Below are 72,089 nucleotides of genomic sequence, written 5' to 3'. Positions count from 1 at the left end.
GGGGAGTAGCCAATCCGTTTACCATAAAAAACGGGCGCGGATTTCCTCCACAGAAGTTCCTGCGCAAGGACGCTGGGTGGGGCCACCACCATATTTATGAGAAATCTACTCCGTCAATCCGTTTTATTAGCTCCTTTTAGGACATACTAACAAAAATAACGTGGATAGAAAACTCCAGTGAGACATGCTAAGGTTTTTATAATTTCACTTCATCCCATTGGTAATGTCCTTATAGACGGTTTGGATGGCATATAAACATCAAGTAGGTCTCAAGAAAGTTTCAACTGTAGGAATTTCTTTCCCAAAATTTCCCTCTTCATGACCCACTTGAGTTTCGAATTCACCTCATTTTTTGTTACACGTCCTAAAATGAGCTCACAAAGCAGATGGACATTGTGGATTTCTCACAGACATTACGGTGGCCACACAGAGCATCCTTGCGCAGGATCTCCGCGTCATGTAAAAACGGCTGATTTTCCAAACATGAGCCATCCACGATCGGTATATCGCTGGACCACGGCTCCTGTTAATGCATTACCACGCCAATTAATGTGTCCCGAGATGGCCCTACTACATGGGGAGTTATTTAGTACTCTGGCTAGATATGACACTTGATGCACATGCACTCCAAAGCTGGTACATGGGGGTATGCATTAACCAAAACAAAACTGACTAGAAGACACTGATTATAAGCTACAATCTCAAATTCAAATTGGTTGGGAGACTCACTTGTTCTTGAAAGTAAGACCATTAGATATTTTTCATTCTTAAATGTTCAAAAGTGTTCACCACTAGTCGAATAAACAAATAAATGTAATTATTTATTCATGAAACATATAAGCTTGAACCAGTAGTTTGGACGGTTTAATTTAAATTATTTGTATTCAGCAAATGCAATTTCCAAGTAATTTTTAAATGCATGCCAGAGTATGAAAGTTTTTATCCATCCATGTTCCGTTCCTTCCGCTTCTACCGGCTCATGTCGCTGGATTTCGATTCGTCTCGCCGAATACAAACAAAATATTGAATGCACGAGAGAGTCCATGCATGGTAAATTTGTCAATGGTTGCGACCCACCCATGTACCCGGCCTGCCAAATGTTGTCATATCCCACGCGTAAAAGAGGGACCGTTGTTACTGGGCACGGAGGCTCTTATGGTCCACCGTTATGTATGGCTTTTATCCACACCGTCCATCCATTTTTTTCGTATTATTTTAGATTACTAACCCAAACATAAGGCTGATTCAAGGCTAAAGTGGACCACCCCACAGGAAGCAGCGGTACTAAGGACGGCCAGCATTGAAACCATCCCCAACCATGTTGTTTATTTGACATCCAACATGTTGATTATGATATAATCATATACACCGTGATGAACTGAAAAAACAAATATTATTTTGATCCAAAACTTCCGTGGTCCCAACAATTTTCCAACGGTAGGAATTTAAACTGTGTGGTCCACTTGTGCTTTGGATCTTCCTTATTTTTAGGATCATTATTTAAAATGATATGTAAAAATGAATGGACGGTTTGGATGAAATCAATACGTCACTGAGGCTCATCGAAGCCCAGCCTGTCTCGAGCTCTTAATAGGCGGGTGTAGTACCTAATCCGCTCCCGTTGTTACTAGGTTTGGAAGGCTGTCATGCGTGCTAATGTGGCATGTGTCTGATATCTGGGCCGATCATCGGTGGCCCAACTGCGAAAATACTATGTAGATTAACATGCACGCACGAGTATGACTTTTTATTTTCTCCTCACCATTGTTTTCTCTTACACCTATGGCCTACTTGATGAATGGACCAGCCTGTTTCTGAAGCCGAACATCTTCACTGCAGGTTCTGTCGATGCAAAAATCTGATCGTCCCTCGGACTTCCTTCAGTTACCTGCACAGGAAGAAGATAAAGGAGACCCTGGCTAGAGTAGGGGATCCTCCGATGCCAAAGTTAGGTTAGGAATCTGGGTCTTATAGTATTGATGGAGTTTTGGAGAGAGTGTTTTGCGTACTTTTCATCCTTGGAGTCTCTCCTATTTGTAAGAGGAAGAGAATCTTGCATAAGAGGAGGAGGATCCCGCCGTACGGGGATTCTCTCCCGATCTTTTGGAGATTTGATTTAGGTGGTATTTTGTTTATAGATACTTCCCAATCCCGAGATTTTCGGGATCTGGGATCTTTCTACAAAATTCTCGGAACAGTGTTTAAGATTACCCCGTCTCTCCTTTGCTTAACTCGGCCTCAATAGATCCGTAATCTCGGCTGGCTCATATAGGAGACTTTTTGCCTACTATCGGATGAGACTGGGTCGGTTCGAGGCCGATGTTTTCCTTCTATCCGATAAGCGATACTACAATCAGCCATACATGAGTTGTTTTTATAGTTGGTCAGGCAGCTTTTTGATTTAGGACCTTTAACAGGTCTTATTAGACGTTGTTGCCTCATTAACCGAGTCAGCTTGATGCGTTCTATATCCGCCTAAGGCTCTCGACTCTTAAGTTCGGTCGGGATTCATTCCCTGTAGATCTGAACAAGTCTCTCCTTTGGCTTTATCAGGTTTCATCCAAACTTTAGGCTCGGATCCTTCGGTCGGTTTTAAAAGAGATGGTCCATTCCATAACCGAGTCTCCGGACTTGTCATATTTTTTCCCCAACAGTAAGCCTCCTACTCCTTGTGTCAGTTACATTGGCACTAAGGAATACTGTATTGCAGACCGAGGTAATGATGGGGTATTTATTGCTTCTTGTGTCGTTCTTGACGGGCGACGGATCGTTACTCGAGGCCGCACGAGCGGACAGCCGTCGAGTCGTTTTGTCCGCTTATGAGCGCCAGACGCGTGGCGAAGATGTTACTTGTGTCAGTCGGTGTGCGCCACGAGCCGGGCGGGGGAGTCGAAACAGGCATCGATTGGACTCCTCCTTAAATGCTGCTGCCACGTGGCTCGTCTATAAAAAGAAGAGCAGGATCGTCTTTCACGATTTCGTCTGCCCAATTCATTTTCCTCTCACATTCTCCTTCCTTAGCTATGTTTACGGTTTACCTTTCTTCTCCGTCTTTGCCTTCTTCTCTCCTCAACTGTGTGCTTATCATCCTTCCGGTGAGTCTTATCTTTTTTCCTTTTTCTTTTCGATATTTTAGTAACCATGCATCCTTCAAATCCTCAGGGGGAGATTTCTGGTGACGAGGGCGAAACGGAACATTTTTGGAATGTTTCGAAATCGCCTTCCTTCTTGGCGGAGATGGCAATGAGCGCCAATGGGGCTTTCCAGCTCTCCGCCAGGATATCCAGTGGGACCCTAGCTGAACGCCCTGCCCCAAAGGACCCCTCTGTCTTGAGACATGCCTCGGGCATGCCCACCCTCTTTTTTCCAGGGGATGACTTAGAAGAAGAGGAAGAATTAGGAACCTCTGACTCGGCTCTTCGCAGGAAATCGATGGGGGCCGAGTTAGGGGGAATCACTGAATCGGTCCCCCTACGTAGATTGGCTCGATTCGCTGAGTTGGCGGCAGAAGAAGGAGAGGCTGCCGAGAGTGAGGAGGTTGGAGACGAACAAAGGGGGCCAGTTCCCTCAGTTTTGACTGAGATGGACTTACATAAGATCTGAATAGGGTATCATGTCCCTGACTCAGTAATTCTTCAACTTCTACTTCCGAATGAATTGCCCGACCATCCTCCTCTTGGGATGGTCGCAATTTTTCAAGTTGCCATGCAATGTGGCTTGCGTCTTCCCTTACAACCCATTGTTCAAAATTTTCTTTCCCGACTCAGGATAGCTCCCGGGCGGATAGTCCCGAATGGTTGGAGGAACTTGTTTAGATGTGCAGTGTTGTGGGCTGAAGCTGAGCAGCCCCCACTGACTGTGGACGAGTTCCTCTATCTATACCAAGTTCGGCCGAATACCTCACAACCCGGCTAGTATTTTTTCAGTGCTTGGCGGAATAAGGGTGGTTCTTTGATAACCGACCCTCCTACCTCTAACAAACACTGGAGAGAGAGGTGGTTCTGGGCATGCGGTCGCTGGGAAACTGTCGAGCCTGGACTGTTCCAATCCCTCGTTCCCCCGGTGTTCTCTAAAGCAGGTGACTCGGTACACCTTTTTCCTCGTCCCGTTTTGCTAACCTCCTCTTGGATCTAACTGAATGTGTTCTGCAGATATCTCCAAGAGAAAGCCGAAGCTATCAGCCAACGCATTAGCTCGGATTAGAGACTTGTAGAAGTTGAACCCGGAAGACAGGTCTTGGAAGTCCCTTTTACAGCCGGAGCGTCTTCTTCTCTTGGTCTTAGACTCGTCTATGACAGGTAACTTCAACTTACTCAAACACATTCTTCTTGAATTTTTCTGATTGTATTTTGTCTGACATAGAAATGGCCGAAGCTCGACCCCTCTTGAGACCGTCGAAGCTAAAGGCTCCTCCACAGTCAGTCCTCATGTCGGAGCCTCGGCCCCCAAAGAAGGCTAAGACTGCTCCCTCGGCCGCTGAGCCTCCTGCCCCCATCGCCGCTACCTCAACAGCCCCGCCCGTCGTCGATCTCTCTGACCCCGAAGAGAGGACGGAGGACGTTCCTGTCGAGTCTCGAGCGACTCTCGAGCCAACACAAGTCGCTGATAAAGTCTCGGGGTGTAGAGAGGAGCAGAAAGGGGAGAGTTCGAGGGGGGAGTCGGTTTCACAGGAGCAATCCTCCTTCCATCGGGCCGTGGCGGATATGGTGCCTTGGGCTATTTCTAACGGGAGTGAAAGGGAATTTGCTTCCATCTTCAAAGCTCCTGGGAGTCGGATACTCTCCCATGCTGCCAGGGTCTTGCTCCAGGTGGGGTTTCAAATTTCGTTCTTTAGTCATTTATCTCTTTTAGCTATAATCAGACTTAGTAACACATTTTTTTTTATTGCAGCTTGCTCCTTGCCTACTGAGAGCCAGCATAGACCTGACTGAGGCGGAGAAGGCTCAAAAAAATGTGGCGGAGGTCGAAGCGGCTCAAAGACGGGTAGCAGAGGCAGAAGCCCAATTTGAGATCGCCTCCACTAGGGTCAGTTGTTTGACTAGCGAGTTGAGTTTGACTCGGAAAGCGACTGAAGACGCTAGAGCCGAATGTGCTCGGATGGCTCAGCTACTGAAGGGGGCCACGGAGGAGAGTCGGCAACTTCGCCTAGCCCGTGACGCCTCTGAGGATAAGCTGCTGCTGAAGGCCGATACAAAAGCGACGCTTGAGGTGGCCAAGAAAGAGGTGAGAGAGAAGGCCGTAAAAGACTTCCTTAAATCTCCGGAGTTCGAGGACGAGAGAGACCGCCTATATGCGAGCGGGTACCAAGCTTGCATCCAAGGGGTGAAGCAATTTTTCCCCGACCTTGACCCTCCAGTTTTGAAGATGGGCATCCTGAGGATCCAGCAACTGAAGCGGCTAAGCTTGATGATGTTGCAGTTGGTACCGGGGTCGAGCCTGAAGCGGTTCAGGCTCCAGAGGTCGTTTCGAATGACCCTTAAGAGCTCCGAAGCTCGATTTTTGGTACCATCATCAGCTCCGATGGGAACTCAAATTTTGGTACCATCATCGGCTCCATTTTTGGCACTCACACCAGCTTCGGGCAAATTCGAGAATAGCATTAACCGAGGAAGACACTCGCACGTTGTGGCCGATCTTTTCTTTGCCTCGTTCTAGTCTAACAATGTATTGCCAAAGCAAGATGTGACTCGATGTAGTACGCTGATAAATGAATATGCACAGTTTCATTTTACTCATTTTTGACTCAGTTTACATGCCTGTTTTTTCCGAGTCCTTTTCATTGCTTTGCCGCACGGACTTTAGGGGTAATAGGTTTTCAGATGCTCGGCGTTTCACGGGTGAGACAGTAGTCGTCCGGTTAGGTCTTCCAACCGATATGTCCCTGATCGAATGGTGGCTGAGACGATATAAGGCCCTTCCCAGTTGGGTCCTAGCGTTCCTGAGCCGACTTCCTTAGTGTTGGGGAACGTCTTTCGAAGAACCATGTCTCCCACTCGAAAACGTCGGACTTTTACTCGGGCATTGTAGAAACGAGTAACCTGTTGTTGCCGAGCTATCATAAGTTGCCGAGTTCTTTCTCTTTGTTCCTCAACAAGATCGAGTCTAAGTGCCAGGAGTTGTTCATTATCCCCTTCGTCAAATGAACTGACTCGGGCTGAAGGCAATCTAATCTCGACCAGATGACGGCTTCCGAGCCATAAGTGATTGCTTGCCTCCAAGTGCAGAAGTTCATAAGTAATATCCTGTAAATACAGGGTCGATCCCACAGGGAGATGAATTGCGATAAGGAAAAAATCAAATATAAAACAAACTAAGTAATAAAAACTAAACTGATGATTTGATTTTGAGATTTTTGAATGGATGTAATTCAACTGAATAAAATAACACCCAAGCTTCAAAGTTCCACACATAAGTTAATGCTCCAAAATCATGATGACTTGGATAACACAACTAGGATCTGAGCACTATGGTCAGCCTAATCGGAAAATAAAACAGTTTAAATATTTTAATAAATAATATAAAAGATTAGAAAATAATGGATTTGCACCATTGACATATATTCTCAAGCGCCAGTGATTTTAAGTATTCAATATCTATAGGATAATGAATATCAAAGAAATATAACAGGTTGAGAACATCTCCTATCTAGGAAATCTGATTAATCTAGGGTAAGCCTATCCATCAATGTGGATCTCATATGATGGAAATATATGGATCTCACAAGAGGATAAAAAAATAAAACCTAAATAATAGATAACATGCATACACCATTCTTCTCATTATTAAAACAATCAATCATCATAATCTTAAAGAAATAATAAACCCATGTGCTTCCCTTCTAGCTTGGGCTAGAGGGAACTTAGAAAAACATAATTAAATTGTATAAATAAAAAGCAACAAGAAAGAAAGAAGAAAAAAATACAAATAGAAAAGATCTAAAATTAAAAAAAAAAAAAATTATAAAGCTTTAATAAAACTAAAAACTCTTTAAAAACCCTAAATATTGCTCTTGAATGCTTCTAATGATGTTTAAGAATGCCCTAGGAGGCCCTATATATAAGTAGGGAACTCCAATTTTCGTACAAAGTTGAAAACCCTAGAAAACGCCTCAAATATACGTATTTTCTCAAAATAGACTTCTCGCTGCATAGTTCGTTTAAAACAGACTTCCTGCTGCGCAGTTTTTCAAAATAAACTTCACAGCTTTATAATATACTTTTTCAGGACGATTTCAGGATTCTTCACTTCAAATCTTCGATTCTCTTCATTCCTCGCTTGATTTTTTTGGATCTTTGGCATGTGAATTCTTCAATCTTGATCTCCTAAGATCCATCCCTTGCCTTGGTGATTTTTGAGCATCAAATTCTTACTTTTTAGCACTCTTTTTCAATCCAAGCTCTTAAATTCACCTTGCAACACATACATGAGTAAAATAGAATATTAAGATGATTTATGTTCATAAAACCAAGATATAAATGGGAAAATTATGCAATATTTGAGTCTAAACAGTAAGCAAGGGAGAAAGGAGTTTCGCCCGTAGCAGTTCGCGTTGTAGTTCGATATGCCCACAGTATTTTCAGGAGTTCTTCAGCCCACGTTCCTTTGGCTCGGTCGAGCTTGGTCCGGAGGTGGTGTTTGATGATCTTGTTGACTGCCTCAACCTGCCCATTCGTCTAAGGATGATGGGGCGATGAGTACACGTTTCTGATCTTGAGGTTGCCACACATTTCTCGAAAGCTGTTATTGTCGAACTGCTTCCCGTTATCGGTAATAATGGTCCGAGGGATTCGAATAACGATACAATATTGAAAACCTTTGATCAATTCTTTCGCTTTCTCCATATACGCTTTTAATTGTTCTTTTCGTGTTTGATATGTACCGGTAACTTGGTTGACGACTAGCTAAGAATCGCTGAAAACATTTAGATGCCTTACACCAAGGCTGGCCGTAAGTCGAAGGCCGAGTAACAATGCTTCATATTCTGCTTATTGTTCGACCCTTGAAATTCGAGTCTTAAGGCATATTGCATGTAGGTCTGATCTGGAGTTTCCAGGACTATTCCTGCCCCGCTTGCCTTAATGTTGGAGGAACCGTCGACATACAGTTTTCAGGGTATCGGATTGGCCGATGAGACGGAGGAAGCAGTAGATACTTCTTCAATGGGCTCGACAGTATGCCCATTCGTCGCGTTGGCCTGCGGTGTTACTTCAGCAATGAAGTCGGCCATAGCTTGCCCTTTGATTGCTACCCTCGGCTTATATTGAATGTCGAACTCGCTGAGTTCGATCGCTCATTTTGTAAGTCGGCCGGATGCATCCGGTTTTTGTAGAATCTGACGCAATGGAAGATCGGTCATAACGACGATGGTATGGGCTTGGAAATATGGTCGAAGTCGGCGCAATGAGACTACTAGAACTAGGGCTACCTTTTTCAAGAGTGGGTATCTCGTCTCCACCGGTAATAGTGCTTTGCTGACGTAATAAACCGGCAGCTACTTTCCTTCATGCTCAGTATCAGGGCCGAACTAACTGCCGCTTCGGATACGGCCAGGTACAGCAGCATAGCTTCTCCTGACTCGGGTTTTGATAAGACTGGGGGAGGTCCGAGGTATGACTTTAACTGCTGAAACGCTATTTCGCACTCTTCCGTCCAATTCGACGTTTGTCGTCCCTTCAATTGTCTGAAGAACGGGAGATATTTATCCATGGCTCAGGACAAGAAGTGATTAAGTGCTGCTACACGCCCAGTCAACCTTTGTATATCTTTAATCATTTTTGAAGACTCTATGTCAAGCAAGGCTTTTATCTTTTCCAGGTTAGCCTCTATCCCTCGCTGATTGACCAAGAAACTGAGGAACTTTCCCGAGCTTACGCCAAAGGCGCATTTGCTCGGATTTAGCTTCATTCGGAACTGACGCAAGATGAGGAACATTTCTTCTAGGTCGGTTACGTGATCGGTCACGCGTACACTTTTGACGAGCATGTCGTCAATGTCCACTTCCATCGTTCGGCCAATCAGCCGAGCAAAGAGTCTGTTTACCAATCTCTGATAAGTCGCACCAGAATTTTTCAAACCAAACGGCATCACACGGTAACAATAAAGGCCTTTATCAGTGACAAAGGTTATTTTAGATTTATCAGACTGATGCATTACAATTTGATTATAACCCGAATACGCATCCATAAAGCTAAGAAGTTCATGCCCCGTGGTGCTATCTACCAACTGGTCTATCCTTGGAAGAGGAAAGCTATCCTTCGGGCAGGCTTTATTTAGGTCGGTATAGTCCATACAGACTCGCCATTTCCCGTTGGCTTTCTTTACTAGTACGACATTTGCTACCCATTTTCGGATAGCACATCTCCTCTATGAATTCTGCTTTCAGGAGCTTGCTAACCTCTTCTCCTATGACTGCGTACCTTTCGGGGCCGAGAGGTCGTTGCTTCTGTCGAATCGGCCGGTAGGTCAGATCGACATTGAGTCAATGGGTGATCACCGACGGATCGATTCCTTGCATATCTTCATGGCTCCAAGCAAATATGTCAGCATATCGTCAGAGCAGGGCTACCAGATTATCCTTCAATGGTGGTCATAGAGACGAGCCAATCTGCACCGTTTTGGACTCGTCTGCCTCGACCAAGGGCACTGAAACAAGATCTTCAAATGGCTGCCCCCATTCATTCATCTCGACCCAGGGGTCTAATGACTCGATAATTGATACTTCTGCTGGAGCTTTCTCGGTGGGTCTCTTTACAGCTGTCATGTAGCAACGTCTCGCGTCTTGTTGATCTCCTTTGACGACTCCTACTCCTGACTCAGTCGGAAATTTCATGGAAAGGTGGTACGTAGATACGATGGCCTAGAGGATACTCAGGGAGGGCCGACCGAGTATAGCGTTGTACACAGACGATTGGTCGACTATCAGGAAATCAACCATTGTTGTCGCTTAGTGCGGATGATTCCCGGATGTGAGCGGCAGTGAAATGATCCCTTTTGGGAGTATGTCCCCCCGAGAATCCTACCAATGGGGTAGGAACCGGTCGTAACGTGGATCGTTCAATACCCATCCTATCGAATGCCTGAGTGAATAATATATCGGCTAATGACCCTGTGTCGACGAGAATGTGGAACAGTTTTTGGTTGGCAATGGTCAGAGTAACAATCAATGCATCATCATGTGGATGATGGATCCCTCGGGCGTCCTCATCAGTGAACGAGATACAGTACTTTTCCCTCTTCCTTTCTTTCGGAGGCCAAGCTATGATCAGAATATCGGATTCAGGTCGGCTGAGGCTTCTGGCGTGATTTTTCCGGGCGTTATTTGAGTCACTGCCGCACAGGAGTCCTCCGACTATTGTCTGAATTTCTTCCATAGCTCGGTTGTCGCTCGGTCATTCTTCCGTTGTTCCTGTTCTCTCAACATATTTTTTGAGCTGGCCTTCTTACATAAGCCTTTCGATCTCTTCCTTCAAGTGATAGCAATCACTTGTATTATGACCGTGATCGCGATGATAGTGACAGTACTTGTCCTTGTTCCGTCAGTTTGGATTATTCCAAAGCTTATTCGGCCAACTTACGAATCCTTCACTTTTGATTTCCATCAACACCTGTTCCCGAGGTTTGTTAAGCGGTGTGTATGTAGAAAATGATCTGTCGGGTCGCTTGCTTGACTTGCGATCGTCGCGTGCTCGGTCGTCTTTGCGCTTCTTCCCTCCGGCTGAGTCAACCTCACTTTTGGCAGACCCTTTGACCGTGGTTTTTGCGTTCTGGACGGCTTCGCGCAAGTTCCGTGTTTCCTCAGCGTCTGCGTATTTATCTGACCGAGTCATGAACTCTACCAAAGTTTCGGGTGGATTCTTGTCTAAGGACACCAAAAATGGCTTGTCCCTTATGCCTTGCATGATAGAGTTGAGTGCTGTCTCTTCTGAATGTTTTCGAACTTGGAGCGATTCAAAGTTGAATCGTTTAATATAGTCTTTTAACAATTATCCCTCATTCTGGACTATATTGTTCAGGTGCGCTGGAGGTTTCAGCTTCTTCTTCCCGCCAATAAAATTAGTTAAGAAGGCGTCACTAAGTTCTGTGAAGGTTCAGATGGACTTTGGTTTCAGCTGTTTGAATTAAAGTCGGGTTACGTCCGCTAGGGTGAGGGAGAAGACTCAGCACATCACGGCGTCTGAGGCATCATGTAGTTCCATATACGTTCGGAAGCATTCTACGTGCTCGGTTGGGTCGGATTTACCCGTGGAGGACGTAATTTGAGGAAGACGAAAACGTTCTGGTAATCGGGCCTGCATCACTTCTTCCACAAACGGGGACGCTTTTGTTTCGAGCCGATTCTGGCGCAAATCCTGACCCTGCTTCACGTCTTCGATCTCATCCTGCACCTCCCTCCTGAAATCTTGGAGGTCGACTTTCCAAGGTTCGTTACTTTCGGCCATTTCCTCAATTGGAGGCCGACTTCGTCTTTACCGATCAATTTCATGTCGGAGGTCAGTGGGGGGCAGAACGACAGTAGTAGAATGAGCGGGGGCCGGCTTGGACGGACCTTGGTGCTGACTTCTTTGAGGGATTGGCGGTTGCGAAGCATCAGGCTCGGGGTCAGCAACTTGTTGTGGAGCATTAGCCGTTTGAACACCTGGCGGAACTTGCTGTCGGTGTATTTGTTCCAACAGTTGTTTCATGATATTGATGTCGGATCTAAGTTCCTGTACCTCTTTATCCAGTCGCTCATTACCTTAGTTCTGCTGAGTGTTCCTCGTCCCAGCAGAGGTTGCTGGTCGAGCAGCGGAATTCTGGCCTTGAGTCCTTTGAACAACGTTTGCATCCGACAGCTCAACGGCGACAGCCTCATTCGGATCTTCTGGGATCGTCCTTCTCGTAACCACCATTAAAGCACGTTTTTCAACCTCTGGATAGAGCGTAAGAAACGACCTTTTGTATCGGTTTCCACAGACGGCGCCAAACTGTTGATGCAAAAATCTGATCGTCCCTCGGACTTCCTTTAGTTACCTGCACAGGAAGAAGATAAAGGAGACCCTGGCTAGAGCATGGGACCCTTCGATGCCAAAGTCAGGCTAGGAATCTGGGTCTTATAGTATTGAGGGAGTTTTAGAGAGAGTGTTTTACGTAACTTTCATCCTTGGAGTCTCTCCTATTTATAAGAGGAGGAGGATCTCACATAAGAGGAGGAGGAGGATCCCACTGTATGGGGATTTTCTCCTGATTTTTTGAAGATTTGATTTAGGTGGTATTTTGTTTATAGATACTTCCCGATCCCGAGATTTCCGGGATCGGGGATCCTTCTACAAAATTCTCGGGACGGTGTTTAAGATTACACCGTCTCTCATTTGCTTAACTCGGCCTCAATAGATCTGTAATCTCGGCTGGCTCACATAGGAGACTTTTGGCCTACTATCGGACGAGACTGGGTCGATTCAGGGCCGATGTTTTTCTTCTATCCGATAGCCGATACTACAACCAGCCATACATGAGTTATTTTTATAGTCGGTCAGGCGGCTTTCTGATTTAGGACCTTTAACAGGTCTTGTTAGACGTTGTTGCCTTATTAACCGAGTCAGCTTGATGCGTCCTATATCCACCTAAGGCTCTCGACTCTCAAGTTCGGTCGGGATTCATTCCCTATAGATCCGAACAAGTCTCTCCTTTGACTTTATCAGGTTTGATCCAAACTTTAGGCTCGGATCCTTCGGTCGGTTTTAATAGAGATGGTCCATTTCATAACTGAGTCTCCGAACTTGTCATATTTTTTTCCCAACAGGTTTTACCGATGAATTGCCTGGATATCATGAACATGTCTCACATGTAGCTTATGAGTCTCACTCGGCCGAGTCAGTATCTGGGCTAAAGTTCAGAGGATCCCGATCGAGTCGTAAGCACAAGCAACAACAGAGTCTGTGGAGCCCACCATGATGTGTGTTTGATATCTACTCGGTCTATTCATTTTGCCCTGTCCTTTTCATCCAAAAGGCTTTCCAAAGAAAGAAACCCAAATGCATTTTGCAAAGCAAGCAAGGTGAGTGAAATTTCCGAATAAGAAAAAAAAAAAAAAAAAAAAGTTAGTATCATCCGAGTATCTAAGCAACGTCTTCAAAAACCCTCGTGAATTTTGTCAGAGCAGCTGACGATATCCGTTAAGACTATCTCATCAACTTTCTCAAACTTTCTACTTGCGTGAAGAAAGATGAGTCCTGGTGCCTTTTCCTGAACCCTAGAGGTAGTGGGTGCCTCCCAATAGCTGGAACCGAGAATATCTCTATTATGAGAGACTCCAAATATCAATGAACAGAAGGCCACATAGAAAAAATCATCCAGATTCAATACTCAGATGGGCCATAACATGGGAAGATTGGAAAATCAGATTTATCATTAAATATACGTAATGTAGCCCATTGGAGTGCTACACCTCAGTTTTGGTCAGATGGGATGTAAAAACATGGTGGCCCCATGAATGTCACCTTCCCACTGTTTCTTTTGGTGTGGTCCACCTGAGTTTCATATAGGTCTGATTATTGGGCGCAAGGCATAGCATGATGTGTTGCAACTGATGGACGAAGTGGATGTCAGACAAGCATACGGTGGCCCACCGGGCTCCAGTGTTGCTTGCTTTTACTGTAATATTGTAGTGGATTGCGGTCCTCTTTAGAGAGGCACATCAAGAAGGAACTAGAGCTCCTGTTTTACGATGGTTAAAAGACTCGGCCCACCTGGACCGAATCACCCGGTCCTGAGTCTAGTCGGGGTAATCGGTGGTACCGAACCAGATCAGTCCTGCTGAGTCTGGGTGGGCCGACTCGGACAGGTCTCATCAGGATCCTCCGAGTCTAACGTTGTTTAAAAGACTCACAGTGACTTGTACTAACTCGTTTGGTCCTGAGTCGAGTTGGGACATACCTGAATCGGGAGTAACTTTTGGTATTGAACCGGATGTGGTCAGACCGAGTCCGAGTTAAACCGGACGAGTCACGTTAGAGTCGGAGACTCGCCCGAGCTTAAAACCGAATTTTTATCACAGCGAGAGTAGCGTCCTTGTCCGCTTTTTTGTACATGTGGGCTCTATAATCCGTTGATGCCGACCGCTAATATGAAGGAAGCTACAATGGAAGGGCTTACTTGCAAAAATCCCCCGTTCAAGCGATTTCTAACCTTTGGATCAGTGATCTGTAAGCAAACGGTTAGGGAGAAAACACAACAACGTTCCTAAGTAACGGCCATGGACTGGGTAGGATCATCCAATCCGTAAAACATTTGGACAAACCCCTAGGGGGTGGGCCTGTCATATCCAACGATTTAGATAACTGAAAATGGGTCCCGCTTGTTCAGGATGGACGCGTAGGCCCCTCGCATTATGATATGCATGGCATCCTCTAACCTTGATCTTGTACACGTGGAAGCCACGCGCTAATGATCCAGACCTTTGGGCATCACGGTGGATAAAGGTCAATAACGGACGTGGATTGCCTACGACACCAAACAACATGAAGTTCCTGCAATCCGAAGTTAGGTTGGGCCACTCTTATGTTGTGAGTTCTTCGTATCCATCTGTTTTATCAGCTCATGTTACCATGTACGTTCATCTATTTTATCAGTTTATATTATCATGTAAAATAAAATATTAGATATATCTAAAACTAAGTGAGTCACGATATGAGAAAACATTTATGGGCCATTGAAGTTTTGTATAACTGTAATATTTTATGTTTTCAGCTCATCTCATTGGAAATGACTTAACGAATGGTTTGGATGACACCTAAATGTTATCCGCCTACTCAATCATTTCTCTCTTTACTTTTTCGTGTCGTGTGGCACACTTAAATTTGGTAACCGCCTCATTTGCGTTGGAAAAAATGGACGTACGATGAATTTCTCGCAAACATCAGTAGGCCCCACCTACCTAAATTTCGTGCGGTCGGGTGTCGTTGGCAATCCGCCTACTCAAACACGATGGCTATTTAATGAATGCGGACAGCTGCAGTCTTTCCTGGGTAATCATCTATTGGAGCCACTGTAAAAGAGTTACGAGGAATTCCTCACGTACAGGGGTACTCATCAGATCATCGGTCGTGATTATGGATCAATAAACTCCACGTGTGCAAACTTAAGGACGATGACGCTTTGCGTATCCTTAGCCGGAGGATCACATGGTACCCGTGGAGAAGAGAATATGGCGATGATGATGTCTTGTTTGCGGCGAGCAAACAGTTCTACTTCATTTATCAGGATGCACCCATGATTCCTTTCTTGAGTTTTACGGAAGCGGATTCCCTTTCTGATCCTGACAGGTGCCGTTGGCCCACCGTGATGTATTGTTTTATGTCTGCCATGCACCTTATTTATAAGGTCACGTAAACGTGGATGGAAAGCTTTTTATGGTGCGTACTCAATCATCACTTTTCTTTGTGGTGTGGTCTACTTGAGCCTTGTAATCGCTTCATTTTTATATTCATGCTCTAAAATAAGCTGGAAAAACGCATGCACGGCGTCGATAAAACACACATATCAGGCCATTGCCATCAGGAATATTCCTTGGGCAGGTTCCCCATACAATCCGCTTTCATTTTTACGTGTGAAGAAAAACATGAAGGGTTTTATTCAATGAGGGCCTGCACGTGAGAGGATGAAACAAGTATCAAAGGAGTTGGACAGCACACGTGTCAGACATTGGGGCCGTTCATCCGATAGTGGAGTGTAAACGTGACATATTCAAAAGATCAAGTTAGCACGCTGATCAAGTAGTGAGCCATATGTGTACCTTTAATTTAAAGGGTTGGATTTTTTATGTTTTTTGTTCTAGCTAATGGCTTCTCTCGTGGAAGTTTGACCCACCAGATCAGAGGACTAACATTTTTCTATATTACTCCGCCATCGGCGTAGATCTTTGACTTGTGTCCTCAGGCCCATCAGGGAATCACCTGCAAAACTGCATCACTCAATGGTCCTGATTCAAAGGGATCCTTTCGATTCAAGCAAATCAAAAGAGACAACTTGGGAAGCGGATTGCGTGCTGATAAACTCCGTACTCTGGAGCGTACTGAGTAAACTCCGTGGGTCCGCCGAAACGTCTGTATCGCGTCCATACATTTTTAATATTCTCTTTTAGGAGACTAGATTAAAATTTAATTGTATCCAAAGCTCAAGTGAACCACACCAAAGGAAAACAGTACGAATTGAACACCTACAGTTCAAATTAAGCTTCTTAAGGGTCACGGAAGTTTTGCATTAAGCTTACATTTGTGGTTTCCTTCACTCCTGTCCATGTGACCTTATAGACAAGTTGGATGACAATTAAACATTGTTGCGGGGCTCTAGGAATGTCTAGACAGTTAATCTTATTATCCCCATTGTTTCTTGTGATGTGGTCTGCTTGAAGATATGTATCATTTTTGGGCTCATACCTTAAAATAAGCTTGAAAATTGGAGGGAAGGCGTGGATAAGACATAAATCCATGATAGGGCCCACAAAGTTTACTAGCTTTATTAGTTTGTGAGACTTAATTTGGTTTGCCTCAGAGAATAAGGACCCACAATGTCTATCTAATATATGACCTTTTCCAAGTATTAATTGCCATTGGAACACTTTGTCCCCAAACAAGTACAAATAAATAACACAATACTTCATATTCATGCATTCCCCATGCATGCCAAATAACCAAGTTCAAAAGTATACTAACATTACTAGCAGCGACTACTACGCTCTATAGGACTCACCATGACGTATGTGTTTTATCCCCATTTCCCATCAATTTTGGATCATTATTTTAGTGCATGAGCCCACAAATGAGGCAAATTTGAATCTCAGGTGGGTTGCACCACAGAAAACAGTAGTGATTGAGTGCTCCCTGATCAATTTAATATATATATATATATATATATATATAGAGAGAGAGAGAGAGAGAGAGAGAGAGAGAGAGAGAATAGTGGTCTCCTGCATACCATCCCGCAGGAGACTTTCTTACGCACCAAGGTAGGCTTTCTTAGATAGGTGGATTGGGGTGGGCCCATTGTGATGTATTCGTGAAATCCACCTCGACCATTAGGTCTGTGAGAGAAATTAAGTTGTGAGACTCCAACATCAAGTTGATACTTGATTCGTGAGGGCTACACGAAGGGAAACAGTGGGAGAGGGGGACGGCTACTGTTGACTTTGTACAGGGTCCACCGTGATGTTTATCTAGCATTCACTCTAAACATTATCTACCTTATGAAAATTCATGTATGGGGACCGAATTTTATGCCCATAAGTGATTTACGTTAGCTACACCAAGTTAAACAGTTTGGATGGTGGGCATCCCTTGCATTATTTATGCATATGTGGTCCAGCATAAATTATGAATGTCTTATGTTTGATCCCTATGGCTATGTTTTTCTCATGCACCATATGATTGGAGTTGATTTCACATACTCATCACGATTGGGCCATCTCCGGCCCTCCCACCTTGTTTTCCCACCCGTCTCATGCATGTTGACGTGATGCTTGCAAGTGGCAACCTATACTGGACGGTGTTGAAACTGCAATGTGGGCCCACCATGATACATGCATGATCTAGATTTTCTATCCATTTTTCGATATCATTTAAGGGTATCAGACCAAACTTGAGTAAGATCCAATTCTCAGGTTGGCCTTGTAAAAATCCAATGATATGCATCTTCTCCTACTTTTCCTCAGTGTAGGCCACTTAAATCATGAACCTACATAGTTTATCAACTTTTTGGCTAACTTTTCATTACAGACTTAATCATCAGAATGGATTTCATAAACGCATCACAGTGGGACCTGACCCCAACCCAACGTGGAAGCAAGCTTGCCTTGGTGCGTATGAAAGTCTCCTGGGGTCGGGGTGTGTGTGTGTGTGTGTGTGTGTGTTTGTGTGTGTGTGTGTAAGGCCCACTACAATATTTATTTGTAAACCAGCCTATTGATAAGGTTTCATGGACCTGGAAGTAGGGAAACACAAATATAAGTCGATTCATAACTTTTGTGGCCCCCAAGAAGTTTTTAATGTAAGACTTCAATTATCATTGTTTCTTGTTGTGTGGTCCACTTGAGATTTATATGCACTTTATTTTTTGGCTGATGATTTAAAATTTGCTAGCAAAATAGATGGATGGCACAAATAAAACACATACATTAGGATGATGCCCATAGAGCATTGTCCAGTAGTGAGTCAATATTGTCAGCGGTGTCCGCATGCAATCTGCTTCTAGTTCAGACACCTCATATATGCCATCATCAATTTTTAATTTCTCAATATATGCAAAGTTGTGAATGTGGACATAAAAGGGCCAAGCTGGTCCACTTAAGCATGCATTAAAATGAATGGATTGGCTTATGTACAGGCCAAAGAATGCTCATGGTGGGCCTCACCTCATGATTGCCTAGATATTTCAGGCGTGCTGTTCCATGTTTGAACTTGTTTTGCCATTCACTTAATTAAATTCTTCTCACCATAATAACCACACCATTTATGTCTTTTTTAAAATAAAAAAAGAATAGCCAATTTAAGTGCCATTTAAAAGTATGTTAATCTCATTTTAATTAATTATAATTATATATGAGAATGTCTCAAGTCCAACCAGTTGGACCACAGTTTACAGTCCACCCAATGGATTACTTCCAACTTGTCAAGTGCTTGTGACATCCAATCCTTTTAATAGGTTGGCCCATTACAAGGATCATATAATACAAAATCAACCCTTTCTAATCATCAAGTAAGCCACACTATATTCTTGGAATATATACATGATCCCATGAGGTGAAAAAAAAAAGGGAAAACACAAAAAAAAAAGAAAAAAAAAGAGGTAAGCCACACTATAGAAAATATTGTATAATCATTGATAAATAGCAAAATAAACATGTTATCCACTTGCTCAGTGGATGGGGACAACTTTTGCATGGAGCGTTCTTCATGGTGGGGCCAATCTAAGGAATGGGTTGGATGTCCCATGCACTTAGCAAGTTAGAGGTTATCCGCTCGGTGGACCATAAACTATGGTCCAACCAGTTGGACTTGAGACATTCTCATTATATATTGGATATCATATTTCCTTTTGTTGAGGATTGATATTAATCTGGATGACCAACAATCATGATCCCTGTAAAGTAATAACGATTAACTAAATATAATGAACTCATATTTTAAGACAACCAAACAGCCCAAAAGTTTCATATGTACAGGAGATATTGTCATGATGAAATATTCTACCCGTGATCGAATACAGGCCTTTGAGAAAGAGACAAACTTTGATACTCGGGTGCAGTGTGATAGATGATACACATGCACTTAGTTAAAAATTGCATACATGACATGTAAGTAATTCAAATTAAATTGTTCAAATTTTAGGTTTATTGGATAGTTAAAAAAGAAAAAAAAAGAAAAAGAAAAAAAAGAAAAGAAACATCCATAGTCCTATTTCAACATACGAGTGTCTAAGGATTAGAGGCTACCATTGTTCGCCGACTCTGAATAAATTACAAACCCATATAGGAAAGTCATCATCCAAAATTTTAGACTGATTGAATGATCCTAACCCTTAGTGCGTTGGTGTGTTGAATTAGAACCATTGACTATTTTCATTTTAACCATCCATCAAATCTCCACCAATCAACTATTTAAGAAATGAATTCATATTAAAATTTCCATTTAAAGAGCCATCTATATTGACTCCCGTGATCTTGACAGTTTGATTTAAGAACCCAATGCACCGACTGTGTAATTTTTTGGTACCTAAGCATCAAGCAGCACATTCTGCCAGAGTATTAACGTTTTTCTATTCTTTGATCAGGGTTAGCATTCCCATGTTTTTTAGACCCTATAGATGGCATACACATAAAAATAAAAAATAAAAAAGAAAGAATGATACCAATCAGGCATGTAAAAAGTATAGGCGTTGCTTGAATTAACTCAAATTAAACTTTCTTCTTCTTTTTTTCCCATGCACACACACCCCACACACTCACACCACAGTGGGTTTTCACCACCCATGGATACTCGAACCCTTGACCTGGTGTTGAAATGCCCCGAGAGTCTACCACCCGAGCAAGAGTAAGGATCCAACTCAAATTAAACTTATTAGACTGTGAAACTCATTGTCACTAAGTTAGATTCCCAAAATCAAGTTCATTCAATAATCTTAACCTTCGATTTGTAAGCACTTGCTTGTTAAAATAGGCAAATAAATTATTATTATTATTATTATTATTATTTATTTATTTTTGAACTGTTTCAATCACTGTCCACCAATCTGCCACTAAGGTAATCAAATAAGCTATAGTCATGTAACCAGAAAAGTTTAACCATTCGGTCGTGATACATCTAAGCTGGGGCTGTAATTTGGACTGTTTAATTTGAATTACTTGTATTCTTAGTAATTTATAAGCACAGGTTCACTTAACAATCCTAGCCTTCCATTTGCGGACGCTTGTTGGAATAGGGCAATTGGATTTTTATTTATTTATTTATTTATTTTTAACTATCCAACACTTGCTTATGAAGGGAATTTTACCACAAAAAAAAAAAAAAAACTAACTGCTTCATGTAGAATTTACATTCCAGTATCATTTTGTCAAAAAAGTTTTCAATAAACCTCATCACTGGAGTACCTTCTATTAGATTTCCAAATGAAAGTTGGGATGGGTCGTGCGAGGAAAGGGGTTGGCAGCTCAGGTGGGCTCCACTGTGGTATTCATATGAAATCTACCATGACAACCACATACGTAACCCAATGCATGGCCTAGGGCCCAAAACTCGACATCATCCATGATTCGGATGGACCACATAATTGAAAAGGGTGTACAGGACAATTCTTACCCTCTAAATTGTTTCTGTTGGTGTGGTCCACCTAAATTACAGATAGGCTTGATGTTTGGGCCTTGCATAAATTTTGGTGTGGCATTTAATGGTTGAAGTATATTTCATATAATCATCACAATGGGATATGTAAAAATCAAAGATTAATGTGTCTCTTCCAACTATTTTCTTAAGTGTGACCCACCCGAATTACAGGTCAGCTTGATTTTTTATTTTTTATTTTTTAAAAAAATCCTGGCCTAATGTTGGATTATACATCTAATGGCCATAGTGGATTTCACATGCACATCCCAGTGGGCCCCCAAAAAATCAAAGGTGGCATCCCTTTAATAACTATTCCAAAAAATAGAGATTTAAAAGGAATTTTATGGGAGCCTAACCCTTGGTTTTGACCTGGTTGACTATGACATTTATATGAGATCCACTCCCAGCATTAAATGTGTAATACCACGTTAAGTCCATGTTAAAAATAAATCAAGCTGTGATTCAGGTAGGTTATACCAAAGGAAATAATAAGGAGAGAGGTATCCACCCTTGATTTTATAGGGCCTACCATAATGATTTTATGAAATTCACTCCAACCATCATATGACACTCCAAAATTTAGATTTGTGGCACAAACCTTATGTTTATTTGTGATTCAAGTAAGCCACATGAAGGGAAATAGTTTGAAGGGTGAGGTTTGTCTGGTACATTGTTTCTAATCACGTGGTCCACCTAAATCATAGATGGTGCTAATTTTGGGGCCCTAGGTTTAACATGGGGTGAACACCTAGTTTTAGAGTGGATTTTACATAAACATGACGGTGAGGCCTCCTCGAGCCACTCACCCATTTTCCTGCTCACCTTTTTTTGTATGGCCGACCTAACTTGGTTATAATTTTTTATATAAGGTATGATGCAACTCATTGAAAACCCTTTTGAAAAAGGTTTCGGAAGGTAAATTTCATATTAAGTAGATAATTTTTTTATAAATCCCATGTGACTAAACAAGCATAATTTTAAAGCCATGATATATGTAAATAGGAATTATTTGTGTTTTAAGTGTACATATCATCATCCATCACGCTCAGTATTAAAGCTTTCTTCATGTAGTAATTACAAGGAACACCCGAGGTTGGATCCTTTGCATTGTTAGTAGAATGACCTTATTCAACAATTTTTATGTGTGGGGCACACCGTGATATTTTCATGGCATCCCACCCATCTAGATGTTGGAGTTGTGCCTTGGAAAACCTATGTGAGCACTATCCACCGGTGATGTGATTGCTATGTCAACGATCTTAGCAGCAAATCATAAAATGATCATGGGTCATAGGTAAACATGCAATTATGCCATAGTTAATATGTGGGAGTATCGTAAAGGTACATAGACATGGGTTTAAAGTAATGGATTTCTTCGGTTGTCCTATAAAATTTGAGATTGGAAACACCGGTCCTTGGCTAAGAAAAAGTTATGGTCCTTGATACATGTTTTACCGTAATCATATGGCAAGTTTTAGAGACAAACTTGTAGGCAATACTCCATACGTCTTGCATAAAAGAATTGATGACGAGTCATGATGGAAGGTCTTCACCATTAGGGATGATAAGATTCGATGTATCTTTGCCCTACTTCACATAAGAGTGTGAGTATGCCATGAATACAAGCCTATTAGTGGACCTATTGGACATTTGTATTGATGAATTGAAGTCAAGTCTTTAAGTTAGATGGATCATCATGCCGGACTATGATCAACTTAATATATTAAAATGGATTAATCTTTAAACTTGAGAACATATGAGCATTTAAAGTCTTGATTATATGTAGGTTCATTTTATGGGGTCACCATGTGACTAATACAAGCAAGTATAGCTAGCTACATCTATCAATGTTATGTTTTTAAAGGATTTTCAAATATCTTTAGCCATTAAACTTTTATTTTGGCATTAAAATGATTTTGATCTCATTTTGATGATGATATCATTATTTAAATATAAGGGTCCACCTCTCAACCTATATAATTATTAGATCTTTGATGGATGACCATGACAATATGATAAGGTAGGATCACATGATTTTAATGTTATAAAGCATGTGAAAGTTTATAATTGCATTTGGTATTAGATGGGATTAGGTGGGATGGAATTGCATTTGGTCTCGTGCTAATTCCACTCAATGTTTGAGAAGAATGAAAAAGCTTGGAATTAGATTAGATGGAATTGCATTTGGTCCCGTGCCAATTCCACTCAATGTTAGCAAGTTGTGTAGGTCCCACTATGATGTGTGGGCTATATCCACATCGTCCACCCATTTTTTGAGATCATTTTATAGCATGGGCTAAAAAATCGGGTAGATCTAATGCTTAAGTGGACCCTGTCACAAAAAGCAGCGAGGATTGAACACCTACCGTTGAAAACTTCTTTTGGGGCCACATAAGTTTTGGATCTGCCTCATTTTTAGGCTCATGCCATAAAATGAGGTTACAAAATGGATGAACAATTTGGATATAACACGTGTTATTCCCAATAATTTCAAATGATGGTGGATATATTTATTCAATGTACAACAAACCAAAGAGTGAATCCCATCCCACCTAATCGTTTCCAATACCATGAGCCAAACACCCCCTAAAGTGTTGAGGTACTATAATTGATGTCTCATGATACCCTTGTTACTCCTTATTTGGAGAGAGAGAGAGAGAGTCTCATCCCTCCTGTTCTTCCTCTCCATTACATGTTCCATGCGCGTGGGTTCACCCATGTGAACAACTTTTGCATCCTCTTAGCCCCACTCTAAGGGGTAACATATTGGGCTCTTACATCTCTTTTATATAGGATAGATCATTGATAGATTTGTTGGGTTGGTCAAAAATTACAATTTATCAATTGGGTTTTGATAAGATAAAATCTAACCATGAGTTACAAGCTTTCTTCTCCTTTAGTAACTTGAGAATATTACCTCATTTCAACACTAAGGTCATGGTATCGAATCCCTTGTGGGGGTGGCTAACAGTGAAGTGTGAATTGACAATGGGGGTGTGCTAACAAGCTAACTGAAAAAAAAATAAAAAAAATTGAGAATATTTGAACCAATATCCTTAGGGTAGGAAAATCTAAAAACTGAATTTTCAAATATTTTTAGGGCCTATTTGGCTTGGGCGAATCTTATGGAATTAGGAGGGATGGGATGGATTTTAAGGTAACGATGGTGGTGGTGTCAGCGGATTGGTTTAAGATCCATGGGATTGCTATATCCAAGGACAAGTTCACTAGGTCTGTTTGGCATGCTGGGCACATCCCGGAATTTTACCATCCAATCCGTCCAACCAAGGGATGAGATCAATTTTAAGGTAAGGATGGTGATGTAAGTGGATTGTTTTAAGATCCATGGGATTGCTTATATCCCGGGACAAGTTCACCTGGTCTGTTTGGCTCGTCATGCATATCCCGGGATATCGCAATCCCATCCCTCCTAATACCATGGGATCGGTTGGGCCAAACAGGCCCTTATAGTGTGCTGCATTTTGAAAATTCCAACACATAAAAGGCCTTTTACCATGAAATTTGGACACTTTAAAAATCATACGATCCAACCGTCATGTGAGCCCAAACTTAATGTGGAAGTTTTGTGGTAGTTCACTGTTTCTCATGTTGCGGCTCACCGGCTTGATTTTAGGCCATTCTGTCCATCCATCAAGCGATCCACACAACCAACATCGCCACTACCATCGTCAATTGCAGTTGGCTACAAGGGGTGGCAATAGGTCTAGTCAAGCCCATGCATATTTTATTGGAAATGGCTATGTAGTAACACATTTATATCGTTTCTCATTTATGCACTCGTGGAAGAGCAATTAAAGGTGTATATTAGGATATTTTTGTTTCAGGTTATGGGTCCGGTCAGGTCGGATCTTTTAGCCCAACCCATCGATTAATGTATGGGCGGGTTGGGTCAGGTTGGGCAGGTAGGGCTGACCTAAACCGGAGCCCAGCTTATTAATCTAAGTAGGCTAGGCTACTTGTTTGGCCTGAGCCAGACGCACTTTGTCTAACCGCCGCTTGGAATCGCGTAGGGTCAATTGACCCTTGGGTCTTCGGACGTGAAAGGACTTTCGAGGATTTTTCTATTCTGTAATGGGCAGATTAGAGCACATGCAACACCACTATTTTCCAACACTATAGCAGCAGTAGCACCAACAACAGTAGCACCAGCAGCAGTAGCTGAGGAATCAAACCATCTCAATCAGATTTCTACATTTCTTCTTAGATAGAGAGAAGCAACGGCTTTCTCCTGTTTTCATCATTCCTCATTCAATCGTACGTTTGGAACCGCTGGGTTTCATCGGGGCCTCGTTGAAAAAAATGAGGCCCTGGTTTTGATTTTTCTTGCTCCGAATCAGTGCAATTGCATAAAAGGAAAAGAAAAAAGAGCATCTTCGTGAAGTGGGTTTTCTTGGACTTGGGATTTTTCAATGGCATCATACAAGGTGAGAAGACTTCACCCCTTTCTTCTTCGAAAATCTTTACATTTGAAGTACTGGATTTTCTTGGGACTCTACTGAAATTGCAAAACGAGAAACTTAGTGAAGTGGGTTTTGTTGAAATCTTGATTTCTTGAATTGGGTTTTGAGGGCATTATCCTTTTCTAGTTAGTTTTTTCCTCTCTGAATCTTATGGTGAAAATGCTGGATTTATTTGGGTTTTGTTTCCAAAATATGCCTTTTGTTTTGATTGATAATCTGTGAAATTAACAATTGGTCTGATGAAGTTTTATTATTATATTTTTTTGAAATCTTGATTTCTTGGAGTTGGTTTTTGTGAATATTATCTTATTTCTTAGAAGATAAGAGAGCTAATCCTTCTTTGAATCTTACATTGGAGTTGCTGGATTTTCATTTGGTTTTTTTTTTTTTTTTTTGAAGGAATAAGGTGTCTGTTTTGATTTTTCTGCGTCTGAAATTGTAGAACCAGAGCAAGCATGGCGAAATTGATTTTCTCAAAGTCTTATTTTTTGAAATCTTGCAGTGAAAATGCAGGATTTCATACTAATCGGTGTAAAAAAAAGAAAAAAGAAAAATAGTAGGCCTTTGCTTTGGTTTTGATTTTTTTTCCCCTGTGAAATTTCGAAACGAGTAGCTTGGTGGAATGGGTTTTCTTTCATATCTTGATTTGTTGGAGGTGGGTATTGTCAATCGTTTCTTACTTAGTTAAGGCAAGAAGGATTGGACTTTGTTGGAAAACCAAACATTTGTTTTGAATTTCTTTCCCATTGAAATTATAGAAGAATAATTTGGTGAAGGGGGGTTTCTTTGAAATTTTGTCTTATGGAAGTTGGGTTTTGTGAGTATTTCTTTTTTTCATTCAATGCAAGAAACCTAACCCCATTCCTCTTGGAATCTTAGAGTGAAAATGCTGGATTGTATTTGAATTTTGTTGAAAAATAGACCTTTGGCTTTTACTCCCCCCCCCCACAAATGGCAAAAAAAGAGGTTTGGTGAAGTGGGTTCTGAAATGTTGGTTTTTGGAAGTTGAGTTTGTGGGTTTCTCCTTTAGCATCTTTCAAGATAGAAAAAGCTATCCCTTTTTAGAATCCTACTGTGGCAATACTGGGTTTCATTTTGGTATTATTGAAAAAACAGTAATCTGTAAAAGGAGGAGTTTGATGGTGGAGGTTTTCTTGAGATCTTGGAATTAGGAAGTTGGGTTTTGTAGGGTTCTTCAATCAAGGTAAAAAAAGAAAAAGAATAAAAAACTAACACCTTTCTCTGGTTTTCATGACCTTTTCCTGAAACCATGTTCTGAAAATGCTGGATTTCTCTTGGGTTTTGGTGGATAAATAGGCCTTTTGTTTTCTTCCTCTGTGGAAGTGTCAAAGAATAAGTTTGGTGAAGTTGGGTTTCTTGAAATCTTGGATTTTGATGTTGGGTTTCTTCCCCAAGGTTAGAAAGCTATCATCTTTCTTCAGTTTCCTTCAGTTTTTCTTGAAACCTTATTGTGAAAATGTGGGATTTGATTTTTTTTGTTTTGTTTTTGTTTTGAAATGAGAATTGATCTCCTAGGGCCAGTTGCATGCTTACCCAGAAGCAACTCCTCTTCCTTTCCAATGTGTCACTTGTGCAGGACATCTGATCCATGCTATGGACCCAACCATGAAGATAATCTGGCGCAGAAATCAAGTCAGTCCATTCATCATGCGCTGTTGAAATCAATGATGGCGGAGGGAGTCACTCAACCTACATGTGTGAACCACCCGATGATTGGGTTGGCCTGATTTTTGAGACGGGGATCTTCGTGATGGGCCCACCTTCAGGTCAGATGTCTTACACATGTGAGATGTTGGTGGGAAAGACCCACCTGGAGGCCTTCATTTTAATTTTCTGTCCTGCGTAATGTAAGAAGTAGCAGCTTGGTGAAATGAATTTTCTCTGAAGTCTTATATTCTGAAATCAGTTTTTTATATGGCTCAGGGTTCAAAAGCTATCCTTCTCTTTTCACGAGTTTTTAGTTTTTTATTGGAATACTGCTCTTTATAAATACTGGATTTTATTTAGGGTTTGTTGAAGAAAAGCAACCTTGATTTTGTTTTTTTCTGTGTAATTGTGAAAGAAGTGTTTTTGTTAAACAATCATCATCATCATCATAGCTTTTCCCAATTCGGGGCTGGCTACATGAATCCTGTTCCTTCATTCCACTATATCTAGGGCCAGACCTTCAGTTAGACCATAGGTCATCAAGTCTTTTCTTACTACCTCTTTGGAATGTCATCTTGCTTGGATTCATGATGGAAGTTATGGCATAAGTTTGATGCTGGCTGCCTGATGCAACCCTCCTCCTTTATCTAGCCTTGGGACCGGCAATGAGAGAACAAAACTCCTAGAGGCACAATGTAAGAGACTATTACATAAGTTGATTACAATCTAGAGCTATCGAATAGTCTAGTAAATAAGTTGATTGCAATCAATGAGTTTTTGATCATCAACCTTAAAAGAGGAAAAAAGAAAAACAGGAAAAGAAAAAAAGGAAAAAGAAGTGGCTTCATGTAGGTTTCTATGAATTAGATTTTTGACGTTTGGGTTCCTAGGATCCATTTTCTTAGCTCCTCCCACTTCTTTCCATCTTCTCTCTTGAAATCCACAAATGCTGGATTTTATGTTGCTTTCAAAGAACCAGGTCTGTTCTCATGTTCTTCTTGGATGGATTGTGTAAGAAGCTTGTGTAAGTGGTTTTTCTTTTGTATATTTGCAATTTTCTACTTAAAGCCTATGAGATTTTAACAGTTCTATAATTAAGAAACTCTTCATAATTGTAGCTTTCATTTAGCTTCTTTTACTGTCCTTCCTTTCATTCATTCGGGTTCCGTCTCGTTTCTATTTTATTGTTTCCATAATTACCCTCCAAGAAAAAAAAAAGATGGTAACTATTGATATATTTTTTTTGTCCAATTTTAATTATTTCATGTAGATTTCCGAAGGACTGACCGTATTAAGCCAGACCTCTGAATATTGCCTATTTAAAGTGTGCAACTAATTTATCACTTAAGAATCTGTTCTAACTGTGGATTTTATTTGTGTTCTTTTATGCTCTTTCCTTCTTTATCTGACAATCAAAGATTCACTTGTAGCGGTCCTTATCTGTTTTTCTTTTCATGAATGGCTTCCTTGATGGAGCTGGGTTTTCCTGAACCAAAGTTATTTCAGGTAATTTTGCTAGTAAAATCATTTTACTCCCTGTTTGAGCTCTCTGCAAATATATATATATATATATATATATATATTTTCACAGGTCTTGCTTTCACAGAGAAATCGATGTTTTCAATTGCTATTTGTTGACCCTTGGATGTGAATGGAGGCCTCAGTGAAGCTTATTTTTCTTGGATCTCTATTATTTAAGGTAAAGTGCAATTAAAATCTCAAAACTTGTTAAGGATCAGAAAGAGAACAATATCTTCCTGCTTTGTATATGATTTATGGTTCTTTTTTTTTTTTTTATTTTTCCTTAAATCTCTAGGAAATGTTGTTAGTTTTTTTTTTTTTTTTTTTAAAATTTTAAATCTTTATGTAAGCTGCTACGAAGATCTCAAAACTCTGACTAATTTGCTTTCTTGCTTCCCAAGAAATGAAGATGCAATCTTTGATGTTTTTTCTCCCATCATTGCATGTGAAAATGAAGGGGAAACCTTGATTTCTTGAAGTTGGTGGGATTTCCTTTCCGAGAAGTATTGGGTGGGGACTGGACATGAGTATGTTGGAGGGGACATGCTCAAGCCAAGGGAAGCTGATATACCCGCCCTGTTCCTCCTCTTGGTTGTGCTTCCTCTGGTTACTTACGTCTTACTTGGGAAATGGAACGAAGCTACAAAGAAGAAGGCTAGGATAAGCATGCTTGCTGAATTGGCAGCTGAAGAAGCTCTGAGAGTCGAAGCAATAGCTACTGCTAGTGTTATCCCAATTGTGTTGTCTTCAAAGACTGGGTTTCACGAGTGTGCCAGATGCTTTCGCCCTGCTGCAACTCGCTGCTCCAGATGCAAGTCTGTCAGATACTGGTATGGTTGTTTTCTTTTTTTCACCTAAAAATACTTGTTTTTGAGTTATTTCCCAAGTCCCGTGTTCTTTTTCTTTTCTTTTTTCTCTGGGTGTAATTATGAGAGGGAATCATATTTAGTTCTGAATAAGGTGCCAAGGACCTGCTCTGAGTTTGTCAGCATACTTTCATGGGTTGGCTTGCGTTGTATGTTTGGCTACTGCAAGCAGAGGCCCATTGTCTAGACTTGTCAGTAAAAGCTTAGGACTGCCCCCTATTTTTCCCTTGAAAATTTGGGAGATTCTGTGAATGGAACTGCCAAGTTTGAATTCCGGGATGTGGGGATATTCCCTTTGTTTGGTAACATTTGGTCATTGATGCAAAGTATATTGCAGGACTGGCATGCACCACTCCTTATGGAAACGTCATTGGTTTTTCTGTTGTTCAGCGGAGGAATGCACTGCAAACTATGGTGAATGATTATTCAACAAAGAGTGAAGGTCTGTTGCTACACTACAATCAAATTAGTGATGTGGCTATAGTCCTCTTGGCTGTCAGCTGTTGTCTTTTAGTCAAAGTCTCTACAAGGGCCAGGGGAAGGCCTGAAAGGACGTTGGTGGAGGTAGTAAGAAAGACTTGATGACCTATTTTTGAACTGAGATATGGTCCTTGATAAGGGATGGTGGAACAAGATTTGTGTACTAGATGATGATGATCATGATGACGGTGACTTTTATCCAACACCAAGATACGAGCCCCTAGTGTACAATGATTCTGTGGGTACCTTGATTAATTGAGGTAAAAGACTCAATGCCCCTGCATTATATGCGTGTGGAATGTATTCCACTTCCCAAGAAGGGGCAAGTCAACCTTTTTCTCAATGTCGGGAGATAAGGGCTGCAGTTATAGATAGACCCTAGGGTTAACATTATCCAGATATAGTATTTATATGAAAAAAATATCACACAGACGATGTATGTTTGATGCCTGTAGCCATTTACCTTTCTTCATGTAGGGAAGCATGCAAAAGGGTCACATGCCTTTCTTCGAGTGAAATACTTAAGGAAGCATGCAAAAAAAAGAAAGATACATTACTAGTTAGTGGGCGTGCTGCGTGCATGATGTTTCACACTAAGAAGCGGGTTTCTTCCTGCTGTTGGACATGAAACAGATGTGATGACTGCAAAAGCTTTGGTTTCATGCGCATAGCATGATTGCAACAATCCTTTTGCAATGGCTTGGGTACACATATGAGTTTTGTAGTTGATGGTGACTGGTGAGGTTCAAAAGAAATTTAATTCATCATTGTCTAAGCCTTATGGGTTGGCTACATGAATCCCCTTCCGTCATTCCACTCTATGAATGACCATATCCTCTCGAAATGTCCCAAAATGTCAGATTGTCAGGAATCATGAGAAAAAGTTGTGGCAAATTTTGGTGCAGGCTACCAGCCTAACGAAACCCTCTATCTGGGCTCGGCACCGACAACAAGAGCGCAAAACTCCCACAGAAGATATGTATATCAACTATGTAATTAATACGCCATATCATCTAGTCTAGAACATAATGTGATATGCATCATTGATATCTACACCATCCATGTACACAATATAAGATGTTATATTTTACTAGAAAACATTGCAACCAATATGGCATATGAATCTAACATCACACAGAGGCATGATTTCATTTTCATTCCTATGAGCACTTGAACCATGTGAAATTTCATTTCCATTAGTTGGTAATGGACTGGGTGCTTGCCTAGCTTTGCTATCTAAATCACTTGGTCAGAATTCCATACCCTGCTTTTAGTTTTTCAATGCGTTCTTGTTACCTTATTCCCTTAAAAAGAAGAAGAAGAAGAAGAAGAAGAAGAATCCCTTGCTCATAAATTAATCTGAATTAGTATCATTTGGACCTTTTCGTATTTTATTCGGTAGTCATTAAACTCACCACCGGCCTGCAGTTCAGGAAAGTGCCAAATAATTCATTGGAGGCAAGGCCATAAGCAAGAATGCCAGCAGTTGGACATTAGCAACTCGAATTCGTCTGCAAGTCCTCCTTCCACAGAATCTGCTCACCAGAGGGTTCTACTGAATGAGAAGCCATTCTCTGGTTTTGAACTCAAGGAGCATTTGCTAGAGAGTATTCCTCCAGATATATCAATCCATCCTCCTATGACAACTAGTACTGCAGTTGATACATTTCAACATTCCATGGTTGGAAGAGAGCATTCAGAGAAACGGGTTTCCTTCAAATTCAACAGAATGGCTTCAAAAAGTGAAGAGACCACTTCATTTGATTATTTAGAAGAAACCAATAGCAGAGGGGCCACCACTCTGACTCCTGGTTCCATATCTAACTGTTCTCAATCAAAGGAACCTCCGGTGACTGCGAGAAAGAAGGTCCTTACTATAAAGCTGGTTCATGTAGCCCATTCTAGTTTAGCTAATTTCCTGGTGTATCTTCTAACCATGATACTCTCCCCTTGTGTTTTCAGTTAGGTAAAGGCAGCTCCATTGAATCATTTTATGAAACTCCTATAAAGCAGAACTTGAGCAGCCCTCCCATGTATGCTCATGGATGCACTGTTGTCGCAAGTACTATGGACCCACCTTATAGGTTAACCACTGAACATGGAGTTGCATTCAAAGCAAGTAGTGCATCCAGTTCTCCAATGTCGCTATATTCAGAGAAAAATGGGATAAATGGAAGTGACATCAACATGGACTTCATGTGTTCTAACGGTAATTTTCTAGGGGAGGAATTGCCTTTTACAAATGAAACATTTGACTTGAGCTCTTGCAATGAAAAGATCTCATATGAGGCAAGCACAATATCCGAGAGTCCTTTTCACGCTCCAGAACTTGCAGTTTCTACATCACAAAGATCAATGCTAAAAGCATCAAGAGAACGCCTGTTTGCAGGGACAGAAAGGAAAACTCACATAGCCAATGAATCCAGTAGGTCCTCTTGGATGCGCTTGAGTGCTTACTTCCTTTCATTTGCTGGCTGTTATGTCCCCTAATGCTGTGGATGGTATGCAGAAATCCCTCGAAAAACTGCTTCCACAGATGTTCCCACAGAAGGCAGCAGCATTATCTCAAAAATCAGTGGTATGAAGATGGTGGGTCGAAAGAAGCTCCCGAAACTTACTGCAGGGTGTACCAGTGATAGCCTTAAGAAGAATAAGGTAGGGTCTCCAATTACACGGGTTTTTATGAGCCCCAAAACATTTGAAATGCAGTTCAACAGCCAATTCATGCATTGGGGTGGGCCCTAATGAAAATGACCTGCCCTGAAAATCAGGTAAGGCCCTCTCATCAGACGGGTCCACATGCACATTATGGATCATGTCAACTTTTTGAAACTGTCCATTGTTTTTGTAAACATGTGGCGGATCCTATTTAGTTATTTGGACCTGATTTTTGGGCCAGGTCATCTCCTAGGTGGGGCTGCGAACCAGATGCATGGCTTGGATGTCCCTCACAAATGCAACATTGGCTTGTGTGTCTGCAGGTAGAGGCACGTGTGCACTTGAACAACACTCATTATGCATGCTCCTCACTTGTGAACAAATTATCTAAGCACGGGGTTACCATTTCCCTAGCTCTGTAGAAATGAAAAAAAAAAAAAGATCTACTGATCATGGTCCTGGTTTTATTAATGCCTCAGGTGTTGTTCCCCTATGAAGAACTGGTCAAGTTATTTAATTGTGAATTGTGGAACTTATCTCCAAGAGGGCTTCTAAATTGCGGAAACAGGTAGAGTACTAGAGGCGTATCTGGTTACTTCTTTCTACTTATTTGGCCGTAAGCATTCCATATAAAGCTAAAAAGAGCTCATAATTCGAGTGCAAGAAATCTGTATTGCATTCATCAAGGAAATGGGAGGAACTGGATGTAAGCATGTAACACTAATGAAGATCGTAATCAAGGCATCGATACAGACTTAATTAATGAAGCAAAAGCTAAGTGCTTTTGTTGTGAGTTCTTCGGGCAACACATAGCATGTATTCTTCTAAAAGGACAAAGGGCACATGTCGGATTCATTTGGATTACTTCAACAGATTCCGCCACGAGGCTTCGGGCTCCTTTATTGAGTTTTATCCAAATTTCACATCACATAAATTTATATTTACCCTAAGTTTTACATTTCCACTTCTACCCTTTTCAAGAGAACTGTTTTTTATGGAATTTATGACATTCCGTTTGTTTGAGTCATTAAAGCTCACACCATGTCAACTTTCTAATGTGATGTGAAATTTAAGTCTAATATGTACTACATTAAAAATGGCGATTTCATCTTTTGGATAAAATTCTCCATGTCTCCTGCAAGCAAGGTATATAACGGTAACGGTGGCCGTAATGGCCACCATTGTTACCTTTACGATACGGCCGTTACAGCCCCCGCAACGGCTGTTATGGTCTCTCTCTCTCTCTCTCTCTCTCTCTCTCTCTCTCTTCTATTGAAAAAAACCTGTATCAGCCCTGTAATGGGCCATTACAGCCCCATTAGATTACAATCTTTATGGGGGATGTAACGGGCCGTTACAGCCTTTACGGGCCATTTTATCCGTAACAAGTGTTACAATCTTTACGACCCCATAACGTGTAACGGTTGCCACCGTTACCTTTACGTAACGGCCTTTACAGCACACCATGCCTGCAAGTGGACTCTCAGTCTCTCACTTGAGTTAATTTCCTAGTTTTTCCGGCACACCTACCTACCGTGGCCCACATGCTTGCACAATCTGAGAGTAAATTGGGTCGGCCACACTTTTAGGGTGCTCCGGTCACGAAATCAAAGGATTACAAATGAAAGAATCTAATTAGGTAGTTCTCTTCCATCTATTCATTCCACAAATTGTGGACTGCCTAATGAGGACTAGCCCATGTCTTGTGCAAGGCCATGTAGATTGTGGGACCTATTCGATGGATGGTTTGGATCTCCCACCTTTTGCTATACTTCTATGTTGTGTGTGTACATGTACGCATGCTTGTGGCCTTACCAAACCGCATTAGATAACTGGGCTTGATTACTAGGATAGTTTTGTACTGTTCAAAAGAAGAAGAAGAAGAAGAAGAAGAAGCTATGATAGTTTTGCACCACAAAAGTCAGTGTGAGTCTTCAAACGTACACATGGTATAGTTGTATGGCAATCTAGACCGTCCAAAATCCAAATCGCTGCTTCATAAAATTGCACTGAGAGGACAAGTTACCATTTGTGTTTACCCTCCGAGTTTGGACCATTCATTATTTTACTTTTGACTAAGTGGAGTTTAATAGAAGAAAAGACGAGAAGAAATAAGGAGGGAAGCAAAAGAAGGATAAAAAGAGAAAGAAAGAGAGTAGAGATGGCTAGGGCAATCGGTTGTGTTTATTGTATTAACTTACACATACCCCTTTATTATAAGTAACACGTATAAAGTGTAGTACTCTGGTAGAGCATACAGGCCTATGTACACACAATTAGAAAAAGAGAAAAAGAAGCATACAAGCCTATGTACACACACTCATAAAAAAGAGAGAAGCATACAAGCCTATGTACACATGCTAAAAAAAAAAGAGAAATATTCTTTTTACAACCTTTCAAAATAAAATAAAATAAAATAAATTTACATATATATTTTCAATACTCACCCTCAAGTTGAAGCATAGATGTTGTGTGCCTCCAGGAGATTAAGGTCTCTCTCTTTAAGGATAATCTGCTGCCTACCTTGTGGAAGGCGAATGACACCAAGTGGTTCTCCTTGGATGCTGTTGGTAACTCAGGTGGGATTCTCGTTGCCTGAAAATCTTCCAAGTGGGACCTCCTCTCCTCCTCTAGTGGCGCTTGTTCGGTGACTGTCAACCTCCAAGATAAGTACTCTAATTTCCAGTGCCTTGTCTCTGTCCTTTATGGGCCTAATATTGATTCCGCCAGGTCTGAGTTCTGGGACAAGTTAACCCAGGTTAGACGATCCTTTTCAGGTCCGTCCTGTGTGGTTGGTGACGTCAACATCATCCGCTTTGCGGAAGAACATTCCAGAAAGAGAAGGCCTTCCTCAGCAATGCTTCAATTCTCTGAGTGGATTTAGCATCAACAACTTATTGACCTGCTGTTATTAGGAGCTAGGTTCACTTGGACAAATGGCCGAACGTCTCCTATTCAATCCCGATTGGACAAATTCCTCATATCTCCCAAATGGATCGACGTTTTTCCCTCTGTGCACCAAATTGCCTTGCCGGGAACCACTTTAGATTATTGTCTGATCCTTTTGTTTGTGGAGGAAGACAACTGGGGCCCGAAACCTTTCAAGTTCAACTTCTCTTGGCTCCAGTCAGATGGCCTTCGGCAAAAGATAATCGACTGCTGGACAAGCTTCCAGGTGGAAGGTTTTGCTGGCCATAAGCTTCTTTGCAAGCACAGACTTCTCAAATCTAAACTTAAGGAATGGCGTCAGCAGGAAGTTCAGAAGAGAGAGGGCAAAGTCGAAGCTCTTCTATCGGAACTCCAGTGTATTGATTTGGAGTCTAAAGCTAATCCGATATCGTCCGAATCTCTAGCCAGGTGCATTAACATTTTCCAGGCCCTATCGAACAGAGCTCTTGAAGAAGAAGCTTCCTGGAGGATCAAATCTAGAGTTAGATGGATTGCGGAGGGTAACAAAAATTCTAAGTTCTTTCATAATACGGCCAATATGCATGCCCGTTCTAAGGCCATCTTCAGCATAGTCGATAACGGGAACAGAATTGTGGACAATAAGGCGATTGAAGATCTCGCCATTAGCCACTTCAAAGACCTTCTGTCGGCTGATAACTGGGTCAGACCGCGCCTAGACAATATTTCTTTAAGCAAACTGGAGGTAGCTAACGCTCAGTTGCTGGAATCCCAATTCTCTGAAGATGAGGTCAAGGCTGCAGTTGACGCTCTGGGAGGGAACAAGTCCCCAGGCCAGATGGATTTCCAATAAGCTTTTATCAGACTTTTTGGGAGTCTGTTTGCCAAGATGTCCTTCTCTTCGTCCAGGAATTTCAAAGTAGAGGTAGATTATCGAAAGGGTTGGGAGCTTCTTTCGTTTTCCTTATTCCTAAGGTGGTTGGGGCCAGCCCTTTTTTTGAATTCAGACCTGTTAGCCTGATAGGGAGCCCCTATAAAATCCTCGCTAAAATTCTATCTTCTCGGCTATCGAAAGTTATCGGGAATCTAATCTCGTGTAATCAGAATGCCTTTATCAAAGGAAGGCAGATTATGGATGGAGCTCTTATCGCTAATGAAGTCCTCCATTCTTGCCATAGGTCTAAGTCGCAAGGTATTTTTTGCAAGTTGGATGTGGCCAAGGCTTATGATCACGTTGGTTGAGATTTTCTTCTCTATATGCTTTCGGATGGGTTTTGGGGCCAAGTGGAGAAAGGCGGATTGCTGCTTGCATCGGTTCGGCTCACTTCTCCATCATTCTAAATGGATCCCCCAGAGGCTTTTTTAAAAGCTCGAGAGGGTTGCGGCAGGGGGACCCCCTCTCTCCTCTTCTCTTTCTTATCGTCCGCGAGGCGCTGTCTAAAATGCTGATTAGAGGGCAGGATCAAGGAAATCTCCGTGGTATTGCGATGCCTGGGTTGTCTGATCCCCTAACTCACATCCAGTTCGCTAACGACACCCTTATCTTTTCTGATGCCTCTGCAGAGTGCATTGACAATCTCCTCATTGCCCTGCGCTGTTTTGAAGTGGTCTCGGGTCTCAGGATCAATATGAGTAAATCGAAGATGCTTGGAATTAATGTTCCTTCTCAGGCTCTCCAGTCGTTTGCAGCCACGCTTGGATGCCACATAGATACATTTCCAACTTCTTTTGTTGGTCTCCCCCTCTTTGTGGGAGCCCCGCCAAAATCTGTGGGATAAGGTCATCAGCAAATTCCAAAAGTACCTGGCCACTTGGAAATGCCGATACTTATCTATAGGCGGTCGCCTGACCCTGATTAAATCAACCCTTTCTAACCTTCCCCTCTACTTCATGTCGCTGTTTAGATGCCCAGGCTCGGTTCTAAAGGCTATAGACAAAATTAGAAGAGATTTCCTGTGGTTTGGTAAGGAAAATCAGAGGAAATTCACTTGCTTGAGTGGAAGGAAGTTTGTAAATTGTTCAAGGAAGGCGGTGCGAATGTTAAAAATCTGAAAGTCATGAACAGGGCGCTGCTAGGGAAATGGTCTTGGAGACTTGGCCCTGAAAAGGACGCTCTTTGGGCCTCGATTGTTAAAGGCAAGTATGGCTCCTCCCAAGGTCGTTGGTGGCCTATAGATTCTTCGAACTATAAGGCTTCCTGTATCTGGAAACGAATTCTTACAGCTAAAAATCCTATGATTGAGAAAAGCAGCTTCATTTTGGGCAATGGCTCTTCTATTCGGTTCTGGGAAGACCTATGGGTAGGGGAAGAACCTCTTAAATTTCAATTTCCTCAAATCTACCGGCTTTCTCCCCATAAAGACATCCTTATCAACAGATGCTGCTCTCTCACGCCTGCTCAAACTGTTTGGGACATCAGATGTACCAGAAATCTGAACGATAGCGAAGCCAGGGAGTTTGCGGCTCTTCAGGATTGCATTTCTAAGACCATGCCTCTCAGTAGTTAGCCCGATAGCCTTGTTTGGCAATTAGAGAAATCGAGATCATTTTCCACTTAGTCACTTTACTCCTACATCTATCCTGTGTCGCACCCTTCGCAAGACGTTACCCCGTTCATATGGAAATACCCAGTTCCTCCTAAGTTCATTTGTTGCGGCTGGCTGGCGGGTCGCAATAGAATCCTTACTATTGACAACCTGGCTAAGAGAGGCATGCAGATTGTTAACATATGTCTCTGTTGTATGCGCGAGGCAGAATCCATGAATCATCTGCTGGTCCATTGTTCTTTCATTTCTCATATCTAGGTAGAGTTTTGTCAGAGTTTTTCAGTCAATTAGTGCGCTCCTGATTTGGCCGCCAATCTTCTCTCTTCTTGGAATGGCCTTAAACTTGGGAAAGTCAAATCTATCATCTGGCACATGGCTATTCTTGCTATCTGGTGGGCCGTTTGGGAAGAAAGAAATGAAAGGTCTTTTAATGATAATTCTTCTTCTGCTAAGGCTGTGGGATCAAGGGCTAAAAGGATGGTGATCGAATGGGCTACAAATGTTAAGGATTTGAATAATTTCAATTTTAGTTTTTGAGGCTGTTAGGGGCTTTCTGCTATCTCAACAGATTTGCTTCACTCTTTTCCGTGTTGTTTCCTTTTTTCCCTTTTTCCTTTTCTTTGTTTCCCTCTTCCTTCTTGTTTTATACATTTTCAGTTCTTTTCCTTATAAAAAAAATTGAAGCATAGATGTCAGTCATGCCCAACTTGTTTACAAGGCGATGTAAGGTGTCCTGGCCAAGATATTTAGTGAACATATCAGCTTTCTACTCTCTTGAACGAATAAATGGAGCTTCAATTTCTTTAGTGGTCACTTTTTCACAGATGAAGTGACAATCAATCTCAATATGTTTAGTGTGCTCATGAATCACATGATTGCTCGCAGTATGAATGACAACTTTGATTGTCATAGTTGATAGTATAGACAGAGTAGGTTCAGAAGAAGAAGAGCCAAACTATCGTAACAAAGTTCGAAGCCACATAAGTTTACATGTTGCATGCGCCATTACCTTATATTCAGCTTCTACAATGGACTGAGTAACTATCATATATTTTTTACTCTTCTAAGTGACCAAATTGTGACTTATAAAGGTGCAATAGTTAGATGTAGAACCCCGATCATGAAAGCTACCGGCACAATCAACATAAGAGTAACTGGGGGATGTGAAGATGACAATGCTGCTGAAATCGTAAGCCTTTAGCAGGTGCCAACTTTAGATAATGGAGGATCCGATATACGACAGTAAGATGAGCCGTACGAGGAGCATGCATAAATTGGCTTACTATGCCTACTGCATATGATAAGTCAAAACATGTAATAGCCAAGTAAATGAGATGACTAACCAAGCGATGACACATGCCGGGATCAAATAAATGATCTTTATCGTCGATACCAAGTTTTTGAGTAAGATCCATAGATGTGGCTAAAAGTCTACATCCAAAGCATGCCAGTCTCAGGCAAGAGATTGAGAGTTATATTTCTGTTGACATAGAACAATTCTAGAATTGGCAACCTCAATTCTAAGAAAGTAGCAAAGTATACCCAAATCTTTTATCGCAAATTGCATTTGAAGAAGAGATTTGAGGTTAGCAATTCCCGCATCATCATCCTTAGATAATACAATGCCATCTACATAGACTAGGAAAACCATAATCATAGTAGTGCGTCGATAGATGAAGAGAGTGATTAGTATGGTTGCTAACGAAGCCAAAGTCTAACAAAGCATGACTAAACTTGTCAAACTAGGCCTACGACTGCTACTGCTTAATACCATTATAGCCTTATTAAGGTGAGTCATTGGTCAAGGAAAAACTTGGTGGCTAATCCATATAGACTTCCTCAACAAGATCACCATGTAAAAAAGGCATTATTCATGTCTAGTTGGAATAATGACCAAGACAGATTTGCAGCTAAAGACATGGTTCTAAATGACGGTATCGGCTCTGTGGAAAAATGATACCATATGGTGTCGCGTATCAAAATCGGGGTTGTATTGGTCATATTTTTTTCTGAAGCAAAAGAAAATAATAATAAGAAAATAGAAAAAAATGAGATATTCACGAATCTATCAAATATTTGTTTTTGACCATGTATTCAATGGTGTATCGGACCATTATTTGGTAAGAATGCTGTCCTAGCGAGTTGACCTATTGTTAAGTTCGGGTCCTGAATTTCAATTTCCCTAACAATAACTAAATCACCAATAAGATTTGATGCAAAATATCCTCCCTAGACATGCATTACATTTCAAGTTTCGATATATATTTTTTTTAAAATAAAATTGAAGAAAACTAGATATGAATATGATATTTGAAAAAAAAAACAACCAAACTACTCAGATCTGGTGTAGATCTTAACAAAATTAGTCCCCCCAAAGCAGTATATTTGAAAAAAAAAATGTTTTCTGGAATTTCCAGAAATTTCTACAGAAATTCCCACCTTTTTTTTTTCCTGAGAAGATTTGATGTAAGATATGATCGAAAATAACTCCCATCTCCAGATTTGTGATCAGATGAAAAGAATTTTTTTGACATATTTAATAAATTTTTTCGATCAGATTTGCTATAGATCTGATCGAAAATGGCTCCCCTTTTCAAATATGAATCAGATTAAAAAAAAATAAAAAATAAAAAATGCGATTTCCAAAAATTTCACAAAAATCAGGTGTAAATGCCAAAAAAAAAAAAAAAAAAAAACTCAAAAAAGATCAAAATGATCTTCAAATCTAGTAGTTTTTAGTAGATCTAGGCATATAATAAACATTAATATGGTTTTCAACAAGTATCAATAGAAAAAAGGATTTTTTTATACCTATTTTTCGATTTTTTTCGAACCGGCCCCAAACTGTTTCTATCCTTCAAATCGGCTGAAATCTGATGTTTTCATCCTCCAAGTAGCTGTTAATGGTGTTGAAAATCCCTATCCGATGATGTATTTGAGTGATTTGAAGGCTTTGAGGGGAGAGGGGGGGAAGGGGGCGTTTTTACCCGATATATCGGTACCAATACAGCCTGATATGGACCGATATGGGGCAACTGTTTCCGATACGGTCGATACAACCCGGTATCGCTTATCGTATCGAGCTGATACGAACACGATATGCCTGTATCGGCTGATATGATACCGATTTTCAGAACCATGGCTAAAGAGATGATTACACGACAAAAAAATTCAATGAAAAAGAAGAAACATGTAGAACAGAAGATAACTAACTACATGGGGGGAGAAAGGGTGATGGAACTAGTTCCAGAGATGGAATCATCTACAATTGTAACAAAACTAGGTTGACTAGTAGGTTGATAAGATTTAAAAAGGTGAAGCTTACCAGTCACATGAATGTGACTTTAGAGTCTTATGACCCACGAGAGGGGTGAGGAGGAAACATGAAGTGCAGTACCTGACCGGGCTAAGCTAGCATTGGAAGTAGAAATAGGATCTCGAGTATGGAGCTGCATCAAGGAATCATATACCTCTCTGGAAATGGTGACAGAATCACCTAAGGTAGGCATCCTGTGGGGCAATGCTGGAGGTACTTGATGAGGTTCCTCTGAATTGGATGATATAATCTCAATCGTATATGCTCCTGCTCAAGAAGGACGGCCAATAATATCCCAATATCAATCAACAGTATGATTGGTGCCGCCGCAATGAGTGCAAGTACGAGTAGATCCATCACGACCATGGCCACATGCACCAAAAGTGCATTTGCCACGACCGCCTTTGTTAAGAGCTTAATCCCTGCCTCGATCACCATATCTAAGGGCATGATTGCTACGTAGGGAGCTCCAACTTGGAGCTCTAGAGCTGGGACTAATAGAAGGACAATCTCCAACTATGTATGCAGATTGATCAAGGGCAACAGAAGCAATAGAACTGTAGAATGAGTGAGTAACAACTCTCTGAACAAGGGCATAGACCATTGGAAGAGAAGGGATTGGCTCCATATTGATCATGAATACTCTAATATTTTAGATTTAATCTAGAGAGAAACTGTATAATTTGAGTATCTTTACATTGTTGTCAGATGAGTTCATGGTCTTGAATACAATAAGATGGGAGAGGGTGATACATAGCCAGCTCGTCCTGCATACTATGCAAAATAGTAAAATACCCTTTTAGACTTCTGGAATCTTGTTGAAACTTCGTAAGTCCAAAATCAGCTTGTACAACCTGGATATATTGTGATCTTCAGAATACATGCTTTGGATAGTATCCTATATCTTCTTAGCTGACTTAAAAACATAACGAAATTACTAACGGTAGTCTCCATACTATTTAAAAGCTGAGCCATAACCTTGTCAATTTTCTTTAGTCCAGGTTTTAAATCTCTTACCTGTAGAATCTGGGTATTTGTCCAATATATAAGAAAGTCTTTCTCTTCCTCCCCAAAATAGCTTAACTGATTGAGCCCTATTGTAAGTAATTATTCCCATTCGACTCAATGGTTGTAACCAATAGGGTATGAGAATCAGAGGGTCCCACAAGAGCTTATCTTCCATACTAGATTTATAAAAGGGGCTAATAATGACCTGATACAAAAAAATAAAAAAATAAAAATCAATTAAATGAACCACAAAGAGACAACAGATACACTTAACTTTCTCTGTATAGTAGAATGTCCAACAGCTTGAAAGAAAAGAAATTCCCGCATAGCGGATCTGAAACTCAAGAAGAAGGATCAAAACCTGTCTAGATATTTGCATGGTTATCTTCCCTTCATGTAATCAAATGATTTTTTATTTTTTATTTGGAAATAAAGCAAAATAAAGAAGAAGAAGACAAAAATCTAATCAACATGCAAATAACAGCTATGGATGATCAACAATAATATATCTGACCAACCCTGTGTTGGATTTTCTAAAAAAAATCCCTTTGATTGGCAAAAATTTCAGAAAGACTAGAATTTGGTGCTTTGCTGAAAATACATTGGAGGGCTCGAAACTCACATTAAACTAGCCAAAAATAAAAAATAAAAAATAAAAAAATCTCACAAAAATCATCATTAATCTTCTAAAATCGAGATCTTCCAAACCATACCCTTCATAGGCTACATGCCTATATGGATAGTATAGATGCTGACGTTAGCCGTACGGACATTGACGCCAATAGAGTATGATGGCTAGTCAACAGAGTATGATAGCTCAGTACCTGCATTCGGACTATTATGCTCTTGAGTTGTGTTATGTGCATGTTGGAGTTTTTATTTGCTACCATGCATCTTATCTGAGAGATTTTCTTGAGTTTATCCCTTGCCAACAGTTGAGGCCATTCATGACCAAAGATCCAACCACTTATCCACCACTTATCCTATACCAGTCACCACCAACAGAGAGTATCAAGCCTACTTTCGTTGGAATGCCATTGAAGCAAGAGAGTAGATAACTGTAAAGTTTTCTTTTTAGTCCAGGGAATGTTCACAGTGTGCACTACACAATGAGTGGCCCAGATCTATCACACATGCCATTCAACAGTGGGAACCAGGTCCCACATTGTGGCTGTGAACCAGGATCTGCATTCAGTCAAAACGCTGGATATGTTGACTATGGATAGGGATAGAAGTGCTTAGCTTGAGGTATTGTCGTTGGATACACATGGACCATATCCTTCGGATCATGTAAACCATTCATCAAGTGGGCCACTTATTTATTTATTTATTTATTTATTTAAACATGGATATTTAATTTTCTTAAATGGTGCCTCAGTTTCTTACATAGGCCACCCAAGTATTATATAAATATTATTATAAAGTCCAATCCTTTTGGCACCTGCCAGACCTCCCTAGAAATATGTAAAATATTATTATAAATTTTTTGATAGATAATAAACTATTATATAAAATCTAATACTTTGTAACCCATTCAATTACTTTAATAATATGTAAAATGTTACCGTTCTAATGCATTAATAAACAATTTTGAATCCATCAATCCTGCTTTTGGGGTTTGCCGAGTTCAATACTCCATGCTCCTGTTGGATTTGATATTTATATGGGACAAAGGATCCAGAATTAGTATGCTGTTCCAAGCATATCAATTTTGTAAATTGGAGATGGCCCTGCATCCCTGATGTACACATGAATCTTTTCCCTCTAACATTAGTTCAATGTCTTGTCAATTTATTAATGTGCTTCACCATGGTTTTCCCTTTGAATTTGAAAAAGCATTACTTCAAATTTGTCATCTCTTTATTATTATTGTTGTTTTTAAAATGTTGCAGTTGCTACGCCAATGCTGTATTGCAATGTTTGACCTGCACAAAGCCTCTCAGTGTCTACCTGCTGCGAAGATCTCATTCAAGAACCTGTAATTTTCAGTTCTCAAACCCATGCTCCTCTTAACCGTAAACAAATAAATTTTGTGCTAATATTGTTTGGACCCGTATAACTTCTATTAGTTCCATATTATATCAGGCTGGGTGAGAGATTGGTGCCTCATGTGCGAACTGGAGCAGCATGTATCAATGTTGAGGGAAGGAGCGGGCCCTTTGTCTGCTAGCAGAATCCTTTCACACATGCAGAACATTGGCTGCCGGATGGGTGGTGGTGATCAGGAAGATGCTCATGAATTCTTAAGGTGTGTGGACATGGACATGCCATTCTTATTGTGATATAAGGGTCTAGATAACAAGGACACTGGTGAATTGGAAAAAAGACCTTAATTTGTTTTCAATAATGTCCTTGTATTTATTTTTGTTGTTATCAGTTATTTATACTAGGCGTATGGCATGTGCTACGCATGTCAAGAGAGGAAGAGAGATTGGGGAGAGAATTTTTGAGGGAAAAGAGAGAATAGGAGGTTTGTGAAGTTACAGAAATACATTATTTTCATAAAAAAACCCTTTCCATGTCTGGCAGTTTTACCTAATACCTACTAAAACTAATTGTGGGGGTAAATAATTGTCTCTTGCTCCCTGCTTTTTGCGGGCAAAATCTTAGCCGTGTTTTTTGTGGGTGAAATCTGAACCACGCATTGTACAACAACTACATTTTCAAGTTCCCAAAACAACCCTAGCTTTGTTTAAAATGTCCTCCCATGCCCTTAAATTATCCCAAGTTCTCCACGTTGGGAAACTAATTATGGGGATAAAATTGGCCAAACGCTGTTTGCATTTTATATATATATATATATATATATATATATATATATATATATATATATATATATATATATATATAGGGAAAAGGTACTAGCGGTCGTGCTTATGGGAACTTCCCATGAGGTCGAGCTGTGTGGGCCCCACCATGATGCTTGTCGACCATCAACACTGTGCATTTGATGGGTCCCCTTTAAATTATGGGATATCCCAAAAATCAGCCGTATACGGAACTCAGGTGGGCCATACCATCTAAAAGCATGTGAAGACATGCCTAAAACATATAAAAGCACTTGGTGGGGCTCACCTGAAATTTGGATGCGTCTGAAACTTGGTCTTAACCCTCATCCAAGTGGGACACACATAATGGATGGGCTGGATTTGCAAACCACATCTCGGTGGGCCCAACAAATGATTATGAATTTTTTAATGGAGGGTAGCCCCTCTCAACTTCTGTATGTGGTGTGGCCCACACAAGTCACGGATTGACTTGATTTTTGAAACCTAGGCCCACCATGGAATGATGCATCTGACTGATGGGGTAGATGTTGGACAAGCATCACGGTGGGGCCCACACAGCTCGACCTCATGGGAAGTTCCCATGAGCTCGACCGCATAGTACCTCCCATGCCTATATATATAGTATAGAGAGCTCTGCTAAGCGCACACGCTTGTCCTCCCATGCCCTTAAATTATCCTAAGTTCTCCACGTTGGGAAACTAATTATGGGGGTAAAATTGGCCAAACGCTGTTTGCGTTATATATATAGTATAGAGAGCTCTGCTAAGCGCACACGCGTGTGCAATAAAACTCATGTGCAGTAAAACTCATGTACACTCCACACGTGTGCCAACATGGTACATAGGTGCAAGATCCAATACCTCCATCAGGTTGGTCCAACCTTCTACATGTTTGCCAAGAATAAATTAGGTCCACTCCATATGTAGGCCCCCATAATGGAAACAGGTGGATGGGTAGATAGCTTCGGTCAAGTTCTTCAGAGTCATACCTTTGTTTTGCAAAATGTGGCCCACCTGACCAGTGGGTCAACCCGGTCCTTGGGCTGTGACATCAATATAATGGTGCCGTTTTGATGGATGGATTGGATCTTGGAACTATCATGCCGTGTTAGTACATGTGTGTATGTGAGCTTTATTGCACATGCGTGTGGGCTTAGCAAAGCTCATAGTTTATATACTAAATATAGAGTTTTGATATATTTCTATCAGGACATTTTCGGTACAATCTGTACTAAAACTAATGGCTGTAGGATAACGTATCTTTCAGTACCAGCATATGGCAGTATGGATATGTCTGCACGTCAGGTTTTCCAAGGATTTGGTGTCTGATCCCTTGTGTCTATTTTAACTTGCGCATGTGTCTGTATCTAAGTTACATTGATTTAGATGCTTGCCTTGCAAGCATAGTCTTAATTTTCTTAGTTGCCTCTTGAATAGTTTAGCTAGAGTTCTCTCTTCTAGATTTGATGAAGATGTTTATGTTTAGGCTTCTAGTTACATCTATGCAATCCATATGCCTCGAAGGTCTGGGTGGTGAAAAGGAACTTGATCCAAGACTACAAGAAACAACATTGGTACAGCAGATTTTCGGTGGACATCTTAGATCAAAGGTGATTGTTGTGATTCTTTCTTTCTTTTCTTTTTCTTTTTCCAGATCCATATTAATTCGAGTGCTAATATAGATTATCACATTCTGTTGTCCCATGAACCTCCATGCATGGGACGTGTATGACACTTGGATTGCTTATCTGGATGGCCTCCATTCACCTAAAAATCACAACAGTTGGACTGTCTAATTGCTCGAGTGGAGTTCTCCATTCACTGTGTGCCCTTCAACCTTTTCAATAACATCCATTTTCCCCCCGAACTCTGATAGAATGGACAGGATTGGCTGGTGTGATTATTGTGCTATGTGCCCATCCATGGTGACTGCCAGATGAGCAGTTCTGAGTTCATATTCATAAATGCGTGTCACAGGTTTCCATGGAGGTGCGTGCGCGCATGTGCGATATTAGCATTCCTCTATTGATTGTATGAACTCTGAGAATACTTCTTTAGTTTTGCCATTATTCTGATTGCTGAAATTATTCAGTTAGTCCAAGGGGGGTTGGTTTCTGATAATTCCCTCAAGGAATATGGGGTCAGAAGTTTGGAAAGCTATTAGCACTATTGACCAGGCATAAATGATGAAAGTTGGGATCTATATCACATAGTGGGTAGTCTATTTTGGATCTGAAATCCATCTTATCATGGGTCCTGGAAATGGAGTGACTTTCTGGTATGATGCATGTCTTGATGAGGTTCCATTGGTGGAGTCCTTACCATCCTCTTCTCTCTCTGTGAACAAAGATGCAAAGGTGGTAGATTGGTATGAATGTCATGGAGGCTTGGTGCACTGGAATGTATTACTTCAGTGGAGTCTCAATGTGGAGATAGATGTCATGGCAGGCACATGGGGGACATTGTATGATGCGTAGTGATTTGGATGTCAAAGATGAGAAAGCTTGGAAATGGAATAAGAATGATGGATGTATCTCTAAGTCCATCCTTTTGTCAGTGTCGGCTAGAGAAGGGGCAACATCTCTGCTAGCTAAGGTGTGGAAATCCGTCGTCTCACATGGGGTCCAAGTGTTTGCATGGATTGCCATGGCAAAGAAAAAAAAATCCTTACAATTGGGAATCTCGAGGAGGAATTTTGCAATGCCCAGCATGCGTATCATGTGTAGGGAGACTGAACCATTTATTCATTCCTTGTGGTGTTGCAAGGGCCATCTGGAGTGACTTGTTTAATCTCTTTGGATGTCAATGGCTCCATTGTGGAATTACTTGTAGAATGGGAGAAAAGGCAGTTTCATTCTCGAGTGGTGACATTGGAAGATGCTCCCGTCTATGCAGTGATGTGGAGATTATGGAAAGAGGGACTGCAGAATCATTGATGAAAATTGTTCCTTGGTTGAATCTCTTAAGAGGAAAATTCTATATATGGTCTTGGGGTGGGCCTCGTCTAACCCAGAATTCTGAAAGCTATCCCCTTCCTATATCCTTTGCGATCGGGATTCTTTCTTGTGGCAAGGATTCCTTGCTCTTTTCTTAGCAAGGGCTATTTCTGTAAGTGCAGGGGGTGTTTTGTATCTTTTAGATGTGATGATATCTCATAATCTCTCTTTGCTTTTTACGTGTTGTTGTTGTTGTTCTTGTTGTTATTATTATTATTTCTTTCCTCGGCTAGTAAAATTTGTGTTGCTCTTCTGAATAAAAAGAGATGATTATTAAAACTATTTAGTGTGTTTTCCTGAAACCAGGTCAAGTGTCTGAGATGCCATCATGAATCTGAACGATATGAAAAAATTATGGATCTTACATTGGAGATCCTTGGTTGGGTTGAGTCATTGGAGGATGCACTTACTCAATTTACTGCTCCCGAGGATTTGGATGGAGAGAACATGTACAGATGTGGAAGGTTCGATGGTCTTATTTTAATCATGACTTCTCATCCCATTCATGGAAACTCATCTCAGCTCTAGGAGATCATCTATGCTAAATTAACTTATTATCTTCTATGCTTTTTATGGTAAAAGGTGTGCAACATATGTTAAAGCCCGGAAGCAACTGAATGTACATGAGGCTCCAAATATCCTGACAATAGTTTTGAAGAGATTCCAGGTAATGCTTCTAAATTATCGGTGGTTGGGAAGGTGCCATTGTCTCGTGCCTGACTTTTACCCATTATTTACTTAATTATTTTCTTTTTCACTGTTTGAAGTTTCTTTTCAAAAGGACTTAGTGATATTTGTTTATGCTTCACTAGACAGGGAAATATGGAAAGATAAACAAATGCATATCTTTTCCCGACATGTTGGATATGATTCCCTTCATGACTGGGACTGGGGACTCCCCTCCACTTTACATGCTGTATGGTGTTGTTGTGCATTTGGATACACTGAATGCATCCTTCTCTGGCCACTATGTGTCATATGTGAAAGATCTACAAGGCATGTGGTTCAGGATAGATGACACGAAGGTAAACATTATATCCCCACGAGTGTTTTGTTACTTTTCTTGTATTGATTTGAATGGGTTTTTGAAAGGAAACCAATCTTCGCACCCCACTGATGAAGGACAATTAACCACTTGCTTTAAAAGCTCGAACTGTTAGAGCATGGTGAATTAATCTCTTTATCTCATAGCCCAGGCCCCACATCTCATGGGTTAGGACCTCGGCCGAACCCTTCTTGTGGGCCCCAAATCACATGGGTACCACCTCACATGGGCCGCCCACTCCGAGTGTGTCCCCGCATCCCACATGCTACCCCACTCGAGCCTGGTGTGAAATGCGCTTTAATCACCCACGGTGAGGAGTTTTGAAACTATTAACAGAAGTGGTTCTTCATCAACACCATTCAATGCTGACCTTAGTCCCAAGGCATGTCATGAAACTAGATTTATCCAAGCCCCTACAGTTGGTCATCTTGTAGAACATTGAAACTATTTCCAAACAATTTACATCAAAATGTAGTTATGTGAGAATAAAAAGTTCATTTTATGCCTTTCTGATTAATTAGGACTGTGAAACAGGTGGAGCCAGTCCCAGTAGGTCAGGTGATGTCAGAAGGTGCATACATCCTATTCTACTCGAGGTATGTACCTTCAGTTTTCTATTATTTGTTCTATTGTGCTTGTTTTCAGCTGGGTTTCAGCTGTTGGGTCTTGTTCAGATCTTACCCCCGCCCCCCGAGAGTTTATACTGGTAGATCTGCCCCATTTCAAGCTCCAGCTTCTGCGAAGCAATGCATGTCGAAAACTCAAAAACCATCAAGAGACAGGCAAAGCAAGCAGAACGGCCTCTTGTTTGCTCCGGAGCATTCATCACCGCATTACACTGCAAAAGTAGGAGATGATCCCAATGAAGAAACTGGTACAGGCTTAAATGGCTGTGCGAATGACCAGGGTCTAAGAACTGCAAGCAGAAATGTCCTGCCTACAAGACAAATGTACACAGAGTCAGTAAGCACGGATTTTTCTGATGCCACATCAAGTGACTGGTCCCTTTTCACAAGCTCAGATGAATCGTCTTTTACCACTGAGAGCACCCGTGACTCATTCAGCACCGTAGACTACAGTGACCCATTTAACATTGAACCTATCTCCTCGATATTTGGTACCTTCTGTGCACCAGACTATTCCAACAGCACCATCTCCTGTACAAAGTTCTTGCCTTGCAAGCCCCAGACAAGATACTTTCTAGAGAGCAGTGGCTTTGTTTTGGATTCTTCAATGCCGACACAACCAGTCGGCAGTGTACATAATGGAAAGAATCTGGATCAGGTGACTGTTTCCTTGACTGAATCTCGACCTTCAGCAAATAACTGCAGCATGTTTGTAAGATACGGGAGCAATCCTGAAGATAGTTTTGTTCAAACTCCTGGCTGTTTGTGAGTAGTCTGTAGGTTCTTGTAGTTTTAGGCATGCCCACTTGATATTAGATCTCTCTTGGGTTGATAATATACCTGTAATGCCTCAGACGTGTGGTTTTTTTTTTTGTTTTTTTGTTTTTTAATGAAATGGTGCGTATCAGTCGTATGCAAGTGGGGAATTTGCTTCCCTTTTCCCTCTTTTCCTTGGTGCCCCAAAGACACTGTTCATATCGCTCAAAACCCGAAATCATTTTTGGGATTAGTTGCTTTATTTCCAGAATAGTCTGATCATCCATTAACCATTGATGCATTACATTAAATCAGCTAACTAGCAGCAGATGGTCACATCTCCCGAGTGTATATTTTCGCGTCGTTTTGAGATATTCCGGATTTAGAAGGCGTATCCGTCTATTCCTAGTATTTCATATGAAGTAGCTTTGCATTACATAAAATTTGGACTTGCTATATCGAAAACCTCTAATCTTTCTGCTACGGTTTACCTTATCTCTTCCAAGTTCATCTCATTCACACAATGTCTTCATTCTCTACTGCATGCATTCGATGGTTTATAAAGAAAAAAGGGAAAAAAGAAGAATAGAATTTTGCTTCCTTATATTGGTTATGTACATGTTATGAAAAGGTATACATTTCCATTTGCTTGGGTTCCTAGTGCAACAATATATTACACAATGCCAGGGTTGGGAGATTGAACGGTACTGTTTGATTTTTAAGTTTTTACAACTGGGCCCATTATTCAGTGATCCAAACTGTTGATATTACGGGCCACACTGAATGGTCCATGCCCCAAAAAAAGGTTTTTTTTTTTTTTTTATAAAATAATATTTAAGAAGAAGAAAAAGATTAAGAAAGAAGATACATCAACATTTCCCGTTCAACAGTTAACAGAGTAAATATTCCTATAGCTAGGATCTTCATTTCTGGGGGATTTCTGGTGCATGGACCGTCCATTTTGAGCCCCATCATATCAACGTTTTTGGGCATCAAACTATGGGCCCCACTTGTACAAACTGAAAACCCAAAGGTATTGATCTCTCTTCGCTAGCATTATATAATACCGCTAGTGCTATGTACAATGCACAAACATCCCATTGCTTCTATCCTTGGTTAGATGCCTCTTCCTGATGCCGTTTTCTCGCCTTGATCACTCTCTCCAGCTCTTCCGAACCGCCCACCTCTTCTAGTTCCTGAACTTCATTGTCTATGCTAAGGTTTCCTTCTTTATATGTTGCATGTACATGTATGCTATGAGAGTGTGTGTGTGTGTGTGTGTGACATGAAAAGGGTTTTCAGATTAAAAAAAGAAGAAAAAAAAAGATGTGCATGAGGGACATCAAAAAGGTTTTGATATATTCTTTTAGATTAAAAAAAAAAAAGAAAAAAAATATGGGGTATTTGAGTAATTTGTTAAAGTCATGTGGCCGTATGGCTGTTGGAAAATGCTTCCTTTCCTCTTTCAATGAGGAGCATTGATGCTCAAGTATGGTATGGTGGTTGATGCGCGGGTAGGCTCTGAGAAACCTAATTTGGAAGGCTACTAAACAGAGAAATGCATTCATTTATTTTTGAAATTGGCTTATGGAAGGATATTAAATGGACGGTCCAGATGGAAACAATCAATGCTACAAAATTCTAGAAGCAAATGCTTAATATCATGGGTTAAGATACGCAAATAATTTTTAATGATGAGTAATGAAAAGCAGGCCTGAAAACGGGGACGGTTTGATTAACTAGTTTCCCACGTGGACAATCTCCAAAGTGCCTGATTATCAAGCATTACACTGTGATAGGGTATTTAAACAACACCCTTTTGAAAAAAGTCTCAACATATAATTTACTAGTGTACATGTACATACGTGCATCTCATCCATTCATGTGGGTGAGTGTAGAGAGGTACCTTGGGCCCCAGAAAGAGTCCGTAGGGAACGCCGTTGAATTTGTCTGCATGGTGAAGCTGCATACATGGTCCACAAATAGAAAAAATCGTACCCTTCTCATCGCTCGCTGTTGCATTGGACCGATATGGACATGGCTATCACGTGCCAGGCACCGTCCCTTAACATCATGTTATGACAAGGACATCCACCACACATGGCATCATCTCAGGTTTGGTGGGCTTCATGTCCATATTGTCATGTGAGCTGGGACACCCATGTCCACGTCCATCGGGTCCACGTTTTCTATGAAATTTCTGGGAAAAAGTGGTGATGGAACAAACCTGATGTGCAGCTGCCACCTTTTGTAAATAGGGGAAGTCGGCTATCGGGCCCACCGGGAATCTTTTGTGAATAAGACCATCATGGACGAACATGTAGGCCATTCCGTAAACTGTAATTCCTAGCCCCTGAGAAAGCAAGGAGAAGATAATACCAGCGACGACGACTATGATGATGATAATGATGATGATAATGACAAAAAATAATGATGATGGTTCCATTAATATTTCATACATACCGTTCCGAAGCTGAGGCTGGAAAGAAGTCCACTGTTGAAGAAGCCACAGGCCATCAGAGATATTGCGGGTATGCAGTTGATGATGGCGAACACATCATTCAATTCAAATGGGCCCTCCCTTGGCCTGTGGTGGGACTGATAAAAACGAAAAACAATCATGTTGGTGATTACATGGATTATTAGTCACTTGGGTCCCATCCTTTTTATTTTTATTTTTTATTTTTACTCTGATTCATATGTATATATATTAATATGTTCCAACATGTTTATGACTTTATACGTCTAGTATACCTCGTGCATACTCCAAAGAGAAGAATGCCATAGTGCTCTGTGGGCCCAACGTGCCCAATGTTCCATTCCTACCTGCACGTGTACATCTAGCTGTAAGCCAACCTACCTTTTCATAGACGAACCAAAAGACGATGAGGGTACGTACGAAGGTATTGTTTTATCCGCTTTGCGGGGCCCACTCCTGATGCGTATGTGGAATCCGAATGGTGCATCTGACACACCTCCTCATGGTCACTGTAAATTCAGAGAATCGTCCCAATCCAAAACGTAGGTGCGACACGCCACAAGGATGTATGTGAAATCACACTTAGAACCTACATATTCAATTGTTATAGCCAACCAGAGTTGTGGAATGGCTTAGAGTTTCAGTGCTTCCCTTCAGCATGGTTGGGCGCACTTGATGAATGGATTGGATGGAATATACACAAAACGGTAGACCCCACATTCCATCTGGAAGCTTCTGTGGTGGGTGTCTGTCCCCTCCACATTATCCCCCATTGCTGCCCACCTGAGTTATGGATCAGTCCGGTGTTTTGGAATTTGGGCCTAAGATGGGGATCTCGTCTAATGGACGGGTTGGATGGCACTCGTACATCATTGTGGGCCCCACACAGCTCGAATGTATGATAATTACATTAGTCCCCAAAAATCAATTTATCAACACTCACCGTAGCTCCAACAGCTAAAGCGAACGTCCCAAACGCCTCCTCCAATGGAATATCCCCACCCTAATCACAACCATCACACCAACCAATCAACGACCCATGGATGATGAATCAAGCAGTACATGCACGTATATAAATAAACAAAGGATTCCATGCAGATGTATGTATGCAGGTACAGTTCATAAACGATACGTCTGCATGTATGTATTTACGCACAACAAATGCTTGAGCTCCACCATATGATGATCCAGACCAGTCATCAAGTAGGCACCGTCTTAGATGGGCCACCGTTGATGTGTTCCTTGTAAATGAACGGCGTGGATCAGCAGGTGGTCGTGATGCTCTCCTAGTTCTAGCACGTGGGGAATGTAGTGTACGTAGGCGAACCATTTGCCATGCAAAACGATAATAAACGGCTCCAGCGGCCATGGAAGAGAGGCCGAGAGAGGAAGCGAGAGCGGCGAAGAGGTATGCGTCCCTTTCAGCCTTCTTGTTCCTGGCTTTGGTAGCCTCGTCTAGAGATGCATGGGCCATGAGCAGTGAGCCTGGCTTGCTCTTTCGGATATGGGTGCACCCTTTCCTAAGGTGCCATGGTCCATGGACAAAAATAGCTCGGTGGGCCACACACAAAGAAGAGGAAGATAAAGCATTCATCTTGATCTTCTCCACAAAACTCGGTAATCCAACACAATAACTTGGGGAGGAATTCTCGGTTGGTCTTTGATGAATGAACAAGAATCATGCCTATATATAATACTCTCTCTCTCTCTCTCTCTCTCAACGCAATATGGAGCCCCACCGTGACGCATGCATCCACTATGTGCAACCCTTCATGTTCTCTCTGCCAAAACTCAGGTGGGCCACGTCAATGTAAACTGTATTTATGGATTGTCCATTCATTCTGGTGGGATTCACCTTCTTAATGGATCGGATGGAATATAAAAAACATGATGGACACAAAACCAGTCTGGAATGGTAGCCGCCAACCCAGTTGTTACCGTGGTGTCGACCACTTAAAGTTCTGGATCGGCCTGAGCTTTGGGCAACATAGAGAAACTGAGGGGGTGCACATGATGAACGGATTGGATGTCATGAGCATATTAAGGGGTTCCCACACATCACGTGTTAGGTTAAGCTTGACCTACGAAGCTTTGTAGAGGATCCGGCTCTGATAACACGTACAATATATAGACTGGTGTAAAAAAACAGAAGGTAAAATGCAATCCAAATTCCCAAACCCTCCTGCAAAAGAAAATGACAAAAGGTGGGTCCCACATCACATGGACAGTGTTGGTGTTTGTTGAACGTCTAACTGCCATGTAACGGACGGCAAATTCATGTAGTACGAGAGAGAGAGAGAGAGAGAGCACTGCACAAAGCATGGACTACTCAAACCGTCCACATGATCAGAAGATCTTACAACATCTGATCTTGGCCATTGAGTTTTGACTGTTTCTTTCGGAAGCGGATTGGCTAGTGACCCTGCCACTAGCCAATGGCCACCGTCCATCCATTTTTTTAGATCATTTTACGGAATGAGCCCAAAAATGAGATAGATCCAAATCTCAAGTGGACCAAGCTGATATTTGTTTTTTCTTATTTTTCCTTCATCCGGTTGTGTATGACCTAATCAACAGGTTGGATGTCAAATAAATATTACAGTGTGCCATAGGAGGTTTTTAACTGTGGACATTCAATCACTACTGTTTTTCCATGGTGTGGTCCACCTGAGATTTAGATCAACCTCATTTTTGAAATCAAGCCCTAAAATTATCTGGAAAAATGGATGGACGGCGTCACTTGCCAAACCGCGTCCACTTCTTTGCAAGACCATTTGATGTATGAGTTGGAATGATGGGATCACATGATCGATGCTATAATTGATCCCCAGCTACAATGGTGCCCATCATTTGGACGGTCGAGCTTCATACATGCAGTGCGTACGGTGGATGAACTTGTACAACTTAGCGAGTTGCTGCCACATGCATGTAGTGGCTCCTGCAACTCAGGATTTTGGTATAGTCCGTTTTTGCCTCTGTCGCGATTCATGATCCTGCGTGCGTGGGCCCTGCCAAACCAAACCACTGGGGCCCACATTCTGAGATGACATGATGATTTTAACCGTCCATATTCAACTTAGTTCCAAAAAAATAAGTTACCATCTCATAATCATGCTTCAGTGATGATCCATACATTGATTTTAGAGTTGAATGCGAGCCACTGAAAATGTTGATTCATGCACAGATGGATGATGCTCACGATCATCCGTTCGGCATAACTTTCTTACAGTGGCCCTCACAGCAAAGAGTCTACAAAATGGACGGTTCCGATCATCGATCACAAGACCATTCAGAACGAGGGGCCCTGTGGACGGGGACAGACGCCAGACGTCAGTCGTGACATACGCAAACCGAGGTCTTTTGGTAATTTACTGCAAGGTCAGGGTCTTTTTCTGTTATTGGGAGTCATCAAACGACATTCTTCGTTTTTTTTTTTTTTCAGGTCGCGGTGCGGTGGTGCCAATGTGCCATCCAAAACAGCGGTGCTTCTGCTCTAGCTCTTGGGAAAAGGCGAGGAGAGTGCGTGGCACGTCGTGGCTCACGTTAGCAGCGCTGGGTGCGCATTGTGTCGGACCGGTGACGCGCATCGAAGGCGCCACGAATTATGGTACCCCACCTTCTCCCACTTCGCCACGTGGTTCCTGATATGTAAGCTGGACCCCGTATAATACGACCAGTTGGGATTTCTAGACCCGAGCATGGTATAAGATAATGGTGGCAGTTCACCACCATTTAAAAGTTGCTGTGCGGCTGTGCCCGATTCACGGCACTAACGCCCTACGCGTATGCGCTACCTTGACCACATGACAGTTGAAACCTCATTAGGTTCACCGTGATATTTATATGACATCTATCGTATCGTTCATGAAACCATTTGTACGGAGATGAACTGAAAACACAGAAATATTAGCCTGATCCGAAACTTCTGTCTCATTAATGTTGATTGGTAGACGTTCAATCCTCGCTGTTTCCGATCTTGTGGCCTACTTAAGTTTTGGGTCTACTTTACTTTTGGGCACATGTACTAATATGATCTGGCAAAACGGATGGTTAGGATGATTTCTGACGAACATCACGGTGGGCCGCACCTACTTCCCGTTATGCAGGAAGTTGTGGCTTGACTTTACTATCCATGCCACCACGTTTACAGCAGGTGATACACCACAACTTAAAAATCATGGCGAACTATCACTGAAGTATTGTAATTATTCTACATTGTGTGATGTACAATACAGGACTCGTAATGAAAGCGGTGCGGCCAATTTTTGTTAGAGAGGTCGGTGGTGCAATCTCCATTTGAAAATTAAAAGATAATAAACTTTGAGTGGGAAGCTATCATGTATACTATTGTAGTCAAGGATCATGTCATGCCATATATTGGCTACATTTAGGTGATGCCACGTACACATCATACTAGGTCGCATGAATGGACGGGCCTTCTTTGCACATGTGTTCACGATCTGGGCCATTCAGGTAGACACACTCAGTGCATGCTCTAGAAAAAAAAAACAAAAGCCTGTTCCACTTATCTGGTAGCAACACCTATATGTTAAAATATGGGCCATTGAACATTTCCTTCTAACTGTACATTTTTATAGTATGAGTATGGCTGGTGTGAAGGGAGGGCGACCTGGCTGCTACCCGAGAACCATCCATGTAGGTGGGACCCTGACCGTAGGGACTACCTGGATGTATGCATTGTATATCCATGCTGTTCATCTATTTTGCTGATTTATTTTAAGGTATAATACAAAAAAATGAAGTAGATACAAATTTAAGGTGTACTACACCACAAGAAACAATGATTATTGACTATTAAAAATCTTTTATGGGCCACAAAAGTTTTGAATGAAGCTGATATATATTAGTTTTTGCGTTTCACCCAGGTCTGTGTGACCTAATCAACAGGTTAGATGGTAAAAAAATAAATTATGGTGGACCCTTGAAAGTTTTTAATAGTGGGCGTTCAATGACCATTGCTTCCTGTGGTGTGGTCCACCTGATAATTTTATCTAATTTATGTTTTGGATTATGCACTAAAATAAGGCGAAAAAACAGATGAACAGCGTGGATGTACAATGCATACATCAAGGTAGGCCCTATGGTCAGGGTCCCACCCACATTGTTGGTTCCTCAGTCATAGCCAAGGCAGTGTGAAGGGTGGACCACTCAGATTTTGGGGCTAAGAGAATTAACCCATATTACGTAGACATATGCCATTGATTAACACGTGGTCTTAGTACATGGCTCAGTCATAAACAGGCTTGAACTGAAGTCATAGGTTCCAGTGTTTGTGGGGTGAGCACATGGGAAAAGAAAAAGAAACCTTTGAAAGATAATTGTTTATTTTGCTCTTCTATAACAAAATAACTTTCGAAAGATAATAGACATACGTTTATTTTGCTGTTCTGATCTTCAGCCCCCTTAGAAAATCATCATTAACACTACTAGAAGAAATATTCCTTTAAAAAGTTTAATCTGTACTTTTAAAGTTCTTACTCCACTGATGCAAGCTTTACATGCAAAATGACAATGAAAATGAAGTTAGATTAATTGAAATGTATAAATACCAAAATAATTCATGAACATGCCTAAATCAATGTAGAACTCCATATTTCAACTCGTTCTGATAGTACCTGTGACATAAATTATAAAACTTAAAATACAATTGCGCCTTGAGATGATCACTTGTGGATCGCAGCAGGAGAATTGGTTGGCACCTGGACTTGAGTGGTTGTTTCTTCAAAATTGATGCAAGGATGGATGTGATGAGGTTGATCATCCTCTTCCTTGAGGGGATAATTACTCTAAATTCATGGAGCTTACTTAGAATCTATGGAGCCTCTGGAATTCACGAGAAAAAATAGAAAATAAAGATAAATTATAATAAATTCGAAAATAAATTGACTAATGATAAAAATAAATTTACAATCGTTTAAATAATGATATCAAATCTAAGAAGAAGTTTCAGAATGAAATTCCAACTCAAACTCCCTAAAAACGTGACTTACTATAGATAGTAAGCTTACTATTTATAGACGGTCATGATTTCTATTAGATGATGTATAGCGGGTCGCGAACAATTTCATGGCTAAGATGAATAAAAAAAGGCCAAATCGACAACAAAAGTAATCCGGACAGTCAAACCTTAGATCAGGCATATCTCACAATCCAAAATGAGTTATCAGGCGTAAAATATATGATTTTGGGGTAGAACGAGCTACTTTAGCCAACCAACCCCGACATGTCAGGTTGCGCAAGCCGAATTTACGAAATACCCTTGGATCGACGGCTATTTCCTTATTTTACTTCCGTTTTTACTATAAATAATAAGTTTTAGTTTGATTATAACTCTTCATGCGTTGGGCTTTAGGAGTTGCGCCTAACACAAAAAAGAAGTTAGTAAAACTAAGAGAACGGCTTGGTGACGCCAAATAGGACACTTATTATTTTTGGCTGAAAACCTTGCGCTCTAGTAGATATCATGACCGTCTATAAATAGTAAGTTTACTATTTATAATAAGTTACGAATTCTAGGAGTTTTAGTCGTAGTTTGCTTCTGATTTCTCTCCCATTGCTTCGTATCCCTATTTAAACGGTTGTAAACTCATTTATTTCATTCATCAATCAATTTCAAATTTGAAGAGTCCAGAGAAGTTTCGTGGGTTCAGAACAGTTATCCTCTTTAGGGAGACGTGCTCAACCTCATCATGTTCAACCCCGCATCATTAGACTTCATGATTTTTGACGAAAAAAATAGTAAGTTTATAAATAGTAAAAATGAAATTAAAATAGACTTTTGACTATCAATCTAAACGGGGTTGGCTTGCTACAGTAGCTTCTCGTACCCAAAATTCACCAGCTATAGCTGAGAACTCGTGTACAAAATATATGGTATATCCATCACCAAAAGAAATGAATGTAAAGAGCTATTTGTTCATGGCTCCAGTTGTATCAAGACTTGGAAATTAAATTTAATTGACTTTGAATAAAGAGGTCAACAAACAGACGGCTAAGATTCGCAACCTATGTCAATGTGGACAGCAGTGCATTGATGGTAAGTCTTTTGGATGAACGGTCATCAGACCGGCCCCATCATGGGTGACAAAGAGTTGAGTGACCCAAGTCCAGGTCAGCACGGGTCCAGCCCACTTAGTAATTATTTATTTCAGGCCTAAGCTCGTAGGCTAACTTTTAACCAGGTCCGGCGAACCGTTGAGCGTTCAAATACTGCCCCACACCTGATGCGGTTTGGCTAGTGACCCCAACTAGCCAGCTAGCTAGTTTCAAAGCTTTTTGAAAGCTTTTTGGGATCCACCATAATTTATATGTTTTATACACGCTATCTACTCATTTTGCCAGCTCATTTCCGGGCATTAGCCCAAAAAATGAGGTGGATCTAAATCAAAAGGGGAGCACACCACAGGAAAACAGAAAAAAAGTATTCACAGATTGTCCACCATTAAAAACTTCGTAGGGCCACTGTAATGTTTATTTCCCATTCTCATGTACTAAAGTGAGCTGGAAAAACGGATGGACGGCATGATAAAACAGATACATCATAGTGGGGCTTACAGAGCTTTGACACCAGCCAGCTGGCTGGTGTTGGGTCTCTAGCCAAACCGCGTCCGCCACCTGACCTACATGTCTCTATTACAGCCTGAGCCCTAGCCAGGCTGGAAACCCACTGCCACTCCTAGGTTCAGTGTACTTGTAGCTCGGGTGAAGCTTTTGATTGCTTTACACGGAAGTGGATTGGCTGGTGAGCGCTATATAGTAGGTACGTATCGTGCGAAGACGATCGCTGACGCTCCTCCAGCTCCGAGTTGTACGAACGGTTCAAAGGAGATCAATGTTACATGGGCACCACAGTTATGTATTTATTATATCTATACAGTTCAACCATTTTTCGAGTTCATTTTATAGTATTATACACAAAATGAATCATATCCAAAGATCAAATGGACCACACCACAGATAGCACAGGGGATAATGATTTTCATGTTAAAAAATTTGTAGGGCCCACCATAAAGATTATTTTCCATCCAATCTGTTCATTAGGTCACAAAGACCTGGATAAAGAGGAAACAAAATTTCATGTTGATCCAAAACTTCTGTGACCCTCAAAAGGGTTTCAATGGTAGACGTTCCATCCCCCACTGTTTTTTTCATTGTGGTCCACTTGATAGTTAGATATGTATTAATTTTCGTCTCAAGACTTACTACGAGCTCTCCAAATGGATGGATGGTTTGGATATAACATATACCTCATGATGGGACCCACGGAACTTGCTGACATCAATACACCAGCTATATGGTACACCAGCCAATCCGCTTCCCTTTAAACCGTCGTACTCTTTTTCGTAACTGGCCTGCGAATGTTATTTATTTATTTTTTTTTCTTTTTTAGAAATTCAGCTTATATTGCGCCTTTTTTCATGCAATGCACATGCATTTGCATAATTGTATTAATGTAGTGGCAAATAAAGTTGAAAGCAATTAATTACTTAAAAGTGAAATATATCGATGAGACAAGCAATGGTAGTGAAATAATATCATTTAGAATATAATCACTACAATATCCAATATAAATTCTACTTTATAAATCATTATTGTCATTATAATGACATTGATAAAAGAGGATGATACTAGTGAAATAATATCATTTCAAATATAATCACTACTATCTTGAATGTAAATTCTACTTTATAAGTAATTATTGTCATTATAATATTGTTCCACCTATTTGGAGTCGTCTTTACGGAATCACGTGACACCAAGAACCCTATTTAGGGCTTTACCCCCACCTTGGTACAAGTTTTTTCTACTACAGTTTTGAGTCTTTCATCGAGTCACTAGGAAATTCGTTTTCGAGAGGGACTCGATTGGGAAGGTTGACTTGATATGGCGACGCACGATGATTTAGCTGTGACACTCTCTTCTTCTTTTTTTCTAAGATAGAAAAAGGGATTAACTGTCAAACCTGTCTAAGTGGGTAGAGTCCTTCAACCAGCACATTATGCACTGTAACTATTTTATATGTTTCTTACTTAACCAGATGTTTTGAAGGAAGAAAATAGATGGATAGAGGCCACATATGTTTATATGACTTATTAAGAAGGCTGAGGTATGTTATTTAGCTGTTATTTTAAGGAATGCTCATCTTATTGGTATAAAATATTAGTTTGCAAGAGGGTTACAACAAATAAAATTTCATGTTGCAACAAGTCTACCTCCCTAACAAAAAAAATGTATACTTCAACTTGCAAAACTAAAACAGCATCCCAAACAAACTTTTGCATCCTGATTATTGTAATTCGGTAATTTTTAGAAATTCTAAAAACCTAATTGAAGAGCCTATTTTGAAAAATTAGTGAAAGATACAAGAGAAGAAGACATGGATTAAAGAGAGTTTTTTGGTGAATCTAAAACAACCCAAGGCTGGGGTTTTATAAACCCAGATAGGTCACATTGATGCCCCTCATGTCAATTTGAACAGCTACATGCCTCTTTCGGCTGCCTCTTGGTAGTTTGTCATATCAAGGAATTTGCCTCGGCAACATTTGAATTCATCTGTCGCCCTAACGGTTAATAAATAGGGCGACGTTGCAGCGCCAGTGCAACTTGGATGTGTGCAATTTGTGGGCACAAGGGATTCCCTTATTTCTCTCCCTCTAACCACTTTTTCTTACTCTTCTTTTTAGAAAGTAAACAAAGAGTAATTATTTTGTTCATTTTCGAAAAGTTACTTTTGAGTTTGAAATAGTAGTAAACTATTTTCAGAAAACTATACACTTTATTTTGAAAAACACCAATATGTTTTAGTTTAGTTACACAACACCAAGTCTACTTGATTAATGACTGGGTCTAGTCATTGAGTCAAGTTCTTGTATCTTTAAGCCAACTTAATTTCTACACCTTACCTCAACTTCCACCTTAACCCATGTTCCTCTTTGAAGGATGATGGTACCTATAAAAGGCTCTCCCTAAAGGGTGAGAGAGAGGTTTGGAGGTAATCAGAGTTCTTACTAATATCTTCCACTTCCGTGAATGGATAAATGAGGTTGAGAGAGATTCTCGTAACTTTTTCTGTATTCTTATAAAGGGATTCTCATAACCTTTTCAGTATTCTTGCAAAGGGTGTTATGGGAGATATTTCCAATGGGGAGGGTTTCCTGAGATTCTCACCTCAACGTCGTAGATTCAATGTTTCTGGGTGGATGCTACCTTTTCAACTTTGGTTCTACTTTCCAACATCCTTTTTATTGGAACCATTTTAAAAAATCTCAATTCTATATAAATTGAGGGCTTGTTTGGATCATAAGGTGCTGTACATAAGCTACTTATACCTCAAGTAGCTTATCTTGATTTCTACTTGTTTAGCTTACTTAATGTTTGGTAAATAACATACTTATTAGGCAAAAAGTAGAAAAAAGTAGTTTTGGCTTCCAACATCACATTAGTATTCATCCTCAATTATGTTTGGTTTACCTTTAATATTCATCTTCTATTGTGTGGGCCCAACCTTTAATGTGGACCATTTATTATGTTGGGTCCATTTTGATCCTTTAATGTGAATCATCCATCTCGTGTGGGGCCTACCTTCAATGTGAACCATTCATTATGTTGGGTCCATTTTGGCCCTACCTTTAATGTGAATCATCCATCTCGTGTGGGGCTTACCTTCAATGTGGACCATCCACCTTATGAGGCCCACCTTTGATGTAGGATATCCATCATGTGGGGCCCACCTTGGATGTGGGCCGTCCATTGTGTCGGACATTGAATATTTAACGTCATGTAAAATTTCCACACTAAACCCTAGCATGCACGTGAGCAATAAGTAGTTTCCTTACCGACTGCCCACTAGCTACTACCGAACCCTCCATCAAATCCATCTTCACATGTAATCAGAGGTCAAAAATGCTTCCTACCTTCCGATTAAGTTACTTAGTGTTAGATCCTATGAATCTTACATGATTGAATTTTTTCTAATTGATTTAGGAATTAGTGTTTTCCCCTAAAACCCTAACCCTAAGTGCGATTGGGTCAAGCAAAACCCTACTAAGGTGTAGACCATTCCTTGTAGGTTTTCTTTTATCAACCATTGATAGTCACATATAATGAATCATTGTCATTATAGGGATTTCATATGCTATGATTTCTAGACTTGCTTTGTTTATTATTATTATTATTATTTTGTTTTTATTTTATTTTATTTTATTTTATTTATTTATTATTATTTAAAAAAAAAAAATACGCACACACACCCCCACACACGCATGCCATGATTGGGTATTAAAACTCCTGAGAGTCTACCATCGGAGCAAGAGTAGGGATCCAGACTTACTTTGTTATAATAACCTTGACAATATTTGCTACTTGGTTGACAACATACTCGAAGAAATGCTTGAAAAAAAAAATTTCTTGATTTTAGAACTTGTCGATGTGTGAGATAAGTTGTTGGATATTAATTTGATTGTATTGGTTCATGCGTATGTACGATTGATGTAACTTATTGTGGCACAACTTTGCTTCATATGTATTTCATGTTTTGAATTATTATTATTGTGGATCAAGCTCTGTAAATTATTTAAGTGAGCAAGGTGGCCCACCTCGGGTCGAACACTCCAGACTTGTCCGATCGACCAAGAGTGAACACGAACGACCGACAATAGTTGGAATTATGTGAGATGTTTTTCACCCAATGCCAGTTTTGTCAGGCCAGGTTCCCTGTAAGTCGATCGGGTTAGTCTAATGCATGACTGATCGTGTATATGCTTGTTATTGAATCACACCCTATTGAAATATGAAATACTACTATTACCATTGATATGAGTCCATTCATAACCGCTAGCGCGATACGATCTTATGAAAGAATCATGAGCCGAGTATGATGGTATGTGACTTCGTGTCCTATCCGTCGGCCTATGCTAGGGTGACGAGCCTCCCCTTAATGACTAGTGAGTACTAATGAAAGTGTCTTGCCATATCACAATAGGATAAATAATTGTTGCTGATATTGGTGATGAGCCTACCATGTTCTTATAAGAATCGGGTGACGACCCTTTTCACATTGATTTAGTGTTGGCTAATAAGCCCTTACCCTTTTGTAATTGTTATTAGGGTGATGGACCCTTATTGTTATAATATTTATATCAATTGGGCACTTGGGTGATGAACCGTAAATTGGATCAAAAGACACTGGCGAGGAGCCACAATGTGCTGCAACGAGCCATATGATCCAATTAGCGACTTGTAATATAATAGTGGTATCTTAGCTTCACCAATTTACTGTTTGAATTTGGATTAATAAATGCTTAGCTAATCATGCATAATGCTGGTGACGAGCCACATTATAATAAGATAGTTATATGGTAATTAACTATGTTGATGAAAAACATTGAACTTGTTATTATTCCTGTGCCATACATTTGCATATCATGTCATCCATGCATATAGTAAATCAGTTTAGAAAACTGTTTGTTTTGTTATGCTATTATTAATTGTGCTTGATTGTTTTGATAACATGTGTAACTTAGGAAAATTAAACCACTGAGTTAATCACTCACTCTCACTTAGGATGATGTTTTAAAATACCAACCATACGATGTTATTGATGCAGGTACCACCAAAGACAATGCCTTAGATGAGACCTATGTGGACTCTATGGAGGAGTTCTCGTATTTTTAGACTTCGGATGGGCAGATATAGATTGACACGTTTTATCGCCGGTACGTTATTTTTGGAGTGTTAGGCGAAAACTTTACACTTTATACTTATTCATTTTTTGACTCGTATATTGGAATCCCCAACTGAGTAGACTTCATTGTTCGGATGGATGTATGTATATTTTGGATCATTAACTCCTGAAATATCAAAGATGGAGTTCGTGCGTGACCCTTAAAATTCAAGGCATTACATTGGATGTGGATTATCCATCATGTGGGGTCCACCTTTAATTCGGGCCGCCCATCATGCGGAGCCAAACTTAGAAATGGGACATCCTATATGCGAGCCTTGCCTTGGACATGGGTTATTCATCATTAGGTGCCGACGTTTGATATGGATGGTCCCCATGTGGGGCCCACCGTTAATGTTATTGTACATCATGTAGGGTCCACCTTCAATATCCACTGCCCATTATGTAGAGTCCACCTTTGATATGACCCGTCCATTGTGTGGGTCTCATCTTTGATGTGGGCCGTCCATCATGCGGGCCCGCTTTGGATGTCGACCATTCATCATTTGAGGCCAACTTTTGCTGTGGATTATCCATTATGTAGGATCCACCTTGATGTGAGTCATCCATCATATAGGGCCCACCTTCAATGTCCATTGCCCATCTTGTGGAACCCACCTTTGATGTGCATCGTCCATTATGTGGGCCCCACCTTCAATGTGAGTCATCCATCAAATAGGGCTTGCCTTGGATTAAGGGCCAACCTTTGATCTGGACCACCCATTCTGTATGGCCCACCTTGATATGGGTCATTCATCATGTGGACCCACCATCGGTGTTAATTGTTCTTATGTAAGGCCCACCATCAACGTCCATTGCTTATCATGTGGAGAGAAGCGGGTTGCGTCCCTGTGTGGACGGACTCGGTCACAGCAAGGGTCGGTGGGGCCCACAGTGATGTATGGGTTTCATCCATACGGTCCCTATACTTTCCAGATTAATTTTAGGGCAGGAGCCCAAAATTGAGGCACATCGAAAATTCAAGTGGATCATATCATAAGAAGCAGTGGTGATTATGATGCCTATGGTTGAAACATCCCTAGGGCCCACTGTAATGTTTATCTACCATCCAACCTGTTCATAAGATCGCATAGATTTGGATGAAGGGAAAATATAAATTTCATCTTGATAAGAACTTTTATGATTCCCAATAAGATTTTAATGGTGGGCATTCAATTCCCACTGTGCAGCTTACCTAAGCTTTGGATTTGTCTATTTTTTTTTAATTATCGATCATACCATAGAATGATTTGGCAAAACAGATGGGCGGTGTGGATAAAACATATAAATCACAGTAGGCCCTACCTCTTATGTGAACTGTCCATCTTGGGCCTCACCTTCGATGTGGGCTGTCCATCATGCTAGGCCATCTTTGATATAGACCGGCCATTATGTGGAATGATGAGAGAGTAAAAAGCAAGTACTTTTTACTAATGGCTATAAATAACTTTAAAATGCTAACTTACTTTAGTTTTTAAAGAGTAAATTTTTTCACTGTCAAAAGTTAAAATAAATAAATAACTTTACTTGTGAGGTGGTATACAAACAAGGCCAATCAACAATTCTTTTTTTACTTTTCTTTTTTTTCACTGTTAAAGATAATTTGAAATAGGTTATGATACGCAGAATTTCTATATGATGATAAGAAGATATTATTCATGAGTTGGTAGTAACACCCTTGTATTTATGCAGACATCCACTGTCTTTACTTTGGTAATAGAGTCGTGATTATTCAACTGCAAAAAGAAATGTAGGGGTGTATGCATGAAAAAAACATCCTCGTAGGTGTATCATTTTCGATTTTATTTTCTAAATTTTTATCATTAGACTCAAAATGGTCTGAAAAGCCCAAGTACTCAACGAGTAAAGCACCACCATTCTAGACATGCGTGCACCATTCAACAAGCAACGATTACATTATCCTCAATGGAAAGTCATGCAGAGCATCCTCCCTCTTTTGTTTATACAGTAAGATCTAGACCATTGGTTTTATGGGCCCAATCATACCAGGACCATAGCCCAGAAATCATGCCCTGAATTTAAGATCCTATCCATCCAATCTTTGGCCTTTTGAATTCATTAACCATCTATTTGCAGGTGTCCCATCAAGGATGGAGTGCTGAACCAAGGGACCCACCTACCCAAACTAAAAACTGGAATATACCATATATACATTTAGTGTTGTAATTTTTTTATTTTTTATGGTTTAAACCAACGAAGTTGGGTGTCTTTCTGTTATTGTTTTGTTGCCATGATTTCTGACATACATTGAACAGGGAAAGTACTTTTCACGCACAGTTCTCTTAAACATTGAGCCCTTTAATAGAACCATGTATGATGGAGCATGAGTGAGAGTGTGTTAGTGTGCCATTTCTCAAACATGCGCTCGTGTAGGGCCCACATTTGTATATTTTCTGATCATTATTTATAAGTTGTGAATTTTGAAAACTTCTTACTTGTCTGTTTTAATTTAAATGTATTTATAATAGATTTTTGTTAATAATGTATTAAACGTTGTAGTTGTTTTTAGAGAAAGGTTTTTCTCTTTTAGGGCCTGTTTGTTTTTAACAATTAATGTAGTAATGTGATCTAATGTTATATAAATAGATAATTGATCATCACTACCACAATAGTCCTAGATAAAGCTGTATGTGATACCAATACCACTCTCGTAGCTTTTATTTTTTTAACTTGCATGCTAAATATTCACGGTGTCTACAGCGTCTATCTATTTTGCCATATCATTTTAGAGTATGACTCCAAGTATCAGCTTCATCCAACACTTTTGTAGGCTGCAGGAAGTATTCAATGGTAGATGTTCAATCCCAACTTTCTGTGGTGGGGTCAATTTCTGCTTTGCCTTATTTTGTTTCTCTTTCATAAGATAATCTCGGATGATAGATGGACCGTGTAGATATAACACATATATTATGGTGGGGCCACAAAACTATGCCACTTCAACGCACCTCTATTCATCCAAGTGATGGCAATTCGGACCTATTACTATAATTTGATAACTTGGTTGATTCAATTGGCATTAAGAAGTAAAAATGTAAGTTTTACACCATATTTTCATGATATTTCAAGAATCTAGACTGGTCCTTAAGTATCCCGAATGTGCCAAATCTTCCTTTTTTCATTGTTTTGTTTAATTCCACCGTCGTGTCATCTAGATCGATTTAGCCGTGCAACTAAATTGAATTGTACACAAATTTGGTAATTTAACTTTAGTGACTTTCTGTTGCTTGAAATCACTTGTACTTTAGTGGTGTGGCACCAGTCCTACAGGTAGTGACCTGGTCATGATCTGCCCTTAACCAGCCCTAGGCAGATTCAGACTCTCAGCACGTATTCTCCACCAGTAAAAGGAACCCTCTGCAGTCATCACTTATCTTACACTTGTTCACCTGCAAGATTGTTTTGTTATCTGCGATCCTTTCAACATGCTATATGGTCGATGTAATTCCTTTTGAAACAACGGTGAAGATGTGGAAGACTGTCACTGCACTTTCTTACAAACCCTTTTTTACACTAGAGGAGTTAATGATGCTCTGGCAGCCAATGATCCTTCACAAGCAGTGCACAAAAATTGTACATGCTGCAGATATTAACACAAATTAAACGGCTTAAAATACCAAGTAGGTCAAACTCCCAAAATTAGATTAGTTGAACAATCCTAACCTTTGATTAATGGGCACATTTGATGAAATGAAACTTTTGATATTTTCATTTCAAGCGCCCAATAAATGTCCACCAATAGCATATAGTTATACAATCAAATAACTAATAATTTTTGGCTTATGATGCATCTAAACTTGGATCCTTAATTTGGCATGCTTAATTTGAATAAATTGTATTTGCACAATTCAATTAAACACGAGGTCATATGTGTTAGCAAGGGTTTATATTCGGTTAACGTGCATGATTAGGAAAGTGCGGGCGTTTGATTCAACGCTGGTGCCTTTGCGTTGAGATGGACCATTTAAGACCGAAGGCTCGACCACCAGTTGTAATAGCAATCCGGTGATTTGTAGAAGGGTAGGAGTTAGAATTTCCTTGTGGATTCTTTTTTCCTTGTGTCTTGAGAACCTGTTCTTTCACTAATAATTATAGGTAATGTATTTCTCAATGGAGACATAAAAAATGAAATAGTCTAAAATAATGCCAATTATTTTATTGAATTATAATTAATGCTCAATACAATCAATAGAGTAACAAATAAATGAGAGAATAAAATAAAATGAGAGATAAATAACTGAACCACTCTATGGACAAGCGATCTAAGTGAATAGTCAGCAAGATGTGACAAAAAATGTTTGATCTTCCAAGTTAGAACTCGGTTGATCAGGATCCAACAACAAAATGTTTTGTAAATATTTATCCTAATCCTAAGCTAGTGTACTATATTGGTGGCGCTGGACAGTAGTGATTTAATTTAAGACTAAGTTAAGATAAAAGATAAAAACTCTAAAGACAAATTCTATTTAGTGTGCGCCCTGAACTCTTCATCGCGTTCTCCCTTTATAGCTTCGAGAGGTGACAATACCCTTAATGTGTTTCCTTGCTAATTCGGGATCTTTCGCAGCCACAATACTTATACGATTTTCCTGCAAGAGATCTTCGTAGATCTAAAACCATTTTCAGATCTCTTGCCATATGGCCGCAGAGATACGTGGACCTTTAAGGTCTCGCTAGACCCAATTGGGTCTCCAACCATTTTCAGACTTGTAACGTTATGGATTTTCGCCATTTTGAATTTTCAAAAATTCTTAAATTTTTTTTATATAACTAGCATACGTCGTCACTTACTAACCTTTAACGCTCTAGGTGAGCCTATACATAAGTGATACCAATAAATAACCACATGAATCCGATTAATCAACTATAGGAAGCCAACAAATCTGCCCAATCACTTAAATATTAAGTCTAACCTCATGATTTGTTCATCTGTGGCTCAAATCTAGCTAACCTATCATTGACCAATTGAGACAACAACAACTAAATTAAAGATCTATTCAAAGCTGAGATAACTAAGGGTCAGATCTTAATTAACAAACCAAAGTGACTCAATTATTCGTTTATCCTAAGAACTGATGGTTTTGAGTGATTATGACCAAATTGTCATTTTACTAATTGTGAATAGGCTATACTATGCACTTAGCTAATCCAAATCGTAACCATTGCGCACAAAAATCTCCCTACCCAATTCATTCCAAAAATGCCCCGATTATCTGAACAAGCTCTAGACCGCTATTTAATAGGCCACTAGTTCCGAAATTATAGAATATTATCCGTTTCACTGGGCTTGAAGTCTATTGTGAGTGGAGAATCAAGATAGTACCCAAAACTGCGCAACTTAGGTCATAAGCCGAGTGCTTCAAATGCGCAAATACCTAAGGCTGAAACCTGAAACTTAAATAAAATGAACCTCCCACTCTTTCGCAAAGTTATGGCTTTCCGACCCTTAGATCGCGACCAAACTCAAGGTATAAGTTAAAGATATTTTTCTTCTCATATCCATATAGTCGCGACCCCGATCAATCACCGATGACCGTCCATCGCAAGTAGGGCCCCGCAGTTAATTGACGCATACGATCTCCACCAAATTTGGACTGATCGCTCATCCTATGATGGGGCACTTGCCCCATGGCACAAATGAGCCAGTGGGCCCCCATAGGGGCCCTGCAGACCAAAATGGGCATGCATGTTAGAAAAAGGGCCCCCAGGGTCATTTGGACACAATTTTTGAATATAAAAACTCAAAAATTTCTCTCTCACCTCTATACGAATTTTTACTTGAAAAGGAAGGGAGAGAGAGATGGGGAGAAGGGGAGAAGGTGCAAGAGGGGGTAGATTGGAGCATTCTCCCCATCCCCACTAGTCCGCGACGTAGCTGCGACCACATTGCATCGCCAGAGTCGTCCTAGCGACCATTGGAGGTAATTAACAAATCCCCTTTTTAGGTTTAAGTATTGAAGGTTGAATGCATAGATCCTTATAAGTGAATTGTGTTGGTATAAGGCATCGGTGAACCATTCCATGGAGTCCTAGCCATAGGCGTAAGTCTAAATTCGATGAATCAACCGAAGGTGCAGACCATTATCCAAAGGTTTCCGTTTATCGAACCACATGTCACGATCAATAATTGTATAGTGAATAGATGATTGCATGTTAGTCAATGCATGCTCGTATGGCCCTTCGCCTCCCCTAAATTGCTAATCATGTGTAATGTAACTCGAACATTCAATCAGATGTTAGAATAAGTTGAAATTACAAAATTTATTGCTCCTGCTTCCTATTACTCGCATGCTTATGCACTTAATACGCCTTACCTCACATGAATTGCTATGTTAGTTG

At 40.6% G+C, this 72,089-nt stretch overlaps 2 protein-coding genes across 3 annotated transcripts; one reads left to right on the top strand and one right to left on the bottom strand.

The window, feature by feature from the left end:
- The first annotated feature begins 24,982 nt into the window (after positions 1-24,982).
- On the top strand, positions 24,983-50,793 carry LOC131240847 (ubiquitin C-terminal hydrolase 15-like). Of its 2 annotated transcripts, none has more exons than XM_058239346.1 (15): positions 24,983-25,294; positions 28,590-28,697; positions 28,977-29,349; positions 31,294-31,732; positions 31,828-32,290; positions 32,375-32,520; positions 33,003-33,091; positions 44,193-44,278; positions 44,386-44,548; positions 46,575-46,698; positions 48,391-48,548; positions 48,667-48,751; positions 48,897-49,109; positions 49,664-49,725; positions 49,804-50,793. In XM_058239346.1, the coding sequence occupies exons 3-15, from the start codon at positions 29,063-29,065 to the stop codon at positions 50,522-50,524; spliced, it is 3,036 nt and encodes a 1,011-aa protein (XP_058095329.1). In that variant the 5' UTR covers positions 24,983-25,294; positions 28,590-28,697; positions 28,977-29,062; the 3' UTR covers positions 50,525-50,793. The 2 variants fall into 2 exon arrangements, with proteins under 2 accessions (XP_058095329.1, XP_058095330.1); XM_058239347.1 differs by having other exon boundaries at positions 28,921-29,349.
- Positions 50,794-51,329: 536 nt separating this feature from the next.
- On the bottom strand, positions 51,330-54,636 carry LOC131240848 (beta-carotene 3-hydroxylase 1, chloroplastic-like). The gene is made up of 7 exons (XM_058239348.1): positions 54,318-54,636; positions 53,934-53,993; positions 53,266-53,337; positions 52,975-53,109; positions 52,739-52,864; positions 52,418-52,474; positions 51,330-51,707 (listed from the first exon to the last, which is right to left on the bottom strand). Exons 1-7 carry the CDS (start codon positions 54,582-54,584, stop codon positions 51,618-51,620), a joined length of 807 nt encoding a protein of 268 aa, XP_058095331.1. The 5' UTR covers positions 54,585-54,636; the 3' UTR covers positions 51,330-51,617.
- Positions 54,637-72,089: the final 17,453 nt, after the last annotated feature.

The sequence above is a fragment of the Magnolia sinica genome, chromosome 3 (genome assembly GCF_029962835.1).
Source record: "Magnolia sinica isolate HGM2019 chromosome 3, MsV1, whole genome shotgun sequence".
Taxonomy (NCBI): Eukaryota; Viridiplantae; Streptophyta; class Magnoliopsida; order Magnoliales; family Magnoliaceae; genus Magnolia; species Magnolia sinica.
This window is presented reverse-complemented; position numbering and strand designations above follow the sequence as displayed.

What these genes read in the sequence shown, in the direction of transcription:
- LOC131240847 (XM_058239346.1), top strand. Translation starts at nt 29,063, where the DNA reads ATGCTCAAGCCAAGGGAAGCTGATATACCCGCCCTGTTCCTCCTCTTG. An exon ending in ATAGCCTTAAGAAGAATAAG is followed by an intron (nt 32,521 to 33,002) that starts GTAGGGTCTCCA and finishes TTAATGCCTCAG; the next exon opens with GTGTTGTTCCCCTATGAAGA. An exon ending in AACATGTACAGATGTGGAAG is followed by an intron (nt 48,549 to 48,666) that starts GTTCGATGGTCT and finishes TTATGGTAAAAG; the next exon opens with GTGTGCAACATATGTTAAAG.
- LOC131240848 (XM_058239348.1), bottom strand. Translation starts at nt 54,584, where the DNA reads ATGAATGCTTTATCTTCCTCTTCTTTGTGTGTGGCCCACCGAGCTATT. An exon ending in AGGTGGCAGCTGCACATCAG is followed by an intron (nt 52,475 to 52,738) that starts GTTTGTTCCATC and finishes CCATGTATGCAG; the next exon opens with CTTCACCATGCAGACAAATT. An exon ending in GACTCTTTCTGGGGCCCAAG is followed by an intron (nt 51,708 to 52,417) that starts GTACCTCTCTAC and finishes AATGAAGTTCAG; the next exon opens with GAACTAGAAGAGGTGGGCGG.